General features: G+C 41.5%; 4 protein-coding genes across 4 annotated transcripts in view; 1 reads left to right on the top strand and 3 right to left on the bottom strand.

The window, feature by feature from the left end:
• Positions 1–9,061, bottom strand: part of slc16a10 (solute carrier family 16 member 10) — a 60,264-nt gene extending 51,203 nt beyond the window's left edge. Inside the window, exon 1 of the mRNA XM_038296486.1 lies at positions 8,596–9,061. Coding sequence (XP_038152414.1) covers positions 8,596–8,899 — 304 coding nt within the window. The 5' untranslated portion in view covers positions 8,900–9,061. The remainder of the gene's footprint in view (positions 1–8,595) is intronic.
• Positions 9,062–23,581: 14,520 nt separating this feature from the next.
• rpf2 (ribosome production factor 2 homolog) lies at positions 23,582–33,019 on the bottom strand. The gene is made up of 10 exons (XM_038296487.1): positions 32,867–33,019; positions 31,983–32,115; positions 31,674–31,711; positions 25,993–26,032; positions 25,823–25,904; positions 25,665–25,741; positions 25,486–25,585; positions 25,316–25,418; positions 25,078–25,222; positions 23,582–24,020 (listed from the first exon to the last, which is right to left on the bottom strand). Exons 1-10 carry the CDS (start codon positions 32,887–32,889, stop codon positions 23,844–23,846), a joined length of 918 nt encoding a protein of 305 aa, XP_038152415.1. The 5' UTR covers positions 32,890–33,019; the 3' UTR covers positions 23,582–23,843.
• A 2,336-nt stretch (positions 33,020–35,355) lies between these two features.
• amd1 (adenosylmethionine decarboxylase 1) lies at positions 35,356–46,740 on the bottom strand. The gene is made up of 9 exons (XM_038296502.1): positions 46,628–46,740; positions 43,003–43,089; positions 42,652–42,778; positions 41,095–41,197; positions 40,954–40,996; positions 39,302–39,446; positions 39,118–39,210; positions 38,872–39,027; positions 35,356–36,950 (listed from the first exon to the last, which is right to left on the bottom strand). The coding sequence occupies exons 1-9, from the start codon at positions 46,738–46,740 to the stop codon at positions 36,816–36,818; spliced, it is 1,002 nt and encodes a 333-aa protein (XP_038152430.1). The 3' UTR covers positions 35,356–36,815.
• Positions 46,741–47,939: 1,199 nt separating this feature from the next.
• Positions 47,940–70,522, top strand: LOC119790787 (cyclin-dependent kinase 8-like). The gene is made up of 4 exons (XM_038296510.1): positions 47,940–47,990; positions 48,065–48,210; positions 56,456–56,531; positions 70,153–70,522. The coding sequence occupies exons 1-4, from the start codon at positions 47,988–47,990 to the stop codon at positions 70,153–70,155; spliced, it is 228 nt and encodes a 75-aa protein (XP_038152438.1). The 5' UTR covers positions 47,940–47,987; the 3' UTR covers positions 70,156–70,522.
• Positions 70,523–71,369: the final 847 nt, after the last annotated feature.

Below are 71,369 nucleotides of genomic sequence, written 5' to 3'. Positions count from 1 at the left end.
GTAATCTGGGTTCTAACAAATCCAGCATTAACTTTTCTTTTATCTGTACACAGGACATGGGGCATAATTCCTCCCCAAACGACCCGTCCCAATGAGATCTTAGAAGGCAAGTTTATCTTTCCGCTTATGGAGGATGCAATTAGATATCGGGTGGGACTTTACCCTCAGAGAGAGGTCACATACAACACTGACAGTGATACAGATAATACCTGGCATACATAGAGCAGTCCATTTTACTGAAGCAGTATTGTATTTTAGTTCAACTGACCTATAGATGGGTAAAAACAAATGGCACTATCGGTCATAGGGGGTCTTGGTCTACAGGTGAAGGTGTTTTGGTGTGTTGTAACTATCTGGCCTGGACTTCAACTTTCACCTAAAAGAGGATCTGTTCAAAAAGACCTGGTAGGACACAATAAGGACATCCTGAGTGTTTCAAAAATACCAAAAACATCTGTTAAACTCTTCTGGTACGTTCAGACCTCGTGCAGCAGTGGCAGCAGAAGCAGCTATGGGTGTGCAGGAGCTGCAGCGGTTAGCACGCATGACCCATGTATGCAGGCCTTAGTCCAGGTTCGAATCCGATCTGTGGTCCTTTGCCGCATGTCTCTCCCCCTCTCATACCCCCTTTACCTGTCAGCCTACTGTCGAAAAAAAACAAACCACTAATGCTGTAAAAATCTTGGCAAAGGAAAAGGTCCTGCAGTTTGTTTTCAACAACAGGAGCAGTGCCTCATATGCCTCTGATGCATGGGAAACGCTGTAAAATCAGCAGATGGACGCGCCACATCAACCAATCAGAGAAGCTGATCTGGGAGCTGGCAGGGAGACAGACACAGCATTGCTGATGCAGATCACTCCTCTGAAACAGTTTATTAATGCCTAAATTAACTTAAAATGTCGACACCTGCCGGCAAAATATGTTAGATTTTATTATTTTTGTGCCTGCAGTTTGGATTACGCACACGAAAAACGCTCAAATCTACTTCCAGCCGCCGGGAACAGTAACGGAAAACTGTGAAGAGGCGACCGGGCCAGAGGCTGCTGTTAAAGGGGATTCCTAGTGATATCGCACCACAACAATAATATATTATGCATTTTTTCTTTGTGTCATTACTCTATGTTCCTTTTATCTCACAGCTGGGGAGTCTGGGGTGATCAGGTTCCAGTTTCCTAGACTTGTAGTCTTTATTGCTCATTGGGGAGTGTTGGCCTAGTTGTTACAGCAGTGCCCTTGTGCTCTGAGAAGGTTGCAAGTACCCGCTTCAAATCCCACTGCCTCCACTTATAGCCTTAACCCCTGATTGCTCCCAGGGCCCTGCACAATGGAAGCCCACTGCTCCCCAAGGGTATAGGTTAAATGCAAAGGGTTCATTTCATTGCTTTGTACTTGTGACAGTGTAAAGACAATAAAGTTAAATTCTAATTTAGAGCCACTACAACCATAATGTATCACACTTTCACAAATTATTTTGTGTATATATTGTGACAGCAATAAAAAAGTAGTACATGTAAAACAGACAAAATGTTATATAAATTCTTACAGAAAAGAAATGTTTAAGCACTGATGATCAGGTTGTCGTGTTGCTTCAACTTTTTGACATGAGAGTCAAACTTTCAGGTCTGTTCTCGTGAAAAACTCTAAACTTGGACCTTGTTTGGCTTCATCAGATGCATCACTATTTCCAGAACTGTAAAGTGCCTTGAGATGACATGTGTTGTGATTTGGCGCTATAGAAATAAACTGAATAGAATTGAACTGCAGCTGCAGATGCCATTTGTAAAAAATATCGACACTCAATCAAAAACCAACCAGTAAACCAAGAGATGGAAGCTCCAGGACTGAGTCAGAGCCCAGATCTTGATGTGGATTAGACAGCGTGGGCTGAAGTTAAAGAGGACATACATGCAAGACGTCCCTCCAACATCCCACACAGCGGCAGGAGAGACCTGTCGCTGACTATTTCTGCTATAAAGGGGATCACAGCAGAATTAAGGGCATTGCCATCAAAATCATTCTTCTCCTTACTAAGACAGATCCCCGTTCAACATATTGATTCAACTTGTTTATTACATTATGGTCCAAATATAGTCCAGTTAAGTGGCCTATTATTTCCTCTTGGTTTTCTCCTCCCATGACAGGAAGGAGGGCTGTTGAAGTAGTACTTGATGCAGGAAAGCGTGTATAGCAACAACATAGCGAGTAAATGTGTGCTTACGTCAGCCAGCACACCAGAGCTAGATTAAGACGTGGAACCGGAAAGGCACTCTTCTCTTTTCACGTTAACAATCGCTTATAAATCAGCACACAGTGTAAAATAAAATCAGCAGTAGAGGTGGGAAAAAAGGCGGCAGCACTGGACGTCTGGGTTGGTTAATTTCTGAACAAGGGGGAGGCCTGAAAGTTAGACCGGGAAAAAAGAGGAACAGCTGCAGAGCAGCTGAAATAAAAAAAAATCAGTATTCTCATACAGATCCTTTTGCAGATCTACTTCACGTGTAGCATCGGGTGAAATATAACGGACCTGAGTGGCCTGGAAGGAAAAACACGTTACAGTCTGAGAGAAAAAGTTAAATGACTTTAAAGTTGTAGGGAAGTCATATTTAAATATCAAATCATTCTGTCTTAAACATGTATATAAGTGTACTCTTTATCAGACCATATTGTCCCAAAACTTAGAAAATTTCTGTTTAAAAAAAAATCCTGTCTTTAAAGCTGTGGTTGTTTTTTTCTATTATCTTATGCAGGCCAGTTATACGTCAGCCTGAACACCTAAATTCAGCCAATCACATATCAACGGTCATCTGTCAATCACATTTTTTTGGTCATAAGGTCATAGCATCTTGATTCATATGTTGCAACTAATGTACGCAACAGTTGAAATCAGAATCATTTCCTTTCCCATTGAGTTCCGTCCCAGTGTTCACGGGGATGGACGTCTGTGTCTTCAGCAGGCGTAGAGCTAACAGAACTGGCAGCGTTGCGAGGCAAGGGCTCAAACATGTACGGCTGTAAGCCTTCTACACCAAACCAAGCTTCTGCCGCCCTGGCGTCCTCTTCCACAACATCTTCATCCCGCTTTCCTCCTCTAAATAAAAAATGGATGACGGAGGAGACTCATCCACGACCTCCGACACTAAACTCTCCTCCTCTTGCATGTTTCCTCTGTCCATAGCGTTCCTTGACAGTGTCGTTTCTAAGTCACCAATTTATTGCTACTTGGTCCCAATGGAATTTCCCATTGGGAACCTACTAGCACTAAGTTGCTAACTGGTTAGCAAAATGCTTCCGACAAACCGGCCAAATTCACACTTGCTTGCATACCTTCCACCACAACAATCCCGCCCCCTTGATAATTGATCAATCACATTCAATTAATTAACCCCTTGCTTTCCCTGCTTTCAAAATTGATTGTATCGATAAAAAAGCAACCTCTGTATCTTTCAGTTATTTTTGTATCCATGTTGCTTGGGGTTCAAGTCAGTCCACGTCTTCCATTGTGACTGCCTCAACTACAGAGATAGCTTTGTGTGGATCCTTCAGTCCGGTTTAACGTTCAGATCAACATACAGATACTCAATTAAATTCAGTTTATTTCTAAAGCGCCAATTCACAACACAAGTCATCTCAAGGCACTTTACAGTTCAACCAGATCATCCAGTCAAATTGATTAAAAGTTTTCCATCTAAGGAAAACCAGTTGATTACATCGACTCAAAGGCAATCTCTCACACTAAGCATGCTTGTAGCGACGGTGGAGAGGAAAAACTCCCTTTTAACAGGAAGAAACCTCCAGCAGAACCAGGCTCAGTGTGAGCGGCCATCTGCTGAGGCCGACTGGGGTTCAAGGAGACAGAAGCAGAGATACAGAAAGCAGCTGAAAAAAGGTGGACCCGTCATGGAAACACACAGCCAGGCAGACGAGCTCTGAGCCAGCTCCCATGCCAGAGGACGAAAAGAGCAAATCCAGTTAGTCACAGTCAGAGAAACAGGACTACACTGGAAAACAAGCCAGACGAGTCCTTCCTCTCTACATCACTGCTCTGGAAGTTCACCAGTGTCTGAGAGGCTCTAATTCTGCAGAGAAATAAATCTAAACAACTGACAAATCTTTTATAAAATTAGTGTACCTCCATCCTAAAAGACGTCTCAACAATAAAGATATTAGCTCCATGCTTCCCACTGCAATGGTTCCCAATCAGTTCAGGTGTATAAATCTTTGCAACTCATCAGGTCTGAACCACTTAGCTCCTTTTGGGTCATTTTAACCTATATGTTTATGCTGTTTATTTAAAGCTGCTCTTTACTTTCATTTTTTATATTCTTTTTTACAGATATTAACTTCTTAAGGTCCTATAGCCAGGCTTATATTGAGGGTTGTCCATATAAAAGTCTCTACAGTTTCTATCATAGACTGCATCTACATGAGCGGCTCCTGGTTTGAAAAGATAACTGAAAACAGAACCTTGATCCCTGGTGTCATTGCCCTCTCCACACATGACCGTGCCTCCAGGCATCAGATCAGATCCTGCACGTTTCTACGGCCTCAAACAGCGGCCATTCTTTCTGCCGTAATCAAAGCAGCGTTGTGCTGCTGACCCCTTTAGCAAAGTCCAAACTTTTTCCTAATAAACGTCAAATCAAATATGGTTTCACGTTTCTGAAGTAGAGTAACTTATTTTCTATTAAGGTAGAGGATCAATTCAGCGTTTAATAGGTAAAGACAGCAATGCAGTTAGCCTAACTGGAATATAATAAGATGTAGCGCAACGATGCATCTCTGAAATGTTCAGGAAGCATCTCCTCCAGGCGCTTTTATTCACACTTGCTCACCTTTCAAACAGCAGCATCAATTGAAGGTAGTTAAGATAACAGTGAAATGGTTATAATTAGAATATTAACGGGTAAATCCATCGTCTCCAACCATTCCTGCCTCTAAGATCCATCTGTCTTACAATAATAATAATAATGTGTACAGATTTATGCTGAAAACATGAACTGAAAAAAATGTCTTCTGTAAACTAGTCAGGCCAGACTAGATTTATTCAATTATGATTGGAATCACCTTCCAGTTCTAACAGTCAGATTTTTCCTGATTTAAACAGATTTTATTGTCATTTTGTATACAGTGTATACAAATCAAAATTTCATTTTGTACAGCCCTCATGACATTTCCATTTCTTAAAGTGCAGCAGTGATTAAATGTAAACGTTAGGAGAAAAAAACATGGTGCATTATTTGTTCACATCTTGATTTCAGGCAAGTTTGCTTGTTTCTTTTCACTAATCTTTCCATTTTACATTATGTTCTAGTTTAGCAGACCCACAGCATGATGCTAGCCTCGTGAGACCATCCTGATCTCGCGAGCTTTCAAGATTTCACTCGCTAATCAGTCTGGAGATTCTCCATTGAAGAAAGTTTGGAGCCGTTCACCAAACGAACGTCCAATCAGCGTTGGCTTTGAGGCGGGTTGAGGTGTGACGCAACGAGAAGCTCGACAGTTCAGTCTAGAGAACATGGCGGCTTCAGCCGATGAAACTAGCGTTAGCGTGGCTATCGAGCAAGTTTTATCGGAATTACAGAGTATTTCTTCACTGAAAGAAGAGCAAAACACTGCTCTGGAGGCTTTTCTCAGAGGAAAAGATGTTTTTGCTCTTCTCCCGACTGGTTTCGGAAAGAGTAGCCTGGCTTGTGGTTGTGTTTTCGTCGTCGTTGCTGTTAGAGTCATATGCTTCGTTGATCTGATTGGTTTATTTGGCCCGTCTATCACCAACATAGGCCAATCAGCTAACCAGTATTTTCTCCCCTTCCCAAAATTACTTCAACGGAAGGTTTCCAGATGGATATGCGGAGCAAATCCATCTGGTGGAGTCAGGTTAGCATGATGCAGCAACCACTGTGTTTAAGATCACAAAGAAGGAGTCTTCATAAAATGACCATCATGGCTGTAAGTTGTGAGCATCCTCTTCAGAAGTAGAGTCTTAAGTCAGAGGCTTCTCCAGAACCAGAGAAAGACAGACCACTACAGAAGATCCTTTCTCCCTACAGCTACCAACAAGCTATGGAGTATTTTTTTTATTAAAACCAGCGTTTTCTTGTCATTACACTTTCACAAGTACAGAACTCTCTGCATTTATCCACTTGTGCATCAGCCAGGGAGCAGTGTGGGGTTAGGGGTCTTTGCTCAGGGAGCCAGAGTGGCAGTGGGGCTTGAACTCAGAGAACAAAGCATTAGTGCACTAACCTTCATTAGCGAGAAGGGTCTTGCCTAAGGACCCACACCCAGCTGGGATACGACCCCAGGCTTCCTGTTTGCAGGACAGGTGGCTTACCACTTGAGCTAGCCAATTGCTTTACATCCTTTTCTTCACATTTACAGCAGTGGACGGATTCACAACAGTAGTACTTGAGTTAAAGTATTGCTACTCATAGCCAAACCTTACTCACAAGTAAAAGTTACTCAGTCCAACATCTACTCAAGCTAAAGTATTGAAGCACTCACTTAAAATACTTAAGTATTTAAAAGCACTAATTAATTCTTCAGCATGAAAATGCCACAAAAAAAAGCTAGTTTGATTATCATTTCTTTTTTTCAAACCAAAAATAAAATAGGAATTTATTGATTCTCCTCACACCTTCACTATGGGATAGATGTTTAATGTTTAATCGATTACCACTGACAAACTGCAACTCTGATATAAGAACTCATCCTACTGAACAACTTGGTCACATGGCAAAAACTAACCTTTGATGATATTATAAACTGCAAATAATATCTGCTCTGAGGGTCTCACAGTTGCAGAATATCATGCAAATCTCTAAAACAGTGGTTTCCATATTCATTCCTAATGGCTGCCATCTGCCATGTTGAAATTTCCTTTCAAAAAAAAAAAAACAGCAACACTGAATAAAAAATCTAAGCTGAGCCAAAAGGAACAACTATTAGCTTCATCCAAATGTATTGAAGTAAAAGGTACAATACTTGACTTTCAAATGTAGTGGAATAAAAATTAAAAAAAATTACTAGGGTAAAGATACTCTTAAAAACTACTTAATTACTTAGAATATTCTAGTAAATTTATTTAAATTTAATTTATTTACTTTCCACCACTGCTCATTTAAGAGGCTGGGGTTTATCTTTCAATGTGTTCCTGCCACCAACTGATAGGAGGCATTGCTGCATCAGGGGTTGTAGATTCATACTGGTTGAATATATATTGTTGCAAAAAACTTTTCAGATTTAACTTCTAAACCTGTTTTCCTGTCAATGGAACATTTCACGCCAAATGTATGTATTAGCAAACAACAAGGAACAAATGCAAAGCTTACATTTTGTCCTCATCATTTTATTCCATAAAGAGTCAGAGGAGGATTTAACATTAGGCAATACTAGGCAGTTGCCTAGGGCCCCAAGTTCCTGGAAGCCCCATAAAATGCCATCAGAACGTTTATAATATTAATTATGTCTCAGCCCCCCCTTCAGTGTCCACCATATTGGATCAGTCCATTTGCTGCACATGTTCAGAAAGGTCCAAACAGACAGCAGCAGTGTTGCCAACTTAGCGACTTCTCTGACCCCTCTAGCACTTTTATTTCAAAAAAAGCTCCTGGCGCCAAATCTAGCGACTTTTTTCTGCTACTGGAGACTTTGCCGCCAACATCTAAAAGCAGCGAACTCTGCTCTCCAGAGCAAGCAGATTGGTAACCCCGCCTCCTGCTCTCCTCTCTCTTGTCTGCTGTCATGATTCATGCAGCTATTATTTCATCCAAATGAAAAATGGAGAACAGATAAGCAGATCATGGCTTGTCTACAGTGAAAAGAAGGACTGGGTTATTTACTTTGGCCTTTTTGGAAACACAGGAAGGAGCAATCAGCTAAGTGAGCTTAGTGCTTGGAAAAAATCTTTCATTCCTTTAGAGACAGCATGAAAAGTCAGCTGAGTACAAAACATAGAGAGGAAAACAAGAAGAAAAGGGACAAGAAGAGAGGGACACAACCTAGAACAGATAATCTATGTCTATTCTATTAGAGGGCCCCCTCTGTCTTTGCCTAGGGCCCCACGTTTCCTAAATCCGCCCCTGTACAGGATAATGGAAGCAGCAGTCTGACTGGATTCCTTTTTAAAAAAGCAGGACTTTTTAGTGTAAACTGAGCTTAACGTTAAACTTTTATTTTAAAGCCAGACGTGTCTGTTTTAATGGAGGCATTTTCTCTGTTTTGATGCGATCTTCAGCTTCCTGTAAATCACTTTTATTTTACCCGCTGCTGTACAGAAGGCATCTAAACTCCTATTAAACAGCCGTTAAGCACCAACTAATCGCTTTTAAAAGTGATCAACTTTAGAAATATAAGTTTATAAAGTCGCAGATCTCTTCCTGTTAATGAGGTAATATCTGGTTCCTCTGATCTTCTGGAGTTTTTTTTTCTTTTCTCTCAACAGGAAATGTTTTTTCTTTTACTGGATCTCCTCCATAAAGTACAGTAGAGGTGAGGCGACTGCGAACTGCTTTACACTGACGCAGAACAAATGAGAGCGCGTGCCGCTCCGCAGAGGTTGCTGGTTCAACTCCGGCCCCGAGCGGAGCTTTACTCACAGGTTCTGAAGCGCAGGTCTTTGTCCTCCTCGGAGCCGAACTCCTGCAGCAGGGAGATGAAGAGCACTCCGAAGGAGTTCTGGATGCCGAACACCGAGCCGTTACACCACATGGATGCCAGCATGACCACCCAGCCCCAGCCGCCCTCCGGGTGGACGAACTCCGCCGCAGGAGGAGAGCTTTTCTCCGCCAGCTCCACTTTATACTCCCCGTTCTCCTGCCTCTCCTCCTCCGGCTCCTGCTTTGACAGAACATCTCCTGCTGCTTTACTTCCAGCCTCTGTCATGCTGCTCTCCGCTGTCATTGCCTCTCAGAGCTGAAGCGGGTCGGAATAGAAACAAAGTTCCTGACGGGTCCAGATGAGTGGAAGGACTTCTGTCTGAGATGATTGGGTCAGGCTGAGTTCACTGAGAGCAGGCTGTGGTTCCTGAGGTTCTCCGAACAGGGGTGGGGGGGCACAACTGTCAAAAAAGCTGCTGCTGAAGGGTTATAAATAGACAGCACCGGAGGGGCGGGGCTCCGGGGAATCCTGCAGCTCATTGGGCGCAGAGAAGTTCCTGCTGCTGAGAAGTTCCTGCAGCAGAGAAGTTCCTGCTGCTGAGAAGTTCCTGCAGCAGAGAAGTTCCTGCTGCTGAGAAGTTCCTGCTGCTGGGAAGTTCCTGCAGCAGAGAAGTTCCTGCTGCTGAGAAGTTCCTGCAGCAGAGAAGTTCCTGCTGCTGAGAAGTTCCTGCAGCAGAGAAGTTCCTGCTGCTGAGAAGTTCCTGCAGCAGAGAAGTTCCTGCTGCTGAGAAGTTCCTGCTGCTGGGAAGTTCCTGCAGCAGAGAAGTTCCTGCTGCTGAGAAGTTCCTGCAGCAGAGAAGTTCCTGCTTCTGAGAAGTTCCTGCTGCTGAGAAGTTCCTGCAGCAGAGAAGTTCCTGCTGCTGAGAAGTTCCTGCTGCTGAGAAGTTCCTGCAGCAGAGAAGTTCCTGCTGCTGAGAAGTTCCTGCAGCAGAGAAGTTCCTGCTGCTGAGAAGTTCCTGCTGCTGGGAAGTTCCTGCAGCAGAGAAGTTCCTGCTGCTGGGAAGTTCCTGCAGCAGAGAAGTTCCTGCAGCAGAGAAGTTCCTGCTGCTGAGAAGTTCCTGCAGCAGAGAAGTTCCTGCTGCTGAGAAGTTCCTGCTGCTGGGAAGTTCCTGCAGCAGAGAAGTTCCTGCTGCTGGGAAGTTCCTGCAGCAGAGAAGTTCCTGCTGCTGAGAAGTTCCTGCAGCAGAGAAGTTCCTGCTGCTGGGAAGTTCCTGCAGCAGAGAAGTTCCTGCTGCTGGGAAGTTCCTGCTGCTGAGAAGTTCCTGCAGCAGAGAAGTTCCTGCTGCTGAGAAGTTCCTGCAGCAGAGAAGTTCCTGCTGCTGGGAAGTTCCTGCAGCAGAGAAGTTCCTGCTGCTGGGAAGTTCCTGCAGCAGAGAAGTTCCTGCTGCTGAGAAGTTCCTGCAGCAGAGAAGTTCCTGCTGCTGGGAAGTTCCTGCAGCTGAGAAGTTCCTGCTGCTGAGAAGTTCCTGCAGCAGAGAAGTTCCTGCAGCAGAGAAGTTCCTGCTGCTGAGAAGTTCCTGCAGCAGAGAAGTTCCTGCTGCTGGGAAGTTCCTGCAGCTGAGAAGTTCCTGCTGCTGAGAAGTTCCTGCAGCAGAGAAGTTCCTGCAGCAGAGAAGTTCCTGCTGCTGAGAAGTTCCTGCAGCAGAGAAGTTCCTGCTGCTGAGAAGTTCCTGCAGCAGAGAAGTTCCTGCTGCTGAGAAGTTCCTGCTGCTGAGAAGTTCCTGCTTCTGAGAAGTTCCTGCAGCAGAGAAGTTCCTGCTGCTGAGAAGTTCCTGCTGCTGGGAAGTTCCTGCAGCAGAGAAGTTCCTGCTGCTGAGAAGTTCCTGCAGCAGAGAAGTTCCTGCTGCTGGGAAGTTCCTGCAGCTGAGAAGTTCCTGCTGCTGAGAAGTTCCTGCAGCAGAGAAGTTCCTGCAGCAGAGAAGTTCCTGCTGCTGAGAAGTTCCTGCAGCAGAGAAGTTCCTGCTGCTGAGAAGTTCCTGCAGCAGAGAAGTTCCTGCAGCAGAGAAGTTCCTGCTGCTGAGAAGTTCCTGCTGCTGAGAAGTTCCTGCAGCAGAGAAGTTCCTGCTGCTGGGAAGTTCCTGCAGCTGAGAAGTTCCTGCTGCTGGGAAGTTCCTGCAGCTGAGAAGTTCCTGCTACTGAGAAGTTCCTGCAGCAGAGAAGTTCCTGCTGCTGGGAAGTTCCTGCAGCAGAGAAGTTCCTGCAGAAGAGAAGTTCCTGCAGCAGAGAAGTTCCTGCTGCTGGGAAGTTCCTGCAGCAGAGAAGTTCCTGCAGAAGAGAAGTTCCTGCAGCAGAGAAGTTCCTGCTGCTGGGAAGTTCCTGCTGCTGAGAAGTTCCTGCTGCTGGGAAGTTCCTTTTGCTGAGAAGTTTCTGCAGCAGAGAAGTTCCTGCTGCTGAGAAGTTCCTTCTGCGGAGAAGTTCCTGCAGGTCCTCAGAGCCAACACAGGCTTCCTCCAGAGGTGCTACTGCACCCAAACAATGGTGAAAGTAGAGAATCTGTAAGCAGAGACAGTAGTTGCTTAGGGGGACCAGGACCTCTTATGGGCCCCCTCACTAACACCTGATGGCCCCCACAATTGTCTACACAATTGTAGACTAGGAAATGTAAAACATACTCTCATATAATAAGTTTCTAACCTCAATAAAGATCTTAAAAGAACGATGTATGTGAGTATTTTCAATGGCGTAACGTCACAACAATTTTGTATCCATTGTCGCTATCACATTGTACGTAACGGTTATGCTCTGGATTACCCATAATTTCAAGTCGTAGCGTAAAAAAATAAAATACTCAAATACATTGATCTTTTAAGATCTTTATTGCGGTTTGAAACATATTATATGAGAGTACTTTTTACCAACCGTCTAATGAACTATACACAGTTATTAACATAGTAATTAAAAGTACCACTGTCTGCTTTGCTATCGGTGTCGTGTTTAAACGGCTCACCATCATGTTGAAATCTGCCATGTGTTGCTGTATAAATACGGTCTGGTCAGTCAATCTAATACCAGGTAGGTTTAAGAGAATCTGTCCGCACCAATACATCTGCAAAGAGACGTCAAGTCCACAATTGCATAGGGGCCAACCAGATGTCAGTGACGGAGCTGTTAAAAGGGTCAGGGCCCCTAAGCAACTGCAGTCTCTGCTTACCAATAGTTAAGCCATTGAGTATTTTATTTTTTACACTACGACTTGGAATTATGAGATAAGCATCTCCCTGAAATGAGTTTTTGGAACTTAGGATGTCTGTAACATGTTGTGGTGCGCGCGCGGTCACCAATGGTTTCATTAATGGTGCGCAGTCACTATTATTTTACGTGTGTTATGTTTGATCATACAGCCTACTACTGAGAATTGCATAACTGTATCTTCTTGGCCCATTCATGGAACTGCTGCCGTATCCTGAACCTTTATCACGTGTTGTACTTCCTATGGGGCCCACCCAGATAATGTTGCTTATGGGCCTATTGTTGCGTCATTATGCCATTGCACCCAAACATGTTACTATAACTGTACTTCATCATATTTTAGTCAGTGGAGAGTAAAAAAGCGTTTGTTAAAAAGGATACTAAAGAACAGAGTACCTCATTCAATTCTATTCACTTTATTTCTATAGCACCAATTCACAACACATAATCTCAAGGCACTTTACAGTTCACCAGATCGTCCAGTCAAATTGATTCAAAGTTTTCTATTTAAGGAAAACCAGTTAATTGCATCGACTCATTGACTGGAAGGTAATCCCTCACACTAAGCATGCTTGTAGAAACTGCTGGTTCTGCTGGAAACCTCCAGCAGAACCAGGCTCAGTGTGAGCGGCCATCTGCTGAGGCCGACTGGGGTTCAAGGAGACAGAAGCAGAGATACAAAAAGCAGCTGTAAAAGGCGGTCCCATCCAGGAAACACACAGCCAGGCAGAAGAGCCCTGAGCCAGCTCCCATGTCAGAGGATGACGAGAGCACATCCAGCCAGTCACAGTCAGAGAAACAGGACTACACTGAAAAACAGGCCAAGCTCCGACATCCATAAACAAAGGTGTTGATGGCAGCAGCCCAGCTGATATTTCTCTCCAGGATGGAGTCACAGCCAAACAGGAACAGACCAGATGAAGCTACTATGAGAAAAAGCAGAGAGAGCAGAACGTTAGAGATTGAACTAACAGATTCTGCAGACTGGGAGAACAGAGATAGAATGAAGCACAATGATGAAAAGTGGTCCCTATGTCCTCCAGCAGTCTAAGCCTATAGCAGCATATCTATATAAATAGCTCAGGATAACCTGAGCCACTCTAACTATAAGCTTTATCAAAAAGGAAAGTTTAAAGCCTACCTTTAAGAGTAGACAGAGTGTCTGCCTCATAAACATCTAATATTTAATTCTGTAATAAAGACAGAGGTGCGTCTTTTTAAAAATTTGTGAAAATATACCTATAACCTGAAACTGAAGAAACTGGTTCCTCCGCTGACCATATTTAATCCTTACTGTATATTAGCTTGACCTCCACATGTCATGGCAGATTCAAGTAACCGTGGATAATAATAAACGGCACTCATTTTGAAACAAATGTGTTTTTTTATTTTTTTTCTTAAAACAAGCCTTTTTGTTATCATGTTACTCGTCATGAGCAGTGTAGTCAAACATTTCACGTCAGTAAGAGGAGCAACAACTTATTAAGATATTAGTCAAGTAAAAGTAAAAGGTATAGTTGAGTAAAACTACTATTTTTGGCCAAAATGTACTCAGGTAACTGTAACTAAGTAAATGTAACTAGATACTCTCCACCTCTGGCTTCCTCTCTACCACTGACCTGTCTTTCTGGTAACCAAAGACCAAGCAGGCAGGAGAAAGGGACGATGTCAAGAGAAGAAGAGAGCGAGCAGAAACCTGAAGCCAAAAGATTATTTTGGTTTAGCAGTATTTCACAGCAAGATGACTTTCAAAACACCTAAAAAAAGCCAAAGGGGTTCAGTTACAGTCAAATTCAATAAATTATATGTAAAACTCAGTAAAATTTGCTTCAGGTTCATATCTCTGCTACAACAGCTGCTGCTTTGTTTGTTGTTTGGGTTAGAAAACCAGGAAAGAAAAGGTTGCTGCAGCAGAGCATAAAGGCTGGATGTCCAAAACTCACCAGCAGGTTAATGATGAAGTAAGGAAAGACTCCTGTCCTGGCATCAGTTATGGACGCAATAAACCGGTTTGACAGGTTTAGCAATCCAGGGTGAAGAACCTCAGTAGGATCCAGGGTAATCACATTCAATTAACTTAAATTCAGTTTGTTTCTATAGCGCTAATTCACAACACATGTCATCTCAAGGCCCTTTCCAGTTCACCATCATCCAGTCAGATTGATTCAGTTTTCTATCTAAGGAAAACCAGTTCATTGCATCGACTCGTTGACTCAAAGGCAATGGGAGAATAGAGATAGAATGAAGCAGAATGATGAAAAAGGGGTCCCTATGTCCTCCAGCAGTCTAAGCCTATAGCAGCATAACTATAGAGATAGATCAGGATAACCTGAGCCACCCTAACTATAAGCTTTATCAAAGAGGAAAGTTTTAAGCCTAGCCTTAAAAGTAGACAGGGTGTCTGCCTCACGGACTAAAACTGGTAGTTGGTTCCACAGGAGAGGAGCCTGATAACTAAAAGATCTGCCTCCCATTCTACTTTTAGAAATTCTAGGAACCACTAGTAAACCTGCAGACTGAGAGCGAAGTGCTCTGTTAGGAACATAAGGAACAATCAGATCTCTGATATCAGATGGAGCTTGGTCATTTTAAGGCTTTATATGTGAGAAGGAGGATTTTAAATTCTATTCTGGATTTAACAGGAAGCCAATGAAGAGAAGCTAAGATAGGGGAGATATGATCTCTCTTTTATTTTTCATCATTTTACATTACCTTCCATATTCAGTAGGCGTCCCTCAAGGATCAGTTTTGGGGCTCTTACTGTTCTCCCGCTGTTTCATTGATTTGTCAAATGTATGTAAAAATTTAGAAACTACCATATAAGCTGATAACAATGTCATCTATATACATGTGAAAATGACCATGAAGAAGCCAAACAACTTTCAACAATTTTGAAAGATCTTCAGAAATAGATAATCAATGCGTCACAGACAGATACAGCTGAAATAACCCTTTTACATTCAGTGATATTGTCGCATACACTGGGGCGTCCATCTTTAGACCTGTTGAATCATGCCACTGTAACACTCTGGATAAATATAGGCTATCATCATTTGTTGATTTTAAAAAGTTTAAATCTGCATCTCTGGTTTTATTAAGTCATACACGGTGCGACTGCTCTGCCATCCAATGGCATCCTGACGTGTAACTCCAACAGAGGTGTTAAGTAACAAAGTACAAATGCTTTATTACTTTCTATCTATTCTTCACTGGGAACTTCTTTTATTTTTAAAAGTAGAATTTTAAAAATAGATTGGCCTGTTGGTATCTAAAGAAAACAAAACTGTTGGGAGCTGGAGAAATTCCACCTTTCTCCAGCAGAGTCCGCCGTGGATCCTCTGAGGGAGCCTCCTGCACAGCTGCAGCTCATCAGATCATCAGAGGATCCACTACTTAAGCTGTCTTCAGACCTTGCCTCAACGCCGCAGTGTTGTTCCAGTTGGTCAGCGCTAAAGCCTAGATCCTCAGAGTAATTCGATGACTTTTGAATCCATCTTGGATTCTAACCCCTGTGTCTGTTTTCCAGGAAACCTGTGTCTCCTCTGTGAAAGCTCTGGAAGAGCTAACCTGCCGAGCCGACCCTCTGAGCCAAACCTGAAGATTCACAGAGAACCTCCAAGCAGCTCAGGACTAGAGCTGGGAAACCCAAAGCCAAGGTCTGTTCTAAGTAGACGTGAGACGCTGAAGCAGCTACGGACTCTGCTGATGAACTCTTCTCCAGAACCAACTGTGACTCTCCCGAAGCTAACCTCAAGAACCCTCAAGGTACAACCAGTAAACTTCTGGAAATCAAACCTCTGTTGGCAACGCTAACTGAACTGTCTCTCACGCAGACTCCGGTGAACCAGAATCCAGGCCCCGAACCTGAACCAGAACTTTCAGTGTGCTTGTCCATAAATAAACTGTTAAACTTTCATCCTTGTGTCCGTCAGTGGTGTTCTGCATTCTTGGGTCGCTTTCAGTGAACCCATCATATCAGAACACTGCGGCCAAACTCAAGGCCCAGCAGATCACCTCACCCGTCGACTGTAGGAGCAGGATGCCCAAATTCAGGGACAAACCCAAACGCTCCGTGAGTTATACCGTCTAGTTGATACTCATAACCAAATGCTTCAGAGCTGTGCTAATTATCTGAACAGCGCTAATGCTGCACCTCAACCATTTCCGGGTCCAGTTCCACCTCCGAGGTCACCTGCAGTGACGTCATCAGAGTTCCGTCCTAGTCTCCCAGAAAGATTTTCTGGTAACATGAAACATTGCAAAGGATTTTTATTTCAATGTCGGTTGATTTTTCAGAACTCCCCTGGCTGTTTTTCCACGGATCACAAGAAGATAACTTTCATTCTCTCTCAGTTAACAGGAAGAGCCTTGGAATGGGCTCAGGCAAGATTTGTCGCTGACGACAGTTTAAATTGCTACTACTCAGATTTCATTTCTGAATTTACCCAGGTATTCAACCAAGAAACAGACCAAACTATTGATTCTAGAGCTCTTTTCAATCTTAAACAGGGAAACTCTTCGGTGGCTGAATTTTCTATTAACTTCCGGGTTAAAGCGGCAGCTTCCGGATGGAACCAGAGCGCCTTAAAGGGAGCCTTTTTCATGGCATTAAACGAGCACATTAAAGATGAACTCGCAACCCTCGACGAACCTGCTACCCTCGAAGATTTAATTCGCCTCTCCATCAGATTAGATAATAGAATTCGAGCCAGAAACAGTTCTAAGAAGCAGGGTACACTTTCTTCTGCCTCACATAACGTGACTGTTTGTTCTCCCTCTACAGAGCAGCTGCCCATTCAGAGGCCTAAGCCCCGGTCTCTACCGTTGCCTGTTCAGGCCTCTCATTCGGGTGAAAGGGATGTCGAACCCATGCAGGTGGGACACACTAGGCTCACTCCAGAGGAGAGGCAAAGGCGTATTCTAAGCAAACTATGTATCTACTGTGGTGAGAGTGGACACTTCATTGCTTCCTGCCCGGCTAAATCAAAAGCCGGGGCCCGCCAGAGGATCTGAGGAGTCTGGTGGGCCAAATAAACACTAAGAAATCTCCTCGTCTGTTACTGCCTGCCACACTTTTCTGTGCTAACCAGAGCCTCTCCTTCTCTGCATTCATCGACTCAGGCTGTGAATGTAACCTTATCGATTCTAACCTCGTCCAGCAACTCCAAATTGAAACTATTCCTCTGGCTCAGCCTCTCAGTGTATCCGCTATTGACGGAAGAAGACTCCATCAAGTTACCCACCAAACTCAGCCCCTCGAGCTACTTCTGTCAGGTAACCATGGAGAGACTATAACATTTTTTGTTTTTCCCTCTGCATGTTCCCCGCTGGTGCTCGGTTTCGAATGGTTGGAGAAGCATAATCCTCACATTAACTGGACTGAACGTCACCTGGAATCATGGTCCATCTCATGCCATGAGACATGCCTTCGTTCTGCTGCCCCCTTGGTGGGGTCTCCTAGAGGTGGGGGGGAGATGGACTCTCCTGACCTTTCTTCAGTTCCCTCTGAGTACCATGATCTAGCCCCTGTCTTCAGTAAGGTCAGTGCGACGTCCCTACCTCCACACAGACCATACGATTGCGCCATTGAACTGTTACCTGGTGCTCCTTTACCTAGCAGTAGACTGTATAACATTTCTAAGCCCGAGAGAGAAACAATGGAAAGATACATCAACGAATCATTAGCTGCTGGAATAATTCGCCCTTCATCTTCTCCATTGGGCGCCGGATTCTTCTTCGTGGGAAAAAAGGATGGTTCCCTGAGACCTTGTATTGACTATCGAGGTTTGAACCAGATCACTATTAAAAACAAATACCCTCTGCCTCTTCTTGCCTCTGCTTTTGAGCCCGTACAGGGAGCTACTGTATTTTCTAAACTGGATTTAAGAAACGCTTATCATCTCCTTAGGATTCGTGAAGGCGACGAATGGAAGACTGCCTTCAAAACACCCTTGGGCCAATTCGAATACCTTGTTATGCCCTTTGGTCTAACCAACGCTCCAGCCTGCTTCCAGGCCCTCGTTAACGATGTTCTAAGAGACTTTCTCAACGTATTTGTTTTCGTGTACATTGATGAAATTCTCTTTTTAACCCCAAAGACCCCCAGTCCCTAAAAGAAACATTTTCCTTTCTTTTTTTTTACAGAGATTTTGCGGGAAAAAAACCCAAAACTTCTGGCCCAAACCCGGAAGTGCAAAAATTTCCCCCAACCCCTTCAGGTCCCCCCCCCTTTTTGGGGTTTTGTGTCGAGGGCGGCCAGGTTTTTTAAAAAATCTGAGGACAAGTTTTAAGGAAAGTTTTTGACTGGCCAGCCCCGGGAAAACCCAAAAAACAGTAAAAAGGGTTTTTTGGGTTTTGTTAATTTTTTTCGTCGGTTTATCCGAAACAAACAGCCAGACCCCCCTTTCCCATTAACTTCTTGACCTTGTTAAAACGCAGTTTTTTCGGGTGGCCCTCCCGGGCTCAAGCGCTTTTTGGGGAAATTAAAATCTTTTTTTTTTCCAGAGCCCCAGTCTTATGAAACCCTTGATCCAGCTAAGAAATTTTATCCTTGAGGTGGATGCTTCAGATTGGGGGTTTTTGGGAGCGTCCTTTTCCCAGGGGGACTGGGACTAATCGGGAAAATACCCCCCTGTGTTTCTTCCCCCGTGGTTTCTTGCTGAACAAAAATTATGATGGGGTGACCGAAAACTTCTGGCCATAAAAAACTGGCATTGGGGGGAATGGAGGCATTGGGGGGAGGGAGCTGAGAAACCCGGTTCAAAGAAATGGACTGACCAAAAGAACCTGGCTTAACCCCGGGCAACCAAACAAGTAATCCCCGCCAATCCAGGGGGTCAATTTCTTTTCTGGGGTTAAATTTAAAATCATCTCCAAACAGACCGGACCCAAAAGGAAGCCCGATTCTCTCTCTGTCTTTTTTACCCCGGGTTCGATACCCCGAGACACCTAAAACCTTTTTCCCCCGGCTTATGTACAGTGGGGGGTGGTAACGGGGGAAATTTAAACTGCCCCTCATAAAACTCAGCCCTGCCATTTAAACCCCCCCCCCCGACCCAAGGTAACGGTCCCTTTTAATCGTCCCTTTGTTCCGTTCTTTGTAGGTCCTGCCTTACCCAGGGGGGGTGCATGCCCCCAAAATTCTCTGCTCACCCAGGAGTCGGTAAAAACAGTAGCTCTATCTCCGACGCTTCGGGTTTGGCCAAACTCTCCACGGGACGTAAAGGGTTTTGTTTTGGGTTTGGCCCCCCAGGGCCCCGTAACAAAGCCCACACCAACCCCCTTTGGCCTGTTTCCCAACCATTCCCTTGTTCCCTTTCGGCCCCTGGCCCCTTATCGCCATTGATTTCGTACCATTTCCCCCTGTCTCTGAGGTATTTTCCACCTTTTTTCACTATTTTTGACCCTTCTCGAAGTCCGCCTCTTTTTCCCCCTTCGAAAACTTCCCACGGTTTTCCCCCGACAGCCCGTTTCATCAAGCATTTTTTTCCGATTACATGGCATTCCCCAAGAGATCCTCTCGGACAGAGGTCCGCAATTCATCTCCCAGCTCTGGAAGGCTTTCTGTTCTGCTCTCGGCTGCAAACCCTCTCTCACCTCTGGTTACCACCCCCAATCGAATGGTCAGACCGAGCGTATGAATCAACAATTGGAATCCACCCTTCGCTGCCTCACGTCTAACAACCCTGTGGACTGGAGCCAATTTCTTCCATGGATAGAATACGCCCATAACTCCCTCAAATCTGCATCCACTGGACAATCCCCTTTTCAGGTCAGTCTCGGCTATCAACCACCTCTTTTTCCCGCAGACGAGAGAGAGATTTCGGTGCAGTCCGTCAACCATCACATCCGCCGTTGCCAAAGGATCTGGAGGGAAACCATCACCTCTCTCAACCAGTCACTAGAATCTACAAAGCGCTTCGCCGACGCCAGGAGACGTCCCGCCCCTGAGTACACCGAAGGCCAGGAAGTATGACTGTCCACTCGAGACATCCCCCTCAAGGGGATGTCTCGAAAACTCTCCCCTAGATTCATCGGACCCTACAGGATCACTTGAGTCATCAACCCTTCAGCCGTCCGTCTCCAATTACCTCAGTCCCTCCGGATCCACCCCACCTTCCACGTGTCTCAGATCAAGCCTGTCTCCTCGAGCCCTCTGTGCCCACCGTCCGACTCCCCACCACCCGCCCTGGAGGTCGATGGACATCCTGCCTTCACGGTTCGCCGCATCGTGGACTCCCGTCGACGAGGTCGCGGATGGCAGTACTTTTACATTCAGTGATATTGTCGCATACACTGGGGCGTCCATCTTTAGACCTGTTGAATCATGCCACTGTAACACTCTGGATAAATATAGGCTATCATCATTTGTTGATTTTAAAAAGTTTAAATCTGCATCTCTGGTTTTATTAAGTCATACACGGTGCGACTGCTCTGCCATCCAATGGCATCCTGACGTGTAACTCCAACAGAGGTGTTAAGTAACAAAGTACAAATGCTTTATTACTTTCTATCTATTCTTTACTGGGAACTTCTTTTATTTTTAAAAGTAGAATTTTAAAAATAGATTGGCCTGTTGGTATCTAAAGAAAACAAAACTGTTGGGAGCTGGAGAAATCCCACCTTTCTCCAGCAGAGTCCGCCGTGGATCCTCTGAGGGAGCCTCCTGCACAGCTGCAGCTCATCAGATCATCAGAGGATCCACTACTTAAGCTGTCTTCAGACCTTGCCTCAACGCCGCAGTGTTGTTCCAGTTGGTCAGCGCTAAAGCCTAGATCCTCAGAGTAATTCGATGACTTTTGAATCCAGCTTGGATTCTAACCCCTGTGTCTGTTTTCCAGGAAACCTGTGTCTCCTCTGTGAAAGCTCTGGAAGAGCTAACCTGCCGAGCCGACCCTCTGAGCCAAACCTGAAGATTCACAGAGAACCTCCAAGCAGCTCAGGACTAGAGCTGGGAAACCCAAAGCCAAGGTCTGTTCTAAGTAGACGTGAGACGCTGAAGCAGCTACGGACTCTGCTGATGAACTCTTCTCCAGAACCAACTGTGACTCTCCCAAAGCTAACCTCAAGAACCCTCAAGGTACAATCAGTAAACTTCTGGAAATCAAACCTCTGTTGGCAACGCTAACTGAACTGTCTCTCACGCAGACTCCGGTGAACCAGAATCCAGGCCCCGAACCTGAACCAGAACTTTCAGTGTGCTTGTGCATAAATAAACTGTTAAACTTTCATCCTTGTGTCCGTCAGTGGTGTTCTGCATTCTTGGGTCGCTTTCAGTGAACCCATCATGACAAAAACATCAAAATAATTTCTTTCATCCAGGCAATGGACTTCTTTGTGGTTGGAATCGGTGCTGCCCCAACTAGTTGTTCACCAGATACTAAATAAATAATTTTTCAAGATGATGCAAAGTTAAACTAAGGAAATTAAGTCTAAGGAATTTATCATCCAGAATTGTAGAAGAATTTTCCTTTAATAGGGCAGTGCAGTAACCGGTACAAGGTTAAAAGCATCTTATAATTTTTCCTGCATTACTTTTTATTTTATACTTTAAGTAGTTTTTAAAATGGTTATTTTACACTTGAATAAAATGCTTAAGTTATCCTCTAACTTCTACAGTAGAATTTGTACCTCTACTTGAGTAAAAAACATTAATCATTGTGACCCGTCTGAACTGTGAGAGCTGGTTGCGAACTCCAATTTAGACAGACATGGTTTCCATAGAACGTCATGCCACCTCAGGGCTGGACCTTCTGGGATACCGTACCTACTTCAGTGAGGGAAGCAGAACTTTTCAAACCTTCAAAGCACTTTTAAAAATGTGATCATGATTGATCTGGGTGCACTAGGGTGATAAACACATTAATGGGCCCTGATCACTATGTATCCTCACTGTTTTATTGTCAGTACTATCAGGTACTTTGCAGTGTCTGAGTTTATTATTGTTGTTATAAATACTGTATCGGTCTATGACATCCACCTGACAGGAGGACTGCAGATGGAAATTAGCCCAAACCTATAATCTGGCATATTTACAATCTAATGTTCATTAATATGCATTCTCTTCTTCTCTAAATAAATAAATGCAACATAAGGCTCATAGGAATCCTAAAAACCTTTTAACCTTATAAACCAGCTACTGTCAGAAGAATAATGTCTGCATGTCCTGTTTCTAGGTCTGAGAAAACAGATACGGCAAAAGATGAGGAACATTTTCCCTTCCATAAAAAGAAACCAATAAACACAGCTGACGTGCTTCCATGCGTCCAAGGATTAAATTTCTGAAGCCGTCTGAAGACAGAGCATCAAGATTAATTGGAAAGTCTTCATCATCATCATCATCAATAAAGCAGAATTTCATTTCCTGGTGAAGCGAATTACAAGCGAGTGTGAAGAGCCTCCAGATGGTTCCATCTCCCTTTGTTTACAGCCCTGATCTAATTCAGGAAGCTGCCTTGTTTTTAAATAAACAAAAGTTCATGTCTGGATACTATGATGTTTAAAACATTTTATTAAGACTTTTAAAATTCAGTAAAATATGGAGAAGGATTAGGACCACTGGGAAAAAAACAACCAAGTTAACCGATGTTTTAATTTTATTTCAGTTTAATATTGGGAAAAAATCTCAGAATTGTGGATCTTAATGTAGATGGAAAGCTTCACTGACAAACATGTGAGTTGTTTGGGAGGAACTGTAACATATTGGTGGAAAATGACGGAATTATGCGACTTTTTACGTGCAAGAGGGATCCTATTTCATTAATAGAAGGGCAGAAGGTGATTAAAAAAACTGGGCTAGTTTAGTCCCTAGAGAAGGCTATGACTTGATGCTAACATGTTTTTTAGCTGTCAGAAAGTCTGAATTACTCCTGAGATTACAGTCAGAAGTCTAAGATTAAAGTCAGCATTCTGAGATTAAAGCCAGAAGTCTGAGATTAAATTTAGAATTCTGACGTTCTTCCATATTAAACTGAAATAATATTTAAAAAATCAGTAAACCTTTTTTTTTTTTCTGAGTGGCCCTAATCCTCTTCTGTAATCAAAAGATAAATTATGTGAAAATGTGTTTTAACCTCGGTGGTCTTTTTTTCTGCCTGGGGTGGTACAAAGTTGCCAGTAAACAAAAAGGGTGCACAAGTTTACTGCTGCTTTACAGACCAACTGGTGGCAAAGAGGCGCCCCCCTGTGGCACCAACAGGGAACAGCATTGATAAAAAGAACTGCTGCACAGCTGATGGTTGGGCTGTAAAAGGACCAGGCAGCAGATTATAGTTTATAAGTGAAATCTGAAGTATTTAGATCAGTTTGTATTTATAAAAATATCTGCTTACAGAAAAACAAAAAAACTCAAACATGTTCAAAGCTTTCTGTTAAATAGATGTCAGTTTAATCTTTTAGTTTATTTTTATCCGTTTGCGATTAAGTAGTGGCAGTGGTGGCCAAGTGGTTAGGGCATAGAGCTTGGAGTCCAGAGGTTCTGAGTTTGAGTCCCACTCCCACAGGCTGCCACTCTGTCTCCCTGAGGAAAGACCCTTAACCCCACACTGCTATCTGTGGGCTGCACAATAGCAGCCCACTGCTCTCCAAGGGGATTGGTTAAATGCAGAGGTACATTTTTCCAACGTATGATCAATTATAAAAAAATATATTAGTAAGACATTTATGTGAGAAACTCAACGTCCAGGGATCTTAGGACCGCTAATTATCAAGTGTAAACAGATGAAACTGAAAACCTTAAAAAGTTGTGAAAAATATTTTAATTGTTCTCATTTACAGGATGATCAGCTTTGTATACAGAAACAGACTGAAATGTGATCAATAACGGATGATTTGTTGATTCTTTGGCGCCGTTGGAGCTTCATCAGAACCGACCGACTGTTTCAGAACATCCAGAGGGTCACATGACAAAGAGCCGCCATGTCTGCCCGGCCAGGAGCTGCTCTCCCGCCGCCGTGCAGCGAAGCCCTGAGGGAGAGAAACGAACCGACTGTCCATGAGCTTCAGTTCTCCACTTTGGCCGCTTTGGGTTCCTGGCCTTCATCAACCACCTCCCCCTTCCTCTTCCTCAGGCCCTTCATCTTGCGTGTCTGCAGCTTGGACAGATCCTGTTTCTGCATGTGAACCCGGCCAAACGTGGTGCCGAACACGTTGCTGGAAATGTTCTTCTTCTTCGTTGGCTGTAGGGAAAAAACAGAGCAGGAGGGTTAATGCAGGAGCAGAAAAAGAGGTCTCTGCTGCCCCCTTGAGGACATTTCCAGATATTTACCAGATAAATATCTCATTTATAAATGTTAAATGTTCCCTTTCTGTTGTTCAATAAAAGTACGTTTTGAGATCATTTGAGGCAAGAATTTGATACTTTAAAGAATAACTTTATGGTCCATTTACCGATTTAATGCGTGATTAAAAAAATATTTCCAAAGCTTAGAGGACCGTGGCAACCAGAGGAGCTCTGAGGCTAACCGCAGCCCGTCTGCAGCAGCCCTCTCTTGGTATAGTGGCGTGTGAAGAACCGCTGGCTCTGATGGAGATTTTTGACTCAGCTTTGGAATCAGTTTTAAGAGGATCAGACATTGGGTATTTGTAGAAATGTGAGCAGGAAGAGGCTCTACGCTCTTTCATTTTTAAGATAGACGTATTCGCTTTTTACCGACAGCCTGTTTGTTTACACTCCCCCACCAGCTTCCTGTGGCGCTTCTTACGTCACATTCAGTTGCGCTCATTGGTCAGAGCGTTGGCCGATAGGCACAGACATGGTTTGAAAGACAACAGGTTGTTCTCATTAACAATCTTCTGCTGTCTCATTCATCGGGGCCAGACTAAATTACACATTTAATCTCACATTTAGTCTAGTTTATCAGGCTAGGTGCTCCCCACTCCCACGGAGACACGCAGCAAAAATGGCTACATGTGTAGCATTTGGCTGCAAAAACAAGCAGTTTTCGGATGTGCCTATTTTCTAAAAATAAGATAAAGTAATCTATTGATGCTATGAAACAGCCAGTGTGTGTCAAAGTGATGAATTTATCTTTTTTTTTTTAAGTCTTAAGTCCCCCTGAAAATGAGAACATCATCGTTGTTTGATGCTGTAGCGCACATATTGTTTGCATTGCGAAAAGTCTAAATAGGGAGTACCAATATGGCAGCCGGTGGCTTCACATCAACCCCCTACTACCAACGGGCCAATCAGCAATCCAGTGAATAAATAGAGATCAGTGCTGAGAGCAGATTTACCTTCAGGGCTTTGGGCTGTCTGTGAGCCAGCTTGTACAGGTCGTCTGACGCCAGGTGTGTTCTCCTCATCACGAAGTCGAACGACGGCCCGATCTCCTCTAGCTCGATCCTCGGCGTGCGACACCCAGACTTCTTTAACAGACACCTGCAGCCGCACCAAACAGCCACTGTTAGCTTGGCGCTGAAGACACACCCACCTTCTGTGACGTTAGCGTGGTTTTCTGAGCGGCTTTCTTGCCTGTAGCTGCGCAGGTAGATTTTCCCCTCCAGGGCTGTGAAGTGCAGGACGTGTTCCAAACCTGCGAGACGCACCGCAGACACGGTGGGGCCTCTGAAGAAGTCTGAGGGACGGAGAGGGAGAAGTTCAGCTCAGCATAAAGAGGCTCCGAACGTTCAGGGTCATCATACCTATCAGCAGGCTCTTCAGTCGCTTATATTCGTTGTCTGTGTCAAAAAGTTCCCCGGCGAACACGAGCATGGGTTTGGTTCCTAAAGGACACTTGGTGGTCTGGACCAAAAAACAGGAAGACCTGGGTTAGAGCCGCCATTTAACACCAGCACTGAATCAGATCCAAGCAAATCATTACCTTGATCTCACTCAGGGAGACAAACTTCTCAATCCCAAGTTCAAACATATCCAGGACATGGAAATCAAACATTCGACCTGCAACGCACCAAAAAACACCCATAAGACACCGGGAGGGCTCAGCGCCGTTTGCTTGGACACTCTGAGGTCAGACCGTACCAAATATAAAGTTGTTGGGTCGTTTCTTGTTGTGGGAGCCGAACAGAAACAGAGAGCAGTCCGTTTTCTTGGAGAAAAACTCCTGAAAAACGACACAAACCATCATCATCAGCAGGAACCCAAATAACACTGCAGACAAAGCACTTCAGGTAACCGTGACTCAGGCTCACCAGGGATGTGGAGTCCTCAAAAGGCCGAGTAATGTTCTTCCTGAAAAAAACACAGAACGTCAGCCTCACATGGCCAAAGGTAGCGGCTAAATGCTAGCTCAGGAATTATTAACTCTGAGTCTGCCTTTTCTTTCCACTCCTCTTGGTCATGTTTTGGTCTGTCTGGAGATCTCATATGGAATTAATCTGTGTCACTGGGATTTGAATTAAAAATGCCACTGAAATTTAAATGTAGTATGTTTGTACTGTTTCTGTGTTAAAATATATACAGAACACATTTTTGAGCTAAAAAAAATTCGTCATTATTTCTACACAGTTGAAATTTCATTTGTCATTTTCTCTTGAAGTTAAAAATTCACATTACTATTTCAAAGTGTTTACATATTTAATACTTATTTTTTTTAGTTAAATTTTTCAGTGTTAAAAAAAATCTGCATATAAAAAAATTCCACCTCAATATTTTCAGCCTCCTGAGATTCAACTGGCTCTATTTCACGGTCTTAAATTCGGCGTCTAAATTCAGTGTAAAAAGGGAAGGGTTACTTCAGGTCACAGACATTAGCAATGGATTGTGGTGTTCAACACCCAGCCAATCCCGTTACGTTTTCTTAGTCACGTGACGTGACGCTTGCGGCGCTCATACTGAAGGAAAACCAGCATGACGGAGCCGGTCATGCTAGCTAACGCTAACTCAATGGTGAGTTTATTATTTTCATTTTTCTGTAGTTGAGTTAGCGTTAGCTTGCATGACCGGCTCGTTCATGCAAGCTAACGCTAACTCAACTACAGAAAAATTAAAATAATAAACTCACCGTTGAGTTTGATTTTTTTTAGGTCAAAAATGTGTTCTGAATATATTTTAACACTGAAACAGTACAAACATACAACATTTAAACTTCAGTGGCATTTTTAATTCAAATCCCAGCGACAGATTTACTTCCATAGTCTAACGCTACTGAAGTTTAGAGACGTTTTCTTTGTAATTAATATCAACGTTCCACTGTGTCCTGATTTAGGGAATTAAACCATGATTCCCTAAATTAGATTCGACAGGAATTAAGGAAATTCAGGCTGTTGGATTAAGTCCTTTTTTAAAGATTAGTTTAATTAGCAGAAGCTTTTACAAGATATTTATGGTGTATAACAAGCATTTACAGTTATACTGAAAATGTTATCTTATAAAACAAACTTATTGATATATAGTCTTACAGACGCACCATACAAGGAAGAGGATTTTTGATTTTTGACCCCAAAAGAAAACAACGAAACAAGATAAACTTCCCCCCCCCCACCCTCGTTTCTCGTATGGTTCTCAATATCCTTTCATTTCTGCATGCAACATTTCCATCTGAGCTCATTCGTCTCTGTATAATTCAACACATTACTTCTATCAAAGGTACATAAGTGAGGATGTTATATAAGAAGAATCTGCAAAGGGCTAATTTGAAACCCTAAAGGCTCACTCCGCCATCAGCAGCTGGGTCCAGAGACGGCAGAATGTCTGTTGCAAAAAATGTTGCACGTTTTCCTCTAACATTATAAAGTATCTTTTCAGGTGAGCAGCAACATAAAAGCTCATTGATCCAGTGTCTTACTGACAGTGAATTTTTAGATTTCCAGTTAACCAGGATGCATTTCCTCACTGCATTAATATAAAGTATTTCTTGTAATAATTTACATTAATAGGACCCGTGTCCCCAAGAATCCATAGTTTTGGGTCTTGTTCAATTTGCATTCCTATTACCCTTGAAGTTATCATGACACATTTACAAATTCTTTTTAGCATTGGATAACCCCATAGCATGTGTACAGGTGCTGGTCATAAAATTAGAATATCATGAAAAAGTAGATTGATTTCAGTAATTCCATTTAAAAAGTGAAACTTGTATATTATATTCATACATTACATACAAACTCATATATTTCAGATGTTTATTTTGTTTAATTTTGATGATTACAAATGACAACAAATGAAAATCTCAAATTCATCACATCAGAAAATTAGAATATTGTGAAAAGGTTCAAAATTGATGGCCCCTGGTGCCACACTCTAATCAGCTAATTAACTCAAACCACCTGCAAAAGCCTTTAAATGGTCTTTCAGTCTAGTTCTATAGGCTACACAATCATGGGGAAGACTGCTGACTTGACAGTTGTCCAAAAGACGACCATCGACACCTTGCACAAGGAGGGCAAGACACAAAAGGTCATCGCTAAAGAGGCTGGCTGTTCACAGAGCTCAGTGTCCAAGCACATTAATAGAGAGGCGAAGGGAAGGAAAAGATGTGGTCGAAAAAAGTGTACAAGCAAGAGAGATAACCGCACCCTGGAGAGGATTGTGAAACAAAACCCCTTCAAAAATGTGGGGGAGATTCACAAAGAGTGGACTGCAGCTGGAGTGAGTGCTTCAAGAACCACCACACACAGACGTATGAAAGACATGGGTTTCTGCTGTCGCATTCCTTGTGTCAAGCCACTCTTGAACCACAGACAGCGTCAGAAGCGTCTTGCCTGGGCTAAAGAGAAACAGGACTGGACTGCTGGTGAGTGGTCCAAAGTCATGTTCTCTGATGAAAGTAAATTTTGCATTTCCTTTGGAAATCAAGGTCCCAGAGTCTGGAGGAAAAGAAGAGAGGCACTTCATCCACGTTGCTTGAAGTCCAGTGTAAAGTTTCCACAGTCAGTGATGGCTTGGGGTGCCATGTCATCTGCTGGTGTTGGTCCATTGTGTTTTCTGAGGTCCAGGGTCAACGCAGCCACATACCAGGAAGTTTTAGAGCACTTCATGCTTCCTGCAGCTGACCAACTTTTTGGAGATGCAGATTTCATTTTCCAACAGGACTTGGCACCTGCACACAGTGCCAAAGCTACCAGTACCTGGTTGAAGGACCATGGTATCCCTGTTCTTAATTGGCCAGCAAACTCTCCTGACCTTAACCCCATAGAAAATCTATGGGGTATTGTGAAGAAGAAGATGCAATACACCAGACCCAACAATTCAGAAGAGCTAAAAGCCACTATTAGAGCAACCTGGGCTATCATAACACCTGAGCAGTGCCACAGACTGATCGACTCCATGCCACGCCGCATTGCTGCAGTAATACAGGCCAAAGGAGGCCCAACTAAATACTGAGTGCTGTACATGCTCATACTTTTCATGTTCATACTTTTCAGTTGGCCAACATTTCTATAAATCCTTTGTTTTTATTGGTCTTCAGTAATATTCTAATTTTCTGATATGATGAATTTGAGATTTTCATTTGTTGTCATTTGTAATCATCACAATTAAACAAAATAAACATCTGAAATATATGAGTTTGTATGTAATGTATGAATATAATATACAAGTTTCACTTTTTAAATGGAATTACTGAAATCAATCTACTTTTTCATGATATTCTAATTTTATGACCAGCACCTGTATAGGATCCCCATCAGTCACTGGATTGACAATCCTAATTCTATGTTCACACCGAGCCTAATTTCAGCAGCAAATTACCATCTGCTGCTTCATTTTTAATGCTTGTAGCCAGAGCAGGGGAATGGAGCTCCACGCTCACCTTAATTTTCCTGCCGCTCCGGCGAAGTCGCTCCACGCTCGCTCAAATTTTCAGGAGAAAGCATTTTCTGACATTTTTCCTCCATGTAATTATTACACACGGCGTTTGATTTAATGATGTCACTGATGCACGTGTATTGTCTTCTCTAACTGGCTGTTAAATTATTATTATCGTTATTTTAAAAAATTACACTTAAATCAAATAAATATGACTTTACAAATTTTATAATCCAACATTTTTTAACTGACGTTGCGTGCGCATCGGAGCGAAATGGAGCGAAGCGAAATCCTCGCTCCGGCCTTTGAATTGAAAACCGCTCCACCATATTTCCTCCGCTCACACGCTCTGGCTTGTTCACATTAAGGCCAGACGCGCCTGAGGAGCAGCTTTGATGCTCCTGCAGCGTGTCCAGATGCATCTGCTGCTCCTGTGTTCAATGGCAGAGAGCCGCTTTGCTATACTTGCTGTGATCAGTGGCAAAAAAGTAGTTTTAATGTTTTTAAGTGAGAAAATCCACCTGAAAACATCTGTGCAGTCAGCTCATCAGGATTCAGATCCTGCCTTCAAATATTATTTCTAATTCCGAGCAACCTAGAACCCCTAATGAGGTTTTCCCCCTACTGTTGGTGGCAGCTGGAAGTAGATGTTAGCATTTTTCAGGCATGCAGTTCAAACTGCAGCCACCAGGATAATAAAATCGAACATATTTTGCCCGCAGGTTTAAACATTTTAAGTTAATTTAGGCGTTAATAAACTGTTTCAGAGGAGTGATCATAGCGCTCTACATCAGCAGTGCTGTGTCTGTCTCGCTGCCAGCTCCCAGATCAGCTTCTCCGATTGGTTGTTGTGGCGCATCCAGCAGCAAAAGTTCAATTTTTCCAACTCCAGCAGCTGCTGCTTCTGAAGCGCTTCACCCCAAAAGCTCATGAGCAGCTGTTTTACAGCGTAGTTTCTGTTCCACCAACTTGAGTGTGCAGTTACCAGTCTAAGGGTGCAGTGAGAACAATGTGCAGCAGCGTTTAAACTCCCACATTCTCGCTCAAAATCTGTCTGGTGCAGAGAGTTTCTGAGTGCGCTTTAATGCGCTCGCTCAGCTTCATCTCTGCATGCATTCAGGTCTCTACTCACTCGCTTATGGCAGGCTGTTTTTACATTTATTAGCTAGACTGAATATGGAACCCAGATATCTCAAATGGATTTCTTCAAACTCATAATACCTGAAATTTTCAGATAGTTAGGAAGAAGGGTTATTTTAGATATCTTTAGGTAAAAGCCCAATACACATGAATGGGAAAAGTGGCATCATTTGTGCTAATAAGAATTACATTTAAGATATATCCATCCATCCATCCATTTTCTAGCAGGCTTATCCCGAGTAGGTTCACGAGGGATGCTGGTGCCCATCTCCAGCAGTCAGTGGGTAAGAGGCGGGGTACACCCAGGACAGGTCTCCAGTCCATCGCAGGGCAACACAGAGACAAACAACCATTCACACACGCAGTCACAACTAAGGGGACTGTAGAGAAGCCTATTAACCTAACAGTCATGTTTTTGGACTGTGGGAGGAAGCCAGAGTACCCAGAGAGAACCCACGCATGCACAGGGAGAACATGCCATTTAAGATATATGAAATTTTTATTTTAGATAGGAAGAATGTTACTTTAGTTTTGAGTGAGAATGCAATAATTTAAACGCTGAAGATTGTTCTCACAGCAAGCTCAGACTGGTTAACTGTGCGCTCAAGTCTGTGATACAAAACCTACAACACACTGCTTCAGCTGCGCCAAGATGTGGGGAATGGTGGCCTGGGGCCGGATTTCCAGCTCATCGCGATACTTGACTCCCTGAGCTTGAAATTCTGAGGTTCTGAGTTTGAAACCCACTCCCACAGACTGCCACTCTGGGTCTCTGAGCTAAGACCCCTAACCCCACACTGCTCCCCAAGGGGATGGGTTAAATGCAGAGGTAAATTTCTCCAGTGTGAGATAAATAATGTTTAATATTATTATTATTATTATAAGATGCACTACTGGACGTTCTAATGCGCTTCAACCATAGACTTTGCATGTGAACGTAGCATTATGCTGCTGGATAAATTCAAAGTTAGAGGGAAGCACTTACTTTTTGTAAAGGACAGCATTTGGTTTCTTCAAGGAATACTATGGAAACAAAGAGAGACATTTTTATCAGATCATCTAACATGTTGGTGTTTTTAATTTTGTTACTGTAAATAACTATAATTATAATTTAATGCCGCTAAACAGGAAAAAAGGTCAGTTAGGAGATCCCCTCCATGTGTGATTTATTCACCTGAAGCCTGCACTGTGTTCACCACAGAGGTAATGACTGTTTACTAAGCAATTTAAACACTGAATGAACCTTCATCAAAACTATCAAATTAAGGGATCATTTAAATATTATTTTACTCACTATATCTTTGAGGGCTGTAGTGACGGTCTGACTGGTGTTTCCTCCTTTCATGATCATGGTGCTTTTCACATCTTCAACCAGTTTGGGAGCTCGGCTCTCCAGGAAACGCTTTGAGCGTTTCGTCTTTGGTTTCCTGAGGACACAAAACGTTTAAAAAAAAAAAAAATTTAAAGATTTTTTTCAGAAAGAGAAACTGATGCTGATGATTTATGGTATATTTAGGAAGTTTTAGCAAATATTGGATTCCTCTCTGAGTTTTATGGTAAAGCTACTTCCCCTTTAATTCAACAGAAGTATTCAGATTGTTTCTATGTTTAATAATAAATGTCTCAGTAGGGGTGTTGTTCTGAGTGTAATCTGCCCACATTATTTCGAACCAAATCCACCCAGAAGCTGATCATTGGTCTAACATGCGCTAAAGGACATTTGAATGATGCTGTCTGGGAGTTTTAAAGGGACATCCACCCTGCTGAGCATTAGCAGCAACTTATACATCCCTTATCCATCATCCATAGTTCATCTTTGTCAGCAGGTCAGAGTCAGAAAGTGGGATTTCTCATCCACAAAGCTTTCAGTTGTTCCCTGCAGGGTGTTTTCATGCCAATAGACGTATAACCTGGATGTGCTCTGGGATGTCATAAATACCTAAGACAGCCTCAGAATAGTGTGGAAGAAGTTTGCCATACAAACAAACCCAGACGCTGCTATTTATAAGCATAACCATCATATAACGTCATAACCATGAAGCAACTTTGTCCAAAGTCAAAGATGCTAATTTAGCAGGTTAGCCAGAGCTTTCCTTTTAATATAAGCTACCCGAAAGACGTACAAACACATCACCCCCCAACATTACCCTCATAACATGGTTTACATAGTTTACTTACACTATTCCGTCTAATTGCGTCATTTTTTAACCTTTTTTTGTGGTATTTTCAAGGCTGCTGCGCTCGTGCTTCTCTTCTTTCCCACGTGAAGCTTCACACCGGAAGACAACAAGAAGTTCTTCTTCATTACTGCTGGCTGATCCGTTGATGTCTATTAACTACCTGCCCGCTACTGCCACCTACTGTCACAAAAAAGCACTGCAGGAGAAATACAACAAAGGATGAACTCACATTCTGACCAGCAGGGGGCGATATAATCTTTCTCATTACCACGACGGGAAGATTTTATTCCGACTAGAAAGAAGTTGCCAAAAATTCAACACATTAATTTAGTTTATAATTTCTTTAGTTAACTAGTAATGAAACTTGCAAAATCAACACATTCGTTTGTAGATATATAATTTCTTTAGTTTATTTGCAAGCATGGAACTCGCAAAAAAAACAAAACACAAACACATAACCTATTTTACAGAAATAGGTTGCAAAAAATTAAACAATTCAATATATTTATTTAAAGTATACAATTTCTTTTATTATTATTTTTTATTCATCTAAATATTATTTTAATATTTATATATTTTTTTATTTAAATAAATAAAAAATTAAAATAAAGTATATAATTTCTTTAGTTTACTCGCAAGCATGAAACTTGCAAAAAAAAAAAAAATATATATATATATATATATGTGTGTGTGTGTGTGTGTGTGTGTGTGTGTGTGTATACATATATTCTGCAATTTTTCACCTTTGATCACCGTATAAATCAACAGATATATATTTATGAGACAGACCAGCAGAGTTCAGAGAGGAATGTTATGCTAATGTGAAAAACCTTTCAGGCAGATACCAAGTCTTTGGGAAGGGTTCCAGTAAATTCAGGACGTTCAAGACCCATAAAACAAAAAGAGCTATAATTTAGACACAGGACTCAGCATGCTGAAACCCTGAAGGGATAGGATGAAGACAGCAACATGTATGACGTGTTTGAAATAACGTCTCTGGATGAAGCATAGAGGATGACAGCTTTGGGAACAATGCACACACAACTGATCAGATTGATGATCTCCATCTGACCTGATAACCAATCACAGTTAATCAGTTCCTCTCATTATTCCAGAGATTTAGAGACAGTGATCCCAACCACAGAAGTAATCAGAGGAACTGATAAGACGGTACATACTTTATTTGTCCTTTAATGGTTGGACTTTGGCAACCCTTCTCTAACTAAACACAGCCTACATGTCCCAGCTTGATTTCTGCAGAACCATGTGATGTATGATCCAGCTTGGCCCCCAGCCAGTAGAACGGCATCTCTACGCTGCTGCTTTCATCTGACATCCATCACTTTCTGGAAATGTTCTACGTAATAAACTAATAAAGGTTTATTGCATCATAGGCTGTATTAACTTAATCTTAAAGTTCAAAGACAATTCAAAGTGTTTTATGTGAATTAAACTGTAAATATTAGGAAAATAAAAACAGGAAGTAAAGATAAAAATATGATAGAAGTAGTAAAACAAACCAGTTGGATCACAACCTTAAACAATCAGTGAGCAGTTTAACTTTAACAGTCAAAGGCAGCTCTGGTTAAATTTGATTTCAAAGAACTCAGGCTTTCAGCTGTTTTGCAGTCTTCTGGGGGTTTATTCCAGATCAGTGGAGCAGAGGAACTAAATGCTGCTTCTCCATGTTCGGTTCTAGTTCCAGGTGGACAGCTTAGGTTTGAACTAGAAGACCTGAGTGTCTGGGAGGTTGATCCACTGACAACAGATCTGTCAGGTATTGAGGTGCTGATCTATTCAGGGATTTCTAGACTAACAGAAGGATTATAAAGTCTATTCTCTGAGCTACAGGAAAGACTTCAGAACCAGGCAGACATGCTCTACTTTCTTTGTTCTAGTGAAAACACTGGCAGCAGCGTTTTGGATCAGCTGCAGCTGTCTGGTGGACTTTTTAGGCAAACCTATGAAGACACCATTGCGCCGATCAGCTATGCAGCTGTTATTTCCACCTTTTTAAATACATTTTCAAGATCTGCCTGTTTTTCTGACTGGCTGGATGTGCCCTCTTCGTCCCTCGACATGGGAGCTGGCTTGGAGCTCGTCTCCCTGGCTGCGGAAGCCTTTTACAGCTGCCTTTTTTATCTATTGCTTCTGTCTCCTTGAACCCCAGTCGGCCTCAGCAAATGGCCGCTCACACTGAGCCTGGTTCTGCTGGAGGTTTCTTCCTGTTAAAAGGGAGTTTTTCCTCTCCACTGTCGCTACAAGCATGCTTAGTGTGAGGGATTTCCTTCAAGTCAATGAGTCGATGCAATCAACTGGTTTTCCTTAGATAGAAAACTTTTAATCAATTTGACTGGATGATCAGGTGAACTGTGAAGTGCCTTGAGATGACATGTGTTGTGAATTGGCGCTAAAGAAATCAACTGAATTGATTATAAAAGTGTATATATATTTACGTTTCACATAAATGAAAACAAACGCAGTGAGTTAACAGGTAAATATCTTTTATTAATGCATCAAGCTCAAAGCACAGATATATTTAGCACATCTTGACCATCCAAAGAACAGCAAAAGAAATTAGAACAGCAAAATGGCTCCTTCAGTACATCCCAACAGATCTGGATAACATCACCCTCTTCCTCCCACCTTCTTAAGCAGGGCAGAAAATAAAAAATAAAGTCACCCCTCTACTTCAGAACAGAAGGTATGGGGGGAAACCGCTTTAACATTTGGACACGAAATAGGAAATAAATTGGTCCGCAGCAGAAAATACAAAATGCTTTGTATAAAATTCACAAATTATTTAACTGCAACAATGCATTGACCTCACTGTATAAAAAAAAAAAAAGTGGCAATGATCCCCAAATAGTAGCGTTAAGATGTACTTAATCCCAAATGAGAAAAAGAAAAAAAAGAGGCTTTGAGATTAATTACAGCTTAACTAAACCCTTGAAAAACATCTAGACTAAAACTTCAAATGGATGTTCCTCCCCTGTTGGGTGCAGCAGAGGAAGGTGAAGCGCACAGACCAACGAGGAAGAGGTGGCGCTACGCTGTCAAGCAACACGGCACTAGAAGTCACATGCACCACGGTGTCACACGGTGTCCCCCTCATAATGGACACAAAAAAACGATCTAAAAAAACTGCTAGGAAGTCCTGTTTTCAATTGGTGGAGGAGGAGGGGGTAATAAAACGGCAGTTTAGTAACATGTGGAATGATCCGGGTTCACCCTGGCGTGCTCAGACCGATGGGCCTCTATTGTGCCTTTAGATTTCTGTGTGGGCCAGAAAGAGACAAAGGATGGACTGTATGAGAGAAAAGAGAGAAGAACAAAACGCTCTGCTGGACAGCTAAGCAAAACCTGTCTGGTTCCATTCAGAGCAGACAGACGGGGACGGCTGGCACTTCTGCAAGGAGCGGAAAAACCAGCCGTCAGCAGCGGGCATTGGCCCGTCAGCTCAGAGCCATCCAGGCTTTTCTCCACAGCCCGTCACCATCTGGAAACGCTGATCTAGGACGGATGAGGGATCCTCATCGCAAACCAGGAAGAGCGTTCGGGTCAAGAGAAGCTGACCGATCTGAGCACGTCAGGGCCCTGCTCTAGTGCGGGCGGAAGCCTTGTCTGTGGGGGATGAGGGGGGAGACCTGCAGGAAGGGACCGGTGGACAGCGCCCGGGTGGGCGGCCTCCGGCGGAGCGCGTTTAATTCCTCCACATGCACCTCAGGATCACAGCAAGAGTGAGCTAGAATATCGCGACAAAGAGAAGAGCTTTCATGCAAGAGACTTAAGTCACAGTTACGACGACGCAAACAACTCAATCTGGGGGGTAAACTCAGGGCGAGGGGGGCAGACGCCAGGCAGGCGGCGAGAGGGGAGGAGGCGGCGGCAGGGCGGCGCTCGGAGGGGCCGCCTTTCTTTTTGCGCCTCTTCTTCATCCTGAACCCTCAGCTCTGCTGGCGGTTCTTGGCGTAGCTTGTAAAGACAAAATTGTAATCGTTGAATTGGGCCAGCTGGCGGTCGAGGCGCTTGTAGCCCTCGACTTTCTGGGGGGAAGAGAAGACACTGCGACACTTGGAGCTCTGGAAAACAAAACAAAACAAAGATAGAGGTGGATGATGTAATCATTCCGAACGCTGCATTAGGAGGCGTCTCTTTCCTACGCTGCATCCATTCCTCTAATAAACTGTTCAAACTGATCAGAAAATTAGCTTATTTACCTTAAGACTGATTGATCTGCCAATAAATGAGTATTTTTGCCCGAAAATAAAATTGATACTATGAACTTGAAAAAAAGATAATCCTTTATTTTAAACATAAATCATCTTATTCCATCAGCTTGTATTTCAGTTTTTCAGATCGGAGATCACGAAGGTGTCGTTATGAAAGCAGCGCCTGCGTAACGCTCGATGTCGTTTTAGTGTTTCAAACAGTGGCGGTGCTAGACCAGATGTACCAGGGGGCCAGGGTGATTTCATGGGGGGGACAGAAAAGCATGAAATAAGGAACAGGGTAAGGGTTTCAAATACATTAGGAGAGCTGCATGATGTGAAATTACTATTCAATTAGGTTTAATTAAAATGTTCCTATTAGTTCAAAATACATTCATAATTCAGGAATTTTACATATTTTTGACTTAAGTTTAAGTTACTGTTTTCTATAAAATCTGTATCAGAAACCAAGAAACACTGATAAATTCAGATGTAAAAATTAGCTGATGAAAACTGGGATCCTATATCACTCCCACGGAAGCTATCACCTTATTATTTTTAAATAATTAAACAGAATTTGTAAAGAAAATAAATGAAATAGTTCGAAAGGACCCATCAGTAACTATGTCTGTTCCAGCGCATTACAATTTCTTTTAGTATTATATCTTCAGTACAGGAGCCAGGACATGATCTACAGGGGCACTGGCCCCCGTTGGCCCCTGTCTAGAACCACCCATGGTTTCAAACCTTTAACTCCTGGCTGATTTCTACCCATTTTCTCATTTCAATAAGCTTCTTTTCCAAACATGCCGTCGACTTTATGTTGTGCAGCAGTCCTTCCTGCAGCACACAGCATAATGCTGCCGCTCCCATGCTTCAGTTAGGACTGTGCTCTGAGGCTTCTGATGGGTTTTCAGTTTCAAACTGAAGGAGCTGGTCGTTTCTGATCCCACACAAACACTAATCAGACTCATAATAATGAATCTCTGTGGCTTCTTCCTTCCTAAACGGCCTCTCAGACCAGATCATAGTTTCTGCTTTAGCCGGCATTTCCCAAAAAAATAAATAAATAAAGCCTCCCTGCTGAAAACAGTTTGGCTGCAAGACATTTGCGAAATTTAAACTTTAACCCTTTTTATTTGAAACGTTTTCTGACAATCTTTTCCTGGTTTGTGCTTTAAAGTTGATTATTCTGACAAATGGAAAAGACAAATTTTAAATCCGTTTAATCAGAGGTTATTTGCAAAACATTGGGCATTTTTATACCCTTCATCATTGAGGTTTTTCCAGAACAAAAAAATAACTGATGAAGACATCTAAAAATGACCAAGTTTTTTTTTTTTACTCAATTGATTTTCCCTTGATTTGAGATGTCAGTGTATTAATTAGGAATTAGATGATTTACATTTAAAATATAAATACCATTAGTACATAATTTAAAGAACAGAAATATTCCAGAAACAGATTGGCATATTGATCTGTTCAAATTAAGGGCAATACAGTTATTTTAAGAATATTGTACAGATGTTTAAATGAGATTTAGCAGTTTATCTATGTAAATCTGACCAGTCTGGATTGCTGTGCTCCTTTAAATCACCTCTGCAGCTTTCACTGCAAAAACTGATTTATTAAACCATTTCTGAGCAGATAAAGGTGATGGTTTACCAGAGGAATGAGGATTTTCACCCTTCAGAATGATACTTATAGTCTTGGTTTATTAGCCAGCTTATAAGGAGGGAAAATGGACCGACTTCTGTTTCATTTTGTTTTACAAACGGGTCGTTCCACACACCTGATTGACAAAAAGCGTAGTCACAAATTTTCCAGGCTTGAACACGTCGACCACCTTCCTGATCAGATCATCGTAGCACGTCTGGGAGAGGTTGGTCTCAAAGCTGACATAGGAGAACTCCGGCTCTGGAGTGATGTGGATGGTCCAGTACGTTCCCTGCAAGGGGCCGAAAGAAAAACAGTCGGCTGTGAGCCCGCTGTGGACGGGTCGGCGCACAGAAAGGTGACGGGGCGCGCCGCTACTCACGTCAGTCTTCATTCCATTCATCGAGTATCCGCAAGGGTTAAACATTGTGGCGTCGATGATCGAACCTGGTACCAGGTCACGAATTCCACTCCTCTGAGGGGGAAAAAAGGAAAGTGGACGGTGAGGACTCTTCACCAAAAAAAGACCGGACAAACAAAAACACTCTACCCTTCGCTCTACTTACACGAGTGACCTCACTTGCGGAAACACCGTCTCTCATGAAGAAATGGTCCATAACAGCTGGGTCGAGGTCGCTCATCAAAACTTCCAGCGTCTGATCCGCCTGCTTGTTCTCCCAGTACTCTGGCAGATCCAGGGTAAACAGGTACCTGTGGGGGAGGGGAGGAGGGACGGTCAGGGGGGGTCCGTCCTGCTGTGGAAGGGACGGACCAGAGCCGCTGTTCTGTCAGCTCAGCATACCGCGTAAGGCCAGCATACCCTTAGTAATACGCATGCATGCACTGCTGAAGGTTTCTTCCTGTTAAAAGGGAGTTTTTTCCTCTCCACTGTCACTACAAGCATGCTTAGTGTGAGGAATTGCCTTTGAGTCGATGAAATCAACAGGTTTCCTAAGATGGAAAACTTTGAATCAATCTGACCAGTGATCTGGTGAACTGTAAAGTGCCTTGAGCTGACGCGTGTTGAGAATTGGTGCTATAGAAATAAACTGAATGAATGATTATTAGCAGCTATCAGTCCCATAGAATGGCTTCAGATTGTGCCAGTAGGCTCATTAGGTTGTTATCACAATGAATCCGAATCCTACCCCTAAAGTAATTCATTTTCCACCACAGATTTAAGTTATCTGAAATAGGTTCAGTAGTTCTTTATGTGCTGTAAAAATAAAGTTATCCACATGTCGCTCATATTAAACTAAAAAAACTAAATATATCCTGTCAAATGAGTTGTAGCATCCCCTTTCAATAAATGTTCTGTGAAAAAGAGCTCATTATTCTTTAATAAAATCCTCGTCAAACGGACATGCAATGTTTTTTTTCTAAAGCCAATGTGTGTGTTAGACCTAGTGAAGGACTTTTTTGTTGATTTATGCACAAAACTGACGAAAACCTGACTAAAACAGGAGATAAAGCAGCGTGATTGGGTGTAAGGAGAGCAGAGACTGGAAACTACGCAATGTGTATGACTAAAGCCTGGTTTATACTTTTATACAAACCAGGACGTCTGCGTGTGTCTCACAGCTAACGCAGATATGCCACCCCTTTCACATACAGGAGGCCTCTGATTGGTCAAATCTACATCCGATCTACTCTATGCATATTACCTGTCTGGTACCTAATGGCAGAAACTCTGGCTGTAGTGCCGTCCACAACGCCTGGCACACCTCGGACACTATCCCAGACACCGTACAGGATATTAGTTTTTAGCTCTGCGTGACGGTCTGTTTGTTTGCACCAGAAGCGCCATGGCCAGTCTTTAGGAATCACTGACGGGTGAACTGTGTGTCGTCCAGCATCAGATGAGGGGTTGTAGACGCCAAACCGACACGTGGAAACCCACAATCCTAACTAGTTCCTGATTGTCCCTCTTCAATATTGGGCATAGATCAAAAATATCTGGGTCATACCTGCAACTAGCTAGCTGGTACACACTGCTGGGGGAGGATAACCAGCCCTTAAGGGTATGCTGTCCGGATGTGGTGTGCTGAGCTGACAGAACACCGCCACTGTGTGGCTGCTCATGAAATGCAGCAAACTCTACAACTACTGACTGTTCCTGCTGCGGTTTATGAGTAGGAACAGGCTCCATGCCAGTCCATTGAAATCAGAACCACTGGGGTTAAAGCTAGCGGCAGCGTGCGGGCGCTCAGATACTTACCAGCAGTCAGAGTTCAAACGTCCCATGCAATAGGCTGCGCCATCTGGAAAGAAGAAGAAAAAACAGGCGTTTCACCTCCTTTAATGTCAGAGATTAAACCACATGAATGTTTGAAGACTTTGGATCAAATCTGCTACCTACTTGGGAAAATTTGGCTGAGAAAATCCACTTCCTCCTGAAAGTTGCGATGAGGGAACTCCTGGTGGGCCGGCTTCATGAAGTTCTTACGGGAATAGAAGAAATTCTGCAACAAACAACTTAAGAGTTACTCCAGTGCCTCATCGCCTTCATGCCTAGTGTAGCAAATATGCATCAAACTACTCCTGTAACTTGTACAGCCAAGAGGCAGTTTATTGCGTCCAGCTCTAGGAACCTTTGGCAAAAACACGTTTCTAGTAGGACCCTTCCCCAACAGAAATGTTTTGTTCTTGTTTTAAAGGAAAGTTGAAAAAAAAAAAATTAACAAATCTTTCTTAAATTTTGGGGGAACTCTGACATATTTCAGTTTGTAGCATATTTGCTACATTAAGCTGTTGTGCTAAAGCAGTTCTATAGAAATGTAAAAAATAAATAAATAAATAAATCTATATTCTAAGAAAACCCCCAATTATTTTTCACTCATTTTTAATAAGCTCAGGGTTTATACAGGAATGAGTAACTCTAATATAATGTTTTTTAATTAGCATTGTGCCAATGGCATTTTTTGGACCCGATACCTGGCTGTGCACTATCGGCCGATATAGATACCATCTGTTTGAAATTGATGTGTGCGTTTATATATGAAGAACTGCATACTACTTGGATGTAAAATAATTACCATCATGGCTTTGTCAAGCTGCTGCCTACCTTTGTGAAGCAGGAAAAAGACAAACAAAGTGAATCCAGTAGAACTTTTTATTGCCTACCCGGAATGGGTGACAATAGTTGAATAAACCTTTGGCTCTCAAAATGGTATTGTGCCCTATTTGTTGGTACTCGCCGATACCACATTTTAGTGCTGGATTGGGAGCCCGTCCGATACTGGTATCGGTGCAACACTTGTTTTAATGTTCTTAGAAATTATTTTCATGCCATCAACAAGTACCCATGAATCTTATATATTCATAGATATATCTCTCTATATCTATATCTAAATATAAATCAAGGCAAAATCCTTTACCGTCGACAGGCTGCAGCCATGTCCTGAATTCCTCGTTTTCAAGCCACTTTTTGGTGAAATTACCATATTCCCATTCTCTAGATTTTTCTCCACCTCCAGATTTCCTATCACGCAGAACTAGTTATATCTGATATATCTGATGAAATTGTTTTTATAAACTTTTTTTTTTATTAAAGCATTTTAAAGACCACAATAAGCACATTTAATTTTTAATGCCAATTAAGGCCTTAATTTAAATGATCTGATGATTTCTAATGATTTTTAATGACCCGTGGAAACCCTGAATCTTTATGAAAACAACATCCTGGGAATAAAATAAAGTTTTAATCAAATTCTTATAACAGAGTTCTTTGTCATTTACAGCAATAACTGCTGCCATGCTGAAAATTATTAGCTTGGTAAAAATCGGTTAGAAAAGATGTAACATGTTTTTATTTTTCCTGATAAAAATCTGTTTATTAGAGTTCTTCAATTTCAATGTTAATTTAAACCGCTATGCCCGTTGTTGCAAACTGACAGAAGCGTGATGCAGGACTAACCTCGATGGTGTCGAAGCCACTGTACTCCCTGGCCAGCTCCAGCAGAGGCACCAGTGCTTGCAGTAAGAGGGTGGTTCCACATGTCTTCAAAATGAAACGTCTCTTGGAGACAAACATGCTACTCTCACTGCGGGACATAGGAGAGAAAACCAGAACCTGCCGTTAACCCTCCGATTCAGAGGTCGTTCCCCCTGTGGCTAAAGTGGCGGTATTCCACCAGAACGGGAGTCCTGCATGTTTCAGAGGATCCGGAGCTCATCATGAGCCGTCCTTTCACTCTGGTCTGTTGAAGCAGGGGATCCTCCAAACATGCAGGACACCTGTGAGGTCACAGCTGCAGGCGTTCTTTACCTGAGTATATAAGCTTCCTGCTTGTCAGTCTTTGTCACACTTATGATCAAACAATGCACATTTTCCAAAAGTTTGTCCCACTCAAACCTAAAAGACAGAAAACAGAAAAAAATATTTAGGATTATGATGCGCATTTCAAGAGTTTTCAGCTCAGTCCTTCACTTTAGAATCTATACCAAAGTAAGCAGGTCGAGCTGTTTAGATATACAGAAACATGGCGGATAAAACGGTTTCATTAAGCAGCAGTTTGAGTCGCTCCACAGTAGGGCTGCTGCCACCGTGGTGCTCCAACAAAAACAAAGTGTGCTGCAGAGCAAAAAGAAGCTGCGTCACGTTTTCCAGTGCAGCCTGGGAAGAAGAGCCCGGGCCGCTGGCTCGGCCTCCAGCAGAGCTCAGAGCCAGCGGCTCATGCCGACCCCCGGGTAGATTCTGCCCACATTAAATAAGGCCTTCTGTCAGCAGACAGGGAATTTCCTCTAAAGGAGAAAATAGTTTGCTTTTCAGCATTTAAGGAAAAATACACACTTTTACACCTCGAGGGTTTATTTTTTCCGGTCACGGTGTGGCCCACAAATACCAATAATTTTGCACAAATAGCATTTGTCCTTTCCAGTGATTTTTAAATCAATCCACCAACATTTTTCAACCACATCTCCCCCTAGGCAGATTAATCAATCTGTTTGGTGCATATTGTAATAAAGCAGAGCCTTTTATGTCGGCCAGCTTTATCTGTGGAACGGGCGATAAGTTATTAGGTCTTAGAGTCTGCGTACCATCACTCTAGGTAAGGATCTCATTCAATTACCAGATTAGTTGATTAATTACCAATTAATTACGACTGATCTGATCATTTCGTTCCGGCTCAAATATTTCAATAACTTTAATTCCAATGTGTGACAGGAGCTCATTTTAAACACCTTCCATTCAGACTTTCAATCTCTCTGCAGTGACAGATAAATTCTACACCATGCGGTGTCGCCTGTAGCTGAGTGTGTGGTGCTTTCTCAAAAACACAACAAAAAACTAATTCTCAGCCCTCTCTAGATCGGATGTTTGGGAGAAGTTGAAATAGATCATCTAATTTTAGCCATTCTGGGAGGAAAACAACCTTTTCTTAGCAGCATGTTGCCACAGAGGCCGAGAGGAAATCTGAAAGCTGCCAGTTTGATCACTTCTAAGAAAGAAATGAGGCTAACTGGGGAGTGTGGAATTGCTGCAGAGCATCAGGCTCCGTTTATGCTACTGTAAAGCCTGCTGCTTTCCAGAGGAGGCAGAGATGTAGGAGGGCTGTTGCAACATGCCTGCTTTCCAGTTTCACCCCCCCCTAACAATGTTAGCCACCCAGCAGCTCCTGTTTCAGAGTGAAACCCACTCCGGAGGCCATTTCATGAAAGCTCAGCAGGATCAAATTTCCTTGAAGAAAAGAGCAAGAATAAACGTCTAAGCTACTGTTAGTTCAGACGCTGAGCACAGGGGTGACCAGTGTGGCTCCATTTTATCAGTCTGACCTCCTGCGCCAAGATCCATGCAGATCCACTAAACACGTGCAGCGGTGGACTTCAGTCCTCTGCTGACTCTGAGCAGGACACCCATCACCAGCGCTTCAGTTCGACACCCGGTTGCCCCACAGTCACTCTCAGCAGACCACGAGACCTGGATGTAATCTGAGCAAGGTCCCTGCCGATGAATCAGACGCCCTTGCAGACTTATTTGGACACTGGCTGATGTCCAGCAGGCTTCATCCACTGACTGAGCTGCTAATCTGTCCCTCTGTTCATTAACGCACCACTGTTCATGCTTTCCCCTCAGAGGGGAACGACATGGTTAACGGCCACAAACAGAGCCTTAAAACTCATCTCACTCAGCAGAGATTGAATTAATCCAACTCATTTTGTAAGTTATATCCATTAAAAAAATGCATTTGAGCTCATGCTGTTCGATTGCTTAAAGGCTGTACATATTTAACTCTTTAGAATCATTTGTTTACAGAGCCTTTCACAGCTCAGGGAACAATCATATTTTGTTGAACTGAACCAGCAGCCCATCAGGTCTACCACGTGCATCTCTCTGAACCTCCCATGCCCTCCTCTTTTAAGGCCACTGGGCAAATCAGCTCTTAGATGCCCTGAACCAATCCGAGGAGAGGGGAGGGGAGCCTCCTCATGGCTGGAAACGTGAGCCAAGCAGAGGCTGCAGGGAATTCTGACCAACTTCTGAAGTAAAATCTTCAGCTTTTGGGAGGATTTGGCTGAAATGCTTCCATTTCTGGACTTTAACAGAACAGTAAAACTAAAGAAAAGTGCAGTTTTTTTTTAGGAGCCCGAAAATAAAAATCGAGATTATAGGATTAAGGAAACGTAAAGAAAAACAGAATAAAAAAGGGCAACACATTAAATGAACCCAGAACGGTTTATTAAACTGTTCTATAATGATTAGAGTAATAGTGATCATTACCCAGAGTCTAATGAAGGAAGAGCACATGCTAACACCCCCCCACACACACACATTGAATGACGCAGCAGAAATAACCTCAACCATAAACCAGACTGGTTAAAGTCATTTATACAACAGGATAAGCTAAAACACTAGTTTTTATACATCTTTTCCTTATTTTTGGGAATATTAATATTTAATCCGAACAAACAGCAACGAGACGGTTCTTTGAAGGGGGGGTGACGTAGCTACACGAGGAGCTCTGCGCCGCTGAAGTTGGCATCTGATTTGTCACCCTAGTAAAGGGCTGTTTGACCATTTTTTTTTAAATTAACCTGATCTCTTCCAGCTCAAAATGTTTACAAATTTTCAGATTAAATCTGACCTGTTCTGAGGTAAACTGTGTCTTGAATGTAACCATTTAAAACCCATGTATAAAGGGCTTAAAAAATAAAAATGGGAATAAATAAACACAAACTACATTAGAGCAGACAGGTGAGCGTTGAGGCAGTTTCTGACTTCTTTAAAGCACAGAAGCCAATAAAAAAATAATTCTACCGTTAAACAATCTAGCTTAAACGAGTTCCCCGATTATTTATGATTTAAATGCCCAGTTTTGACCCTTTCTTTGAGGCTCGGTTTGAAGAAGCTCCGAATCTGAAGTCAATTTCAGCCTTAGCTCCAATAGAGGGTTAATAAAATGCACCAATCCCGCCTGATTTCTACGTAAAGATGAGCAGACATGCCAGCGGATGGATCAGTCATTTAAAGCAGCGCAGTGATTCGGGGGTGAAGGGGAATAATGTCAGCGGGACAGCGGTTCAGGTTAGCAGAGCCTTACAGGAAGTAGGAGCGATGGTCGGCTAGTACCCTCCGTCCACCTGCCGCATCACCGAGCTTTTAAAAAACCGCAGAAACTCTGTTAGCAAACATAAAAATAACCGAGTAATAGAATGTGGAGAAGTGGTCAAATTCAGAGTATTTATAATGAATGAGCTTCGGTTCGTAGTGGGGGAGTTAAAGGGGGAGGTGTTAGCTAGCCGCTGGTAGGGGCTGAAAGGCCGGAGAATTCCCTGCTCTCCACTTTCTTCCCCCATGACGCATTTAAATACATCCACCGCAGACCCGAAGTGAGGCCAGCGCCTCCACACATTCATCACATCTGAACCGACACGGTAAAAAGGAGCCAAACCTCGGGATGGAGCGGAGGTCCCCGGTTCCTTTGGTTTCGTCCTGACGAGAGAACCACACCTCCAGCAGCTTCTCGGTCCCCTCGAAGAACTGTGCACCGTTATCCTCCATCATGAGACAACAGACACCCAACAGAATTATCAAAACGTCACTTACAACGTTTTAAGCTTTTTTTTTTATTATTAATAATCTTTCCTCGATTCGCTATAATTTATTGAGGTTCAGTCCTTAAAGCAATCCAGATGTTAATTATCTTGAGTTACCGCCTTCCCTTTTGCAGAGAATACCGTTAGCGAGTGCTAGCTAATATCGCCGGCCATACTGTGTAAAGCGCTGAATGAAATGCGTGGGTTGGTTTTATACCCAATCTACATTACGTCACCGACAGCGTCAAGCCAATCTGACAGCAGAACTACTCGCTGGGTTTTATGATTGGTCCAAGGATGTATCAGTCATGGCGGAAAGAGGGTTTTCCTCACGTGGCTTTCTACTGTTGCTAAAACTTACGACGACACGCTTTTATTATTATTCACATGACATAACATCGATGAGCAGATATTATCATTTTCTTTCTTTCTCTCCCTTTTATTTCATATGTTAAACGTTTTTTTTCGATGCGTGTGGTGTTGTGTAGTTTACTGTTTTAATCTACACATAAAGTTAAAAATTTTTTTAGAAATCTATCTATCTATCTATCTATCTATCTATCTATCTATCTATCTATCTATCTATCTATCTATCTATCTATCTATCATAATACTACTAATATACTATAAAAAATAATAATAACAAATAAAAATATAATAACAATAATTATTATTATAATTGTTATTATTATTATTGTTGTTGTTAATATTATACTAGTGTTATTAGTAGTAATAATAATAGTTACTAGTAATAATAATAATAATAATTATTATTGTATGAATATAATTATATTATATACTAGTACTACTACTAATAATAATAACAATAATAATAATGAGTATATGTAATTATATTAATACAATAATAATCATAATTAAATTATAATGGCATAAATTATAATAATATTTATTAAAAATAATAATAATCATTTTTAGTATTATTCATATTATTTATATTATTATTTTAATAACTAATAAACCAAAAACTCCTATGTCCCAGCTAGATTTTTAAAACAGCGTTCGAGGGTACGCAAAGTGTAATAAACCGCAACGAGAAACGCGGTTTGTAGTTTTTAACATCTTCTGTTTCACCGTGAGCCAGCGGCGGTGGCTGCCTGGCAAGACTACGTTACCCAGAATGCCGCGCGCCCCAATTAGAAACGTCAACGAGCCAGTGAACATTAAGCGGAGCACACCAAAATCCCAAACAAGGAAATGGTGGGGGAATAAAACGACCAGATTATTTAATTAATGCATGTAATAATTAATATTTTATTTTATTGTAATTTAAGACGTATTTATGGGTTAAAATGGATTACGACTTCAAAACAAAGCTGGCAGCCGAGAGGGAGAGAGTGGAAGATCTGTTCGAATATGAAGGTTGCAAAGTGGGTCGAGGCACGTACGGGCACGTTTATAAAGCTAAGCGCAAAGACGGGTAAGATAACCGTGGTCGGTATTGTTCGCTCTGACATTCGCCTCATTGCAGGATGCGTTTCGGGAGTCCTGCTGTGTGTTGAACGCAGCGTTAGATTTGAACCTCCCCGAAGCGATAACCCTGTGTGTGTGTGTGTGTTTTTGTTTTCATGTAACGCACGCGCTCACTCACTCACCAACGGTCTCCCCCTACACACAACCACACGCGCGCGCGCGCTTACTTCCTCCCTTCGCCACTACTCCCCCCGCCTGAAAGCATTGATAATGTTTGTTAGTGTTAGCGGTGGTAGCTCGGTGTGCTACCTGGCACCGCGAGGGACAGGTTTCAGTTAGCCATAGCAAACTTTGTTTACACACACAGTAGATTATTAAGCACTTATTTTATTCGCCATCACTCTGAAGAAGAACATCAGCGCTTATGGGGACATGCTGGGCTGATTCTAGGACCAGAGGGGTGCTGACAGGAGCGGATTTAGGGAATTTTGGGCCCTAGGCAAAGATAGGCAGGGGGCCCCCTGAATTGAGAAGACAACACACAAAACAGACCAATTACACAGATACAGACATTTTAATAGAATAGATTTTTTCTTGTTGTTTTCCTCTCTATATTTTGTACTCAGCTGACTTTTCATGCTGTCTCTAAAGGAATGAAAGATTTTTTCCAAGCACTAAGCTCACTTAGCTGATTGCTCCTTCCTATGTTCCCAAAAAGGCCAAAGTAAATAACCCAGTCCTTCTTTTCACTGTAGACAAGCCATGATCTGCTTCTCTGTTCTCCATTTTTCATTTGGATGAAATAATAGCTGCATGAATCATGACAGCAGACAAGATAGAGGAGAGCAGGAGGCGGGGTTACCAATCTACTTCCTCGGGAGAGCAGAGTTCGCTGCTTTTAGATGTTGGCGCCAAAGTCTCCAGTAGCAGAAAAAAAAGGAACCAGATTTGGCGATAGGGGCTTTTTGAGATCAAAGTGCTAGAGGGGTCAGAGAAGTCACTAAATAAAGTGACTAAAGCGCTAAGTTGGCAACACTGCTCTTCATATTGTTTGTTTTCAAATGGTTTGCTGCTGTCTGGTTGGACCTTTCTGAACATGTGCAGCAAATGGACTGATCCAATATGGTGGACACTGAAGGGGGGGGCTTAATATTATAAGCGTTCTGATGGCATTTTAGCGAAAGGATCTAAAACATAATGTGCACAAATAAGGAATAGTTGTATTAATCAGTTATATAAACAGAGTTTTATGGGGCCCCCAGGAACTTGCGGCCCTAGGAAACTGCCTAATGGTAAATGAGAGCTGTCTGGCAGAGCAAGATTATTTCACTTCTTTATGAACATATTTTTCAAACTTGTTCAGTGCATTTTGCTAATAACTGGCTCCATTATTCACTAATGTATTGTATCTGAGATGTGTGCCAAAAACCCAGAAGATTCAGGGGGGAGACCCATCAGAAAGACCCCCGACCAGGAATCAAACCCGGAAACTTATTGCTGCAAGGCAGCAGTGCTACCCACTGCCCCACTGAGCAGCCTCTAAAAAAAAAAATCAGTGATAAATCCCCTATAAAGCTCTTGTTTCCTATTTGATTATTAAAGCAACACTGTCTACATTTTAGTCACTGGGAGCACAAAGGCTTGTAACCTCAAGGTTTCACACTGCACTGGAATTTGCCATCAGATACTTTAGCCTTACAGACTGGGATATCATGGAGGAAACGCCCACTCTGATTTAAATCCTAAACCAGAGAACCAAAAATGTGTCTGATAATAATAATTGAACATATTGATCTCACATTGGAGAAACTTTCCTCTGTATTTAACCCATCCCTGTGCGGAGCAGTGGGCTGCCATCGTGCGGCATCCAGGGAGCAGTGTGGGGTAAAGGGTCTTGCTCAGGGACCCCAGAGTGTAGGCTGTAGGTATCAAACCGGGTACTTTCAACCTCCTCAGAGCACAAGCGCACTGCTCTAACCTCTTGGTCAACACGTGTGCAACAAAATAAGTTCAGATCTGTTTTGTGGCACAACAACAACTATTAACTTATTTAGCTGGTGTTTAAAGGAAGTTCAGACTGCTGTATAGCAGCGCCCTGGGTCACATGATCCTCTACAGTTCCATACAAGCTGCAAAGCGATGCTGCGATGAGGCTTTTCATGGAAGGATGGAACATGACTGTAGTAGTGGCATAAAGCGTTTTGGAGATCCCTCTTGGTAATTTATTTGGGTTAAAGGTGTTGATTGGATTTAATCACCCAGAATCCCCGGTAGTAGCTTAGATGTTTTGTCCATAATATTGCTCCACTCTGTTTCCTCTCAGCACATCCAACATAAACATGTTTTATTCTTATTCTGCTTTGTAGACCAAGAGAAAGAGGTAAAAATGATGAAGTGGAAGTATGACGGTGGGACATAGAAATCTGAAGATGACTTGATGGGACATCTGGTGCAGAAACTGTTTAAATTTAATGCCTACAATATATATATATTACTTCTTATTTTTGATGTATTTTCTCCTACAAACTTCAGTTTCTTTATTTCACTGAGGATTAATCTGGCCTTTCAGATTAAGCGCTCCATCCCACACTTTGTAACTGTGGTAGTAAAGTTGATAATAACCCCAGCAAACGTCATAGCTTAAATACAAAAAACAGAAAACATCAGTGTTTCAGATTAAACAGTTTGAGTGACAGAGCACTGCCGTGGCATTAGTATCAGTCTGTGTCCTCAGCCAAAGCTTTTGGTCCTTCTGTGACACCATTGACTGATGAGAGAATTTAAGGTTTGCTTTGTGTAGCTCAGTGTCAGCTGCAGGTGGCCTTTCATTAAAGTGTGAGGAAAGTGTCAAGGTGATGTCAGGTCAGGAGTGATCACAGTGAGAGCAGCAGCAGCTCTTTTCTGCTACCAGTGGACACTGACAGGCTTTCCCTTTCTATGTAGTAACCAGTTACACTTGAAAAGGCACTTTATTCTCTCTAGATTTACTGACTGACTATTACTAGATTTAAAGGAAATAAAAACCTCTTTAACTCCTCCTGGTCAGTAGGTGGCGCACTCATATTTGACCGGTTTTATTACCACCTTCAGTTTTAGGCTACTGTTTGACACATAGGCCTTTTCTTAATTCACTAGAACGCGAGTACCGACTCATGTTCTCGCCAAGTATGTTCTAGAGAAGAACACAGGGGACTCTATGATGAAGCTGCTAAAAAAAAGTCTCATCTTTTGCGTTTTATCATTAAAATTATCAACAACTTTGGAGCAACCTAAAAGGAATAGGAACGTTTCAGCGGTTTAGTTTTTATTTAAATTATCTCGTCGTGTCATCCTTTTCCTCTGTTATCACTCAACTTATCTGAATTAAAGTTAATTTCAAATTGACTCTTAGTTTATTTACTGTTTTTACTCTACCTATTGTTTAAAATTATGGTTTAAAATATTAGTCCACAAGCAACCTTATTCACATTTTCCCCTAAATTTTCACGTTATTATACTACTCAAATTAAGGGTAAATACACTTAATCTAAGAGATTTTTTAAACTTATTTCTAGGTCGTTTTGGCAGTGTAAAGAAAATCAGGGCAGATGCTTCCATTGGAATCTGTTATCCCCCATGTGGAAAAACGGATATAAAGATTTAACATGAAGAAAATACTCATAAAACTTTGATTAAAAACATAATTTTTGGTTCTATGATCCTTTAAACATGTTTGTTCTCATTTCTTTTTTTGCCTCAGTGGAACTGCTTACCTTTTCAATTTACTGTAGAGGCTCACAATATCAAATCTGAGCCTTCTGAGTCGCCGTAGAGGGGCTTTTAGGGAAGCTGCCTCACCTTTAATGCCTCACCGTATCTCTCCTCTCCTACCTGTAAACTCTTTAGTGAATGACAGGTCACACATATGTTGACATCTATTCAGAGATGAATGCATAAAAAGTGATGTTTTGCTTTCCGTCCAGAAAGCTTTTTCAAATCGAAATGTCAGAAATAGCGTTGAGTTCAAGGCTTTGTACAGTAGCCCAACAAGGCTTGGAAATTGAACCAGACTAATGGGTCCGCCCCTTTGAATGGGCTCCTGGATGGGAAGTGAAACGTCTTCAAACTTGGAAACAAAGTCCAATGGATTGTTTTATTTTTTACTTTTTTGTAATGATTATGACCTGGATGACTGTGAATCTTCACCAGCATAAATAAAGGCTCCAATGCTGTTCATGCTATAATGGCAGACATGTGATATATAGAATCTTAAAAAGGCTTTATTAATATTGATTATTATTTATCACACCTCCAATGCTATGCAGGTCTTTCCTGTTCTCTACTAGGAGTAAAGATGATGTCTTATTGTAGAAAATAAACTGGTCACTGTCAGTTTGATCAGTTCAGTTTGTTTTAGCTGCTATCTATCTTCTTATTTTAGCCTTTCTAGCTGTGTAGGAATGTCTACAAATGTGTATATTTTCATTCTCCTGGGATCTATACTCTCAGGAGGATACAAGTGTTTGTTATTCTCTTGAGAGTAAAAATCTTTAATGCTGAGATTACAAAAAGCCCGTCAATATTTTCAAAGCCATCCTCTTGCACGAAAGAGAGATCTTAAAGGCTTAAAAGGGTAAAGCTGTCAAAGTTTACTGACATCCTCTCATCCTTCCTGATATCTGCTACAGCTTTTCTTTCTGCTTCAAAGGAGGTTTTCTTTATAAACACAGTTGTTTTGTCTTCATTCGATAGCCAACTTTGACTCTTTTTCTTCCCTTCAGCCAGTGCAAGAAGACTTTTGCACTTGGTAAAATCATGATAATTATCTTCTCTAAACATTAAGTCTTTCAGGTACTTTGTGTTACTGCACTGGCAGATTGTCGCACTTATTCTGAGTCGAATTTTCTCAAAACAAAATGAATATTTGAAGAGAATTTGCTCTTGCTTAGTATATCAATATCATTAGGATAATTATTGATGATGTGTGAGGTTATTACACCTTAATTTGCTGCCTGTTGTGCATCAGAACTGATGTTTTCCCGAATAGTTTATCTAATCAGGTCATTTCCTCTGTCCGTATATACAATGTGATTGTCACGTGGCAAATATTTGTGAATGGAATGAGAGCGGTGTCCTTCAGCTAACAACAAAGTGTAATATTTTGATAAGGCTGGAGCCATGGATGTCGCTTCATCTACCAATGTGTCTGATATACGAGGGGCGTTCAATAAGTAATGACCCTGGACCACTTCCAGATGTTTGATCGAGCTGAAATTTAGCATGTGAAGTATTTTAAATCTCTATAGATTAAATAGCAAATTACAGCTCTGAACTATTTGAGGTTTCAGATTTACTGGTGTTAAAACTGAGTCGTCTGAGTTTTTGCATTTGAAAGGACGCACACAATGGGAGACTTTTGATCAAATCAAAGTAACTTATAGTGATAATGTTGCATAATATAACCTAGTAAAACATTTTACAACGTCATATAACAGGCATCATCACCATAAGTTACTTAAATTTCATCAAAAGTTTCCCGTGGTGTGATTCCAGATCACTGCTCGACACTCAACAGGCTCCATTTCAGACTTTACTCTATTCAATCACCTGTAAGTCAGAAACCAAAATTATTTCAGAGCTGTAATTTGCTACGTAATCTATAGAGATTTAAATAATGTCACATGCAAAATTTCAGCTTGATCAAACGTCTGGAAGTGGGTCAGGGGTATTGGTTATTGAATGCCCCTCGTATGTCATGGGTACTTGTTGATGGCATTAAAATGATTTCTTAGAGCATTAAAAAGCATTAAATTAGAGTTACTCATTCCTGTATAAACCCTGTTATAATTTCTATCAAAGTCTGTTTTCATGTCTCATTGTTATTTAATACATATGAGTTATGAGTCATCTTTTTTCAGGAAACCCATCCAGAGAGAGAAAGCTTGAAGGTGTAAACACAGAGCTTACCTTTAACAATATCTAAACAAAAACCCCGAAAAAAACTATCTGGCTGACCTTAGACTGTCGGTTAGATAGACTTTTTCTGCAGCACCCTCTCTGAACATTTTCATTCAGACTGGTTAAGTCATATGTTACGTTTATTATTGAGATTTTAAAAGTGCAATAAAATCATCCCAGGTTTCTGATATCCTAGCATTTCATATAATATAGACGTCTCTCTGCTGGAGGTGTGTTTTACTAATCTACTTACACTCAGGTTAGGTCGCTTCTTTATGGAAAGGAAACAGATTAGAAATCCCCTTGTTCCTAGAGTATTGGATCTCTTTGCCTTTGCCCTGCAGAGTGAGGAATAAAGCATTTCATGTTTAGAATCTGCTTACACAAGGTGAGCTGGTTTTCTTTCCAGACCAACAGATGAAATGTGAGGAGTGTCTGTGCTGCTTAGTGTCAGCCCAGGGCGCCTGAGAGCTTCTTTTAAACCGTGTCCGTCTGAGATGCAAATGAACCTGAAGAGGGTTTTGATGTGAGCCTCACCAGGAAACGTTTTGATCTGTGCACGCTCCACACTCTGGATGCTTGTTTTCAATTTACTGGAGTCTCTTGGCTCTGGTTTTAATGGGCTGTCTCTCCTTTTCGGCCTGATTTGAAACCTGTGGCGCTAAACACAGGGATGATGCTCAGTTAAAGGCGTCCCTGTTCACCTGCTGAATCTGCTCTGTATCTGATTCATAAGGGAAAATGGGGACAACAGGGAAATCTGCCAACTGAGTGGCATTGAGGCCAGTGTGCAGGTTAAGTTTCTGTCTTTGCATCAAGGACGAATGCAGGCCAGTGATCCTCATCAGTGGCATTTGAAGTCCTGCATGGAGAGAAAGTCTCCTTCCTCCTTTTAAAACAACTTTCACCTTAATGACCAAATGCTCTAAGGCCCAATCAGGGAACAGGGAGCGTTTCAGATCTGCTTTTCTTAAAGGTGAAGATAAAAGGCAAAAGATGCCAGCTCTTCCAATGCTAACCTTTGGTTACTAATGGCAACCTTTGTTTAGCTTTAAGAAAATTATAATTTAGCAAATATTGCACCCAAACAGCCCTCTGTGATTCCAGCACTATACAGGGAAACAATTCAAAGCTAAAAGTGATGATTAATATTGAATCTCAGGCTACGTTCACACCTAAAGCAGCTGGTTTACATGCAAAGTCAATGGTTGACGCACAGCAAAATGTCCTGCAGTGCGTCTGAACAGCAGGAGCAGTGCCTCACGTGCTTCTGAGCATCTGACGCATGGGACACGCTGCAAAAGCAGTAGCTGCTGGAGTTGGAAAAATTGAACTTTTGCTGCTGGAGAAGCATATCTGGGAGCTGGCAGGGAGACGGATACAGCACTGCTGAAGCAGAGCGCTATGATCAAACCTCTGAAACAGTTTATTAACGCCTTAATTAACTTAAAATGTCGAAACCTGCCGTCAAAATATGTTCGCTTTTACTATTCTGGTTCTAGCAGTTTGGATTACGGACGTAAAAAACTCTAACATCTACTTCCAGCCGCCGTTAACAGAGGCTGCTGTTGAACGGGATTCCCAGTGACAGCGCGCTGCCGGTGTACGGGGTCTGATCGGCTCCGACAGAGAAATAATATTGGAAGGCAGGGTGGTAATCTGGATGAACTGACTGCATAGATGAAGTTTTCAGGCGGACTTTCTCACTGAAAAACATTAAAACTGCTTTTTACCCCCTGATCAAAGCAAATATAGCTGCCATTGTTCCAGGCAAAGAAAGGATAGAGTAGCTCTGCCAAACGCGCATCAGACCCACTTTACCACCGTGCAGCTAGAGCAGCAAAGATGCTTCAGCCGCGCGTCAGAACTAAACTTGTACAAGCATCAAGCTTCTGCTGCTTACGGTCTGAACGTAGCATTACGCTCATAATCGACTTCAGTCGAGTTTCAGACAATAATCCCAGGTTTAAACAGTGAAGAACCCTTTAAATGTTTCCGGTTTAAAAACTAGCTGCTGTTTTATTGTGTTCAGATGTTTACTGCAGCAGTTTTAGCTTTTTGAGGTGAAATGAATTTATTATTTCGCATCATTTGCCTTTTCATCACCTTCTACTGAGTTTGAGCTGTTTTCCTTCAGGTTGCATTGCTGTAAACGAAGTGGATTTCTCAGTAAAACCCCACTAGGATACTACATTCTCTCATTGGGTGTTTGTGTGAATGCCACTTACATTCATGTGAGATTTTTCCACACGAGGGGATTGTGCAACTCTGCCCTCTAATAACAAGACTCCTCCTTTCTGCTTTTCTCCCCACAGGAAAGATGAGAAGGAATATGCACTGAAACAAATTGAAGGCACTGGAATCTCTATGTCGGCCTGCAGAGAAATTGCTGTAAGTCACAGTTTTTTTTTTTATTATACCAAGGCGATGATGTGAGAAGATTTCCTCCCTTTAAGGAGACCCTGCTCCTTTGAATCTCCCACTATGGAGTCAAACATCTAAGTTTTAAACCCCCCTGTGGACATGCATTAATACCTCTGAATAGGAACTACTGTCTTTTAGTGTTAATTGTTGAATGATTTACGATATATGATGATTTATACTATAGAGAAGAGATCTGTGATATTTTTAACAGCTGCACCTAATGTTTGGAAATAAATCAATAGGAAATAAATCTGATAAAATGTTCACTTTTTCCATTTGATCCAGAACCATGTGGTGTTCTAGTGGAGAAGGGCAGAGGAAGGATTTACTCTCTACAACTTTCACAGCTAAACTAAGGCAGCTTGGTCGTTAGGTCTGACTGGTTTCTAAAGGCTGATTTTTAATTATTTTTAAATAGTGTTAAAATTAGTGTTGGACCGATACCAATACTAGTATCGGGCGATCCAGCCAAAAGTTTATTCAACTATTGTCACCCATTCCAGGTAGGCAATAAAAAGTTTTATATTAGTCTTTTTCCTGCTTCACAAAGCTAGGCAGCAGCTTGACAAAGCCATGATGGCAATTATTTTACATCCAAGTAGTATGCAGTTCTTCATATATAAACACACACATCAATTTCAAACACATGCTATCGATATCGGCCGATACTGCACAACCGGGTATCGTGTATCGGTATCGGGTCCAAAAAATGGCATCGGCGCAACACTAGTAAAAAAATTAAATTCTGGCTTATACGTCTTGTCCTTTTTATTTAGATGGTTAAAAAACAGTAATTATTATCAATGTTGAATAATATAAATGGCTTACATCATGGTAGATATATTTTGCCATATTACACGGCCCTACATAACTGCACTGCATTTTTTAATGAAAAGCATATTTATTAGAAACTAAATATGAATTGTTCTGACTCAGTCTGTATTAGGGCTGGGTAAAAAAATCGATTTTATTGATTTTGGATTGATTCCTTTAGATCTTTGCAAAATCGATGTGTAGGGAATGAGATTGATTAGTTTTATAGTGACGTTCACATGTGCAAATGCCGACCCAAGTAACACACCGCGCTCAGCAAGCTGAAGTCTGATGTCTGGAACCATTTTGTGTTTGAATCAGCTAAAGATGATGTGCTTGATATGTGACATTAAGGTGACTTCCCTCTACACTGATGGTTAGTGGTGCCTCGCATCTCGTGCTACAGACCACCAAGATTGTTCAAGCCAGACAGCTGCAAATAGAGCCAATAGGTTGACTGAAGACATTAACAAATGGGGCTGAGCAGCAAACACCCTGTAGTTGTTACAGATTACGCTGCTAATATGGTTTATGCAGTGAAGATAATGCAGCTCATGCATGTCTGTGTCACGTCTGCCTGCTCGAGTGAGGCTTCACTTTTTCACTTTTCACAAACAAGTTTGCACTTATGAGACAGTTTGCACTTTGTGTTTAATATGACAGGAACAAATTAAATACATGAGTATTTTGAAACACAGTTGAACCTTTTTCATTATTGTAAAAACAGATGTAAAAACAGATCGAAATGAATCGATTTAGAACTGTATGAATCAAAATCGAATCGATTCAGGACTTTGGCCAAAATACCCAGCTCTAGTTTGTATGCATGTTCTGATTCTGATTCTGATGTAGTCTGAAATGAAATGCAATGCTCTGATAAGGAATTTTACCAAACTGTAACTGAAATCATTTGCTTTGGGAATTCAGTTTGTCTATTTTTCCTTTTAATTCAGTTTTATTTAGAAAATGAAGTTATCATTTTCTGATGGCACAAGTTTCTGCCAAAATTTGTAGCCTCTTATTCTTATTTTATATTTGTTTATTTTTTTTGTTCCTCTTATTTTGCTGAATCCCTCCCCTATTCTATTCTATTCTATTCTATTCTATTCTATTCTATTCTATTCTATTCTATTCTATTCTATTCTATTCTATTCTATGTTTTTACTGATGAGGAGAATGTTTATATTTGTTGACTCTTATTACGGGACAGTGTATGGAGGTCTGTTCTATGTCGATCAGCTGATCGACATAGAACAGGACTAAAGTTAGCTTGGGCCTTCTTTTTATCTTCTGTATACTCTAAATATCTGGCTTTGCAAATGTTCTAAACATTAATTCCTTTTTTATTGAAGCAACTCAGTGTCACAGTAAAATAAAAAATCCTGTTTCTCTGACATCCTTTAATCTTAGTTGGTTTATTTGTTTATGGCAGAAATCCCAGCTTGAGAAGTTGCTGTTTTTGACAAAATCCTTTTCAATCCACTTTTTAAAAAGTCTGACGGGATTCTAATCGGCACTGTATCGTGGAAAAGAAATAGAATAGAATAGAAAATCCCTTTATTGTCCCAGAACGAGGAAATAATGCAGTTTCAGCACCAAAACAACAGGCATCATATTTAAATGGTGACACAAATAAAGACAGAATAAAATGGAAAAAGGTTGAAAAATAAAAAAATACTGTACAGTAAGGGTAAAAAGAAGTTTTGAATATGAATTCTGTGCAGTCATATAAAAGAATAAATAACCAAAATATACAGCTGTGGATATTTTTGACATTAGGGGGATATAAGAAATGGCAGCAACACAAAATGACAGCAGCTTTTTAATTAAAGTGACCAAAATAAGGAAATATGCAAAAATAAGCATGAGTGTTAATATTTATTTTGAAAACTCATCCTATTCCTGCTGTACATGGTGGAGGCTCTGTGATGCTGTGGGCCTGTTTCACTTCCAAAGGCTGTAGGAACCTTGTTAGAGAGCATGACATCATGAACTCCCAGTAATCTGCTGCCAGTAAACAGAAAGGAAGCCACTATGACATCATCTAGTATGATATAGATCCTAAACAACCGAACAAATCCAGATGATCATCCCCGTTCCTAAACCCTACAAAAAAGCTCTGGGCTGAGCTAAAGAGACGAGAGCATGAGGCTCCAGGACTCTGGAGAATCTGAGAAGGAAGATGAAGAATCAATGAGGCCTCGCTCTGTTTGCTCCGACCTTTTAGATGGTAACAGAAAACTGCAATCCATGCACAGCAGGGATACACTGCAGAACATGATCCAGGAATTAGTAAAATGTCTTAAAGTAGTTGCATTTACCGTTCATTTAAACAGGTAAATAAGATTTGCCAACAGAATGACTTAGTTTGCCTTTAAAATAAGATCATTAGATGTTATGCACTTTAAATAGGATATTTATGGTATATTATCTTATATGAAAAACATCTCATTCCATTTGCAAATTGTTCTACCAGCTCAAATCAATGAAAAAATACACTCAATATGCTTATATTTCAGCTTTTACAGTACAGTAACAATTCTACTGATATAGGCAGAAAACTAAAACCATCTGCTCACATAAAAACTTATTGTTTCTACATTTCTATGAGAAATCTGAGACGTTTCCCACATCTCAACCAATAAAGAGTCACTTGGGCAACAGTTGTATGTAACACTACCCCCATTACTGAGTGAAGCTAAACACCAAGTAATGTTTAATCACACTGGCTGCTGAGGTCAAAAGTCTGGAAATTTAAGGTAGTTGCACAACGAAGGCCCAGTCTTCTGTAGCAGACCAGCTGACAGCGCAGCTCATGCAACATGTCCGCTGAGACAAAGGTGTGTTGCAACTGCAGTGCCCAGCTCGCTGAGGCGTCGTCTCCTGGGGAACCGGACCTGTTCTGCAACTGTGAGCAGGGAGTTCTTCGGTTGTACAGCCGTAGAAACCTGTTGGTTCATGTGTGTCTGTGGCTCATTTACAGGAAGTCTGAGCCTCCCATGCTGGACAAAAACAAGTGGTTTATTTTATTGACTAAGGCTGCGGCAGCTGTCCAGCGCTCACCTTTGATTCCAGCATCTCAATAAACCACTAAACCCATAAATCTTCACACCGCAGCTCCTTATCCTGAACGTCCATCTGTGATTAGTTGGATACCTGGTCTGGTTCGTATCTGATCACTAAACAATAAAAACTAATCATTTAGCTGTTTCCTTCTAATAGAGCAACACAGCAAAGCAAAGATTTACTGGTTAATTAGTCAGGCTATCTGCTCAGGTAGCTCCCTCACAGATATGCTCTTGGTTTGTAATCCAGCAAGTACTACTACAGCTGCCATCCTTTGATAATAGGGTTTCCTTAACAGAAAGACAGCAATCCATTCTTTTTTTCTCACAAAAATGATTCCCAGAAAGTTTATTCTTTTGATCACTGCTAGACATTATAAAGGGAAATGTGCATTTCACTGTTGCACTGCAAAAATGATCTAGAAAGAAGTAAAAAATTCTTAACTGAAGTATATTTAGCTTTAATTAGAGTTGGTAAATCAGAAGATCTGCCAACGTAATGAGTATTTTTACCCTTCAAATAAGAAAATGTGATAATCTTCACTTGAAATACTTACTTTTTCTTATTTTAAATGTAAACTGTCTTATTCCACTGGCAAAGTGTCCCACTTACCTCATAAATTCATGAAAAAATGCACTTGTTTTAAGAAAAAAGGACTTATTTACATTTCATTTTTTTGCAGTGTGGAAGCGGCTCATTCACTGTTGAAAAGCTGTATGCATCGTTTTTGTCTACACTTTGTGTATAAATAAAGTTAGTCTAAGTCTATGTCTTATTAAAGGAAAAGTCAGCTCATATTCAGAATTCAAACTTCTGAAACTACTTTAAATATGAAATTATTACATCCTGTTCAATAAATGATCAGTGTTTTTAATTCAGAGTAATTTTCATGTGAATGTGCTTTACTGGAGGCATCCATCTTTGCCAAAGAACTCTACTGCCACCTACTGGTTTGTGACGTCACGGTGCGGTATCGGCTGTTGATCAAGTCCCAGTGCTGTATCTGGTGTTTGTCACAACGCGCTATTATCCAAGTCATCTTGAAAACATTCTTCTTCCAAATGTTGGCTACATATTACGGGTTTTTTCTCTGGCCAGAAGTTCGATGGCAAATCCTCCCTCTTCAAGTTGGCGATCCAACGACCAACCCGTCCGTGGAGGATCAGGAATCAGAAAGGTGGAATAACTCTTTTTTTTTTTTTTTTTTCACTTTTACCCGATGTATTCCATCATCCAGCTGCCATGCACGTGGGCATTGTCAGTTTCACTATAGCTCTGGTGAATTTCAATGGTGAAGTCCTCTGGAAATCTTCAATAATTGTTGTTGATTGCAGATGTGTCTAGTAGTTCCCATTGATTTTGCTTGTAAAGCGGGGAGAATGGCGCTAGGCTTTGGGCAAAAATGGCCGCTCCAAGACTCAGTGATCGCAACGAAAAATGTCCGGGTTCGATTCCCGGCCCGGGGTCTTTCTGCATGGAGTTTGCATGTTCTCCCTGAGCATGCATGGGTTCTCTCCGGGTACTCCGACTTCCTCCCACAGTCAAAAAAAATGACTGTTAGGTCAACTGGCTTCTCTAAATTCTCCTTAGGTGTGAGTGTGTGTGAATGGTTGTTTGTCTCTGTGTTGCCTTGCGATGGACTGGCAACCTGTTCAAGGTGTACCCCGCCTCTTACCCATTGACAGCTGAAGATAGGCACCAGCACCTCACGTGACCCCGCTTGGGATTAAGTGTGTCAGAAAATGGATGGATGGATAATGAAATCACCACAAACGTATTCGTTTTAGGTATAGATAATGATCCATTGATTACTGATGCTGATGCTCACCAGACTTTTCCTTTAAAGAAGAAATGAGCTGACTTTTTGTTAACTTCTGTTCAGTTCTCTCCTCAACCCTTTTTTTTACACTTTGCCATTTCTTTAACATATAAACAAACAATTTCTGCTCTTATGTACTTTAATCAGAGTATCAAGTTGTTTTGTTGCAGTTATTACATTTTCTGGGTAAGAAATGCTCATTAAAATGTTTTGAGTGGAGGTGTTCAGGGATTTAGGCGTCTTGCAGAGAGCTATTTGGTTTTTGGGCGGAGACATGAATAAGAGGATCATCTGCTGTAAAAAGAGCCTAGGTTTGGTTTGTCAGGGCAAAAAAGGAGCCAGGTTTTGTCCATCGCATTACAACTTTTACCTTTACCTATTAGATATGAGTCATGCTTTAAAGAATGAGACATTAGATAGAAAAATATGTTGGAGCTCTGCTCAGTGACTCACTAAGGGTGTGGATGTGTGACTGGGATGATGGATGTCTGGGTTTGGATGGATGGTTTGTTTTCTCCAGAAGTTTCCTATTTCTTTCTCCAGTATTGAAAAGCACGGAAAAATAAGAATACCACTAAGTTTTTAGTCCCTATTTACGCCTGTTTTTCCTTGTTAAGTTTCTGTAAAGCTCTTTAGGTAGTTATAACCATGTATTTAACTGAAGCAGGCTTTCAAATATTTGTGTTTTTGTGTGACTTGATTTGAAGCAGATAGGGAGAGAATGTGGGCCAACAGGTGGGTTTTTGAAACCGATTATTAAACTGCTCAAACATGTCCACCAACATAAAAGGAGAGTTTTCACAGCTCCTTACTTTCCGTGTTTCGATCTTTATTAAAAATACATTAAATGGCTCTGAATACATGCTGAAATTGCTGACTGGACATTTAAAGTCCAGCAGGTTAATCCAAAGTCAATAAAATTATTTCTATGTTTCTAAGACCAGAGTCTGTGTAAAAGCACAATTCTTTCAATTCAATTCAGTTTATCTCTATAGTGGCAATTCACAACACGTGTCATCTCAAGGAACTTTCCAGTTCACCAGATCATCCAGTCAGATTGATTTAAAGTTTTGTATCCAAGGGAAACCAGTTGATTGCATCGACTCATTGACTCGAATGCAATCCCTCAAACTAACCATGCTTGTAGTGAGAGCGGAGAGAAAAAAATCTAAAGATACATGTAAAAAATAAAAGGAAAATGGCAACATTGATTTTAGGAAAAATTTAATTGATTAAATTCTGGATTAAGGTGCTACATCATAAAATTTGATTGAATCAAAAGCCTTGTGAATGCTTTCTGCGGGATCCTGGTCTTAAACTCTTCCGATTTTGGATGCCAGACAGACAGACATGTTTTCTAAGGTCATTTAGAGTGTTTCCGTAAAAATTCAGAAAAATCCACTGGACTTGGTTTCCAAGATTTGAATACGTTTCGCCACCTCTCCAGGAAGCTTTCTCAATTTAAATCAGACATTTGAATTGAGAAAGCTTCCTGGAGAGGTGGCGAAACGTATTTAGATCTTGGAAACAAGTCCAGTGGATTTTTTTGAACTTTTACGGAATGACTATGACCTGGATGACTGAGAATCTTAATCAGCTTTAGAGTGAGTCATTTAGAGTGAGCCATTCCAATGGATCAGGTGTGTCTGTATGAATGCTGTGTTATTTGTTATTTGTTGTTTGTTAATATCTCAGCGAAATCAAACACAATGGGAAATGTGGTTTTAACCAATGAAAAGCTTCTGGTTCCATTAAAGTACCGTGTTTTCCAGACTATATGCCGCTACTTGACGCTTTGAACCATGCGGCTTATAATAAGGTGCGGCTTTTCAATGGATTTTTCCAAACCACCAGAGGGGTCATAGCTCTGGGGGAATTTGCCTTTGAGCAGCAGTAGAATCTGAACCAGGTCTAGACTGCTTTGATCCAGTTGAACTTTCAGAGTTAGCAGAACTATTGTCTTCATCAAAGCCTTCAACTTGTATGTTAGATCCAGTTCCAACCAGGTTATTTAAGGAGGTATTCCCTTTGATCTCCTCCTCCATTAAACATGTGATTAATTTATCTCTGTGACAAGGATATGTACCTAAGGCTTTTAAGGTTGCTGTAATTAAACCTTTACTTAAGAAACTGCCTCTTGACCCAGATGACTTGGTCAATTATAGACCTATATCCAATCTTCTTTCTTATTTAAAATTCTTGAGAAAGTAGTTGCCAAACAGGTGTGCGATCACTTACACCATTAAATGAACTTCTTGAAGAGTTTCAGTCTGGCTTTAGAGCTCATCATAGCACTGAAACAGCTCTGGTGAAAGTCACTAATGATATTCTCATGGCCTCAGATAATGGACTTGTATCTGTGCTCGTCCTGTTGGATCTCAGTGCTGTATTTGATACAGTTGACCATAATATTCATTTAGAAAGACTTGAATATTTTGTAGGAATTAAAGGAACAGCACTAGGCTGGTTTGAATTGCATTTATCTGACAGATTCAGTTTGTTCACTTTAATGATAAATCTTCCTAATGCTCTAGAGTTACCTGTGGAGTACTACAGGGATCAGTGCTCATAGATTGATTGATTGACTTTATTGATCCCACAGTGGATATATTTACTCAGTACATCAGCTCAAATAGTCAGAGGAGAAAAAGAAGGTGTCAAAGGAAGAAAAAGGTGCATGGGATATATGCAGTATATATAGTGCGTCCAGATACGACAGCTTTTTTTTAAATAGTGGGATCATTATACAGGGTTATTGCACAGGGTGTTTACATGGGTATTTATATAGATGGATCTTTATTTTTATATATGTAGTTATTGCACTGGGTGTCAAATATAGAGAAACAGGTTATTGCCGAGGGTATCAGATAGTAAATTGCACATTAAACATTGCAAAGGTTATTGCAGTTGTAGTGTAGCTAGGGCCAATTCTCTTTACTATATATATGCTCCGAATCAGTAGAGTTATTAGACAGCATGGGATTAATTTTCACTGTTATGCTGATGATACCCAGCTATATCTGTCTATAATCCAGATGAAGCTAACCCATTAAATAGATCAGGCATGACTTGAAGACATAAAAACCTGGATGACTCTTAACGTTCTGCTTCTGAATGCAGACAAAACAGAAGTTATAGTCTTTGAAAAAGAAGCTGATTAGCCAGTCATATCAAAGAGGTTTCTAGAATTTCATTCTTTTATCTGAGGAATATTGCAAAAATTAGAAATAATGATCCTGAGAAACTAGTCCATGCATTTGTTACTTCAAGGCTATTCTAAATCTTTACTATCAGGATGTCCACAAACTATAGTTAAAAGCCTTTAGCTGCTCTCTCTGCTTTTTCTCATAGTAGCTTCATCTGGTCTGTTCCTGTTTGGCTGTGACTCCATCCTGGAGAGAAATATCAGCTGTGCTGCTGCCATCAACACCTTTGTTTATAGATGTTGGAGATCAGCCTTTTTCCAGTGTAGTCCTGTTTCTCTGCCTGTGACTGGCTGGATGTGTTCTCTTCATCCTCTGACATGGGAGCTGGCTCAGAGCTTGTCTGCCTGGCTGTGTGTTTCCTGGATGGGGCTGCCTGTGGAGCTGGTTTACAGTTGCCTTTTGTATCATTGCTTCTTTTTCTATCTCTGCTTCTGTCTCCTTGAACCCCAGTCGGTCTCAGCAGATGGCCGCTCACACTGAGCCTGGTTCTGCTGGAGGTTTCTTCCTGTTAAAAGGGAGTTTTTCCTCTCCACTGTCGCTACAAGCATGCTTATTGTGAGGGATTGCATTCGAGTCAATGAGTCGATGCAATCAACTGGTTTTCTTTAGATAAAAAACTTTTAATCAATCTGACTGGATGATCTGGTGAACTTTAAAGTGCATTGAGATGACATGTGTTGTGAATTGGTGCTATAGAGATAAACTAAATTGAATCGAATTATTATTTCTCAGGGTTGGGAATGACTTTTGTCTTTGGAGAGTAAAACTGCTGCTGTCTCATGTTATGTCACTTTACTTCATAGAGGATGAGCCAGCTTTCTTCCCATAAATCTACTCGTATGCAGTAGTTGTAAGGCAATATTAACCTACTGGTGTTAATAATAGGATCGTCTGCTGTGTCAGGGGTCTGACAGCTGGAAATGTGACTCGCATCAAAATCCCCTTTGCAGAAACGCGATGAACACATTTTTGTGTTATGTCATGACTTTAAAAGAGAGTAAAGTTAAATCTTTAGGATTACAGTCCTCAGCTGCCGTTATGCTCATCTGCATTGTGTGGTTTTTAAATGGCAATTTTCCTTGTTTTTGTTCTCCTGAGAGATGAAATCAAACATTTCTCAGAAACCAAAAGCAAAAGTGTGTCCATCTTTGCTGTGTACAGGTCAGCACAAGTTAATTTTCCACTTATACTTTTGAAAGGAAAGTAAAAACACTGCAAAGAACAATCTAAGTCAACATTTCTTAAAAGTCTATTTGAGCTTAATTTAAGCAGGTTGATAAGATGATCTGCCAATTGATTTATTATTTTTGCTCTTGAAATAAGATAACTAGATATTATGCACTTGAATTAAGATAATGGAGTGTTTTTTTTTTTTCTTATTTTAATCATAAATCATCTCATTCCAGGGTAAATCTTTTTACCTACCTGCTCTATTCAAGATAACATGCTCAGGGAAATATGACTCATGTAACGACTTTTGTAGTGAACTTACCGTAGCAGCAGTATGGGTAGATTAGTCTAATTAATAGTAGGGATACATCAACACATATCTTTTCACTTACAGTCCCTTGATACTTGAATTTAGTTATCTGCAGATCCCGATACGCTTCAGATACCAGAGCACTGTTTGTCATCATAACTGTAGATTTATGAAGTCGTATTTAAATGTCTCACTACAATCAAGCATTATGTGCTCTGCACATTCCAAAAAGAAATTAAATTTAAAACAATCCAGTGGAGTTTGTTGCGTTGAGTTCGAGGTTTTAATATTAGGTTTTTATTAAGGCTATTCTGACATTTGAATTGAAAAAGCTTCCTGGATGGGAAGTGAAACGTCTCCAAACTTGGAAACAAAGTCCAATGGATTGTTTTTATCTTTCTTTTTTTTGGAATGACTATGACCTGGATCACTAAGCGTCTTCACCAGAACATGCGCTATAGATGGGGAATGTGGAGTCAACAAGTCATCCCCATGTCATGTATTTAATCTACCCAGCCAATTATCCAGGTGAGTCCAATCTGCACAGGTTGATTCAAGATGAAGATTGGACTCACCTGCTTCAGTGGGTGGGTAGAACAAATACATGACATCGAGAAGACTTGTTGACTCCACATTTCCCATCTCTGATATATATATATATATATATATATATATATATATATATATATATATATATATATATATATATACCTAAAGGGAACCTGAGATTATTATAAGGTCAGAGAGGAAACTCATAAGCAGTGCAAATCAAGTTGGACAGTTTATGGTAGAAATAGTCTTATGGATCGGCCCCATTTTCACAGATTTCACAGATTAAATTTATTCAGTATAAGGAAAATAACTTCTAGTTAACATTAGTGAAAAATGTTTTTCCTTTTTTGAGCACTCAGTAACTGAGCTGCTGATATTGGCAGTTCAAGGTGGGATTCAGGTACATGTTTGCTATTTGTAATATTTAGGAGACATAAAGAGTAAGAAGGTGAGATATATGATTGTATTTGAAGCTTCAGCTCTGTCGATGACCGGTTAGTTCCACTGAGATGTTTTTGCCACTAAAATGTTTTTGTTTTGTTTTGTTTTTAACTTTCAGGCTTTGCTTTCTACAAGGAAACAGAGACAACTATTCAATCTGTCAAGTTTGCACTTGTGCAGGTTTATGAGGTTGTTGGGATGTTTTGGTTTCATCTTTTCTGGCATTGATGCTGTCATTCCAAACATAGTTTTCATTTAATACAGTTAAGGTAACAAATTACAGATCTTAGCTGTTAACAGATTTAGTTTTTTTTAGTTGTCTTAAAGACAGAGAAAGTTGGACTAGACAACCTTAAAGAAAGTTGTCTGATGTTTGCTGGAAAGCAATACTCTGTTCTTTTCTTTTTTTGGTCTTCTGTGTTCAACCGCAGATGGTATCCAAAGAGTAGCTTGGCTTTGTTTACTGTGATGAGTGGAAAAAAAAGTATTTTTAAGATAAAGTAATTGAGATGTCAGTTCATCAAGATTATGATCCTACTTTTAAATATTTTCTTGTAGTTGTCTGAGCAGCAATTTACAGCTTACAGGCTGGTGGCACTTCCTTGTATCTGCTAAAGCAGTGGTCTCCAACCCTTGTCCTCAAGATCTACTGTCCTACAGATTTTAGATGCATCCCTGCTTCAACACAGCTGAATCAAATGATTGATTACCTTTTCAAGCCATTCATTTGATTCAGCTGTGTTGAAGCAGGGATGCATCTAAATCTGTAGGACAGTAGATCTCGAGGACCAGGGTTGGAGACCACTGTGCTAAAGCCTTTCACTCCTTAGTCTCATTTATCTTTGGATGGAAATACAAACTGTTTGCTGTTATACGTGTGGCGTTAATCCCTAGTCTGTATGGTATTTTTAAAAAAAATTTTTATGGCACTAGTGGGTCCTTTTTTGGACAGTAGGCTGACAGGAAAGGGAGAATGAAGAAGGTGAAAAGGACAACAGGTCTGATTCGAACCCGGAACCCGGCTGTGTCGAGGACTAAGTTCTCCATAAATGGTACGTGTGCGTTAACCACTGCGCCACAGAAGCACGACTCACACCTGTATGTGAGATAGTAATTGGAAAGTAGTTAAATCTTTCAGTGCAGACTGTTGGTCTTTGATCATAGCCCCATTTCCACTACCCTTTTGAAACCATGCCATGATCACGGTAACCAAGATTACTGTTGAGTGTAAATGGCACGCACAACTGAACTGGACTGCGCTAGACACAACTGAACCGCGCTAACATGGTACTAGTTCATCAGTAAGGCTCGGCGCAGCTCAGTTCTGGCTCAGTTCTCGTGTCTCCTCCCATTACAATTAGCCTCTGTAATCATTCAATTTCAGACATTCATAAAAATCCTAGCTTCCCTACCGTGCCACACGTTTTCCAGTGATGATTCTGCTTAGCAGTGTGATGAACCTCAACGTCTGTCCTTGTTTGCTGCTTCTGTAAGCCCTGATTAGACTATCGTTCATCAAATCCACTTCCCAAAAGCCGACTCTGTCAAGTTAATTCACCAAAGGCTGCCTTCTTCGCCTGAATCTCTGCAAACTTCCCATATGTTACAGGCGCCGCCCTGTTTGTTTGCTTGTTTACCTCTATAGAGCAATAGTACCGTAGATCACCACTAGGAGGGGAGGAGCCGGGCAAACATGGTTTGTAAATGGTTGTAAGGAACCGAGCTTGGCATGGTTAACTGGTCCAAGCTCGGATCAGTGTTTAGATGGTAGTGGAAATGGGGCTCAAGTTGCATGAAAGTTAGGACAATTAAGAATTTATTCTTTTTAACGAGGTTTCCACACAGAGCTAACATCGCCACAATTCTTTCATTGAGATAGAAATGTTAAAGTCGTTTAGACTATGAAGCAGACTGTGTTTCCTAATTCATGTTTTTGCAGTTGTTTGTTGTTTTTGTTCCGTTAGTATCATTATCATTCCAAACGTAGCTTCAGTCCTCTGTGGGCGGACGTGAAGATCACATATCTTGTTTACTGATGGGCCCTTTTAGTCATCTCTTGATAACATTTGGACAGACATATCTACAATGCGGAACTTGGTTTTGAAAAGTTTTCCCTGATGAAAGAAATTAAGCTTTTTGTTATTGTTATACACAAACTGACATGCTGGCCTAAATCAGGACTCAGTGTTTTCTACTCTTCTCTCTGTCCAGTGATACAGCCACCAGAATTTGGTTTCCCTCGAAAACATCTCTGAGGCTCAGACAGCTGAACAGAAAGGCCTTTGTGGCTCCCAGACCGCCTCCACGCTTCGTTTGGCAAACAGGCTCGTTCAGCAGGGTTTGGCTGGGATGGGTGGAGAGAGGCTGCTTTGGCTGCGCTGTGTTTCCAGCTTTGCAGAAGAGCTGGTACGAGTAGTTTTTTCCATATAGATGTCCTTCCTCAGGATGTGAAAGTTCAGCAGCAGAGGGTGTTATCCATGCTTAGTTAATCTGATCTTCAGATTACCTATTGGGAGCTTCAGCTGAGGGTAGAGAGGAGGTTGATTTCTCTGACTTTCCGAAAGTAAAGATTAATTTTCCATGTAAATGTTTGAAGGAGGAAGTTGCTGTTATTATTGTTCAGGATAATCTGCCAGAAGTTTAATAAAGGAAACCAGTTGATGGAAGTGGTGTCCACACCTACACTCAGTCATTTCCAAATAAATGTTGTCCACCTTGAAAGCTTTTTAAAATCTTTGTTTGGATGTGGACAGCAGGTACAAGTTTTCATTCTTAATTAATTTGGTGACATCATGCTGATTTATTTAGTCTTCTTTAGAATGGAGATAGTTGTTTGGGTTTGTATTGAACTCACAGTGTGTTTTTTTGGGTGGGTAGTACCTACTCTGGTCTACACAATTACATTCACTTTAGTAACTCAAACAATGTGCTGCGGTACCATCCTTTGTATTTCCACTCAATTAGTTTTATCTTAAAGTAATTCTTCTCCTAATTGATTACCATTACTGCCTTTAAGCACCTCCAGGTGTCAAGAAACGGGGACAGATCGACCCAGTATTCAAGGTGAGACAGCCAGTAGGAAAGTTCAAAACGTTTATTAAAACAAAACAGAACAGAAATAAAGCATGCCGCTGTGGATCTGTGGCTTGCGGCGGCTGCAGGAGGGGGACGGGTCACCTTCCAATCACTGACACTCTCTGGTGGAAAGAAACACAGGTAAGTGACCATGATCATCTGACAGAAGATGATGTTCTCAGTGAGTCACTTACCTGGTTTCACAGTTCAGTCCATCTCCCTAGAAAGGGGTGCGATCCAGCCAATGGGCGGACAACCCGACGCGGCGTGCCTGATGCTGCAGCCCTAGAGAAGTAGCAGGAAGCAGATCCAGGTCAGTGGAAGTCAGAGCAGGCAGGAATAGTTCAGCAATC

Source organism: Cyprinodon tularosa, unplaced genomic scaffold (assembly GCF_016077235.1).
Source record: "Cyprinodon tularosa strain WSP-4 unplaced genomic scaffold, ASM1607723v1 ctg370, whole genome shotgun sequence".
NCBI classification, from domain to species: domain Eukaryota; kingdom Metazoa; phylum Chordata; class Actinopteri; order Cyprinodontiformes; family Cyprinodontidae; genus Cyprinodon; species Cyprinodon tularosa.
Note: the sequence above shows the minus strand (reverse complement) of the source record. Positions and strands in the feature narration are given on the sequence as shown.

Excerpts from the sequence above, each read along its gene's own strand:
- amd1 (XM_038296502.1), bottom strand. The coding sequence starts at position 46,740 with ATGATGGAGGATAACGGTGCACAGTTCTTCGAGGGGACCGAGAAGCTG. Across the intron at positions 39,211-39,301 it reads CCGCAAGTGAGGTCACTCGT|AGGAGTGGAATTCGTGACCT; the intron begins GTAAGTAGAGCG and ends TTTCCCCCTCAG. Across the intron at positions 39,028-39,117 it reads TGAATGGAATGAAGACTGAC|GGAACGTACTGGACCATCCA; the intron begins GTGAGTAGCGGC and ends GGCCCCTTGCAG.
- rpf2 (XM_038296487.1), bottom strand. The coding sequence starts at position 32,889 with ATGACGCAATTAGACGGAATAGT. Across the intron at positions 32,116-32,866 it reads ACGCAATTAGACGGAATAGT|GAAACCAAAGACGAAACGCT; the intron begins GTAAGTAAACTA and ends TTGTGTCCTCAG. Across the intron at positions 24,021-25,077 it reads GACAGCCCAAAGCCCTGAAG|CCAACGAAGAAGAAGAACAT; the intron begins GTAAATCTGCTC and ends TTTTCCCTACAG.
- LOC119790787 (XM_038296510.1), top strand. Across the intron at positions 48,211-56,455 it reads AAAGCTAAGCGCAAAGACGG|GAAAGATGAGAAGGAATATG; the intron begins GTAAGATAACCG and ends TTCTCCCCACAG.